The sequence below is a fragment of the Calypte anna genome, chromosome 19 (assembly GCF_003957555.1).
Source record: "Calypte anna isolate BGI_N300 chromosome 19, bCalAnn1_v1.p, whole genome shotgun sequence".
In the NCBI taxonomy this organism is placed as follows: Eukaryota; Metazoa; Chordata; class Aves; order Apodiformes; family Trochilidae; genus Calypte; species Calypte anna.
In genome coordinates, this window is record NC_044264.1 from 8,746,120 (window position 1) to 8,817,021 (window position 70,902).

Sequence of the window (70,902 nt, forward strand, 5' to 3'; positions counted from 1 at the left end):
GAGTGTGATTTAACATTTTCAGCTGATCAAAAAATCACTTGTAACTGTTCCCATTTTGGCCTCCCCATGTCTCAGACACCTTCCAGGCTGGACACAGATGCTTGGGCTTCTGGTTTGGGGCAGGATTGACAGAGGAAATCAAAGGGGTTGAGAGGATGGTGGCTTATTACAACAAACCACTTATGTTCTCAGGAGAGAAATTAATATTCTGCTCAAAGAACATCTGACAGTGGTTAAATCTAGGGAACAGTTTCACTGCTGTTTCTTTGGAAAAGGATATATATGGTTTGGACAAACCCTCTGCAGGCAGCAAGGGACTCTGAAGGATGCTCTGCCTCCTGATTGCAGGAGGGAGGAATACTGTGCTGCCAGGGTGTGAAACAGGTTGAGCAGAGGTTTATCCAGAGAGCCATGCTGGGGGATCATTCCCAAAGCTGCCCTATCCCAGGACATGAGGAATAAGTCACCTGGGGAGATCCTGGTGTCCCAGCGTGGCTCTCCTGGAAGTCTGGGACAGGACAGGAGTTGGAGCAGTGGGAGGAGACATCTCCTGTTAGGGGCTTCCTGCTGTGCACAGAATTATGGCTTTTTCTGTTTGGGTAAACAACCATAATTGTATTGAAGAAACATATGGCTCTTATCCATCCTGAGATCCTGATAAATGGAATTTTATGACTTTGTTAGTGTTCAGGAAGGTCTGCATGCTCTATCTCTCCTGTTAGATGAAGCAAAGAAAATCTGTCTCTGAGGGAGGGACTGACACAATTCCATGTGGCTGAAACACCTGTGGGTTTATATCCATCCATCCATAAAAGATCATCATGATTTCTGGGGTCTGTGTACATGAACTAAGTAAGAGGCTGAGTAATTTTCTTGCTGCATCAAACCAAGTGCTATGAAAATTTGAGGGATTTTTGATAGACCAAAGAGCTCCAACTTTAAAGCTCTTGTAGCTAAAGCCATGGTTTCCTAAATGTTTTGGGGTTTTATGCCTTGACTCTCAGGGAGCTGTCAGGTTACATTTCCAGCATCTCATTGATGTGTGCAGCTTCAGCCCCTGATACTGGAGTTACAGAGGCAAAGGGAGGTAAGTGCCTGGGTTTAAACATATTTATGTCAGACACAGATATCTCAACTTCTGAACCTTGTGGGCAGCTGAAACTGGAAGGACAAAACCTTGGGAAAGTGGGTGCTTATGAGTTAGCTGATTGCTTTACATTTCTTTCATTTGAAAGCTATTGGAAGCTTTCTGCAAGCAGTAGGGGAAGGCTCAAAGACTGGAAAATCAGTTGGGTCAAGATTTTCATCACTTTGTAAAACCTGACTGAGCTCACATGTACATCAGCAGTACTACAAAGTTACTCTGGGCTACCCAGTACTTTAAGCCTACATCAGCAGGGCTGTGTTGCATGAAATGTGAAATAAGGATGGTTTTTTTTTTCATCTGTAAGCTGTTGATGTGGTTTTTATACAGCCTGAGTGCCAGGTACCTTTTAAAAACAGGAGAGGAGCATCAGGAAACTGGTGGGAGTGTGGGCAGCTCCTGCAGAACCAAGCCCATGGCTGGGATGAGCAGGCTCAGCTCTTCCCTGTGCCTGCTGCTGGGGCTCTGAATCAGTGATCCCAGAGCCCTGTGCAGTTGGAAGATGCTGGGATTCTGGAGTAACTCAAGATCTGAGCACCCAGGCAAAATGCAGGGTAATTTGGGCTTTAAAATCTGAGCTTTTCTGGAGGCTGGAAGGGAGGAGGTTTGAGGTTGCTTCGTGTGATTTGGTCTCCATCCTCATTTCCCCTTCCTTCTGCCTGCTTCTCCTCCCAGTGCTCCATCCTCCAGTGGGAACTGTGAGGACCCACATGAGCACAAGGTCACTCCCATTCCTACTTCCCAGCTTTGGTGCAGGACACTGTGCTGGGTGCCATGCTGAGGCTCAGAGTGAGATGATTTCTTCTGGATCCTTTTAAAGTCCATTAATCTCTGCAGAGCTGGGATTTCCACTGCTCAAGGTCCAGTGCTGAGCTCCCTCAATTCAAAACATCTTGCAGAATGAGGCTGAAGAGTTGGGAAGAGGTGTGAGGGGAGCTTTATGAGTATGACACATATTTAACCCATAGGAAAAACCCCACAGATTTTAAGTGTATTTCCCACTTTCTGACTATTTGAAATAACCACATTTGTTAAAACTTCTTTTAATGAATAGAGCTCTTTATGCACCAAGGCAATCCTTTCTCCCTCTAAATACAGTGCTTTAAAAATACTATTTCTTTTGTAGGTCTGGCTGCTTCCATCATCTGTTCATTCTTGCTGCAGCACCCTCAGGAACTGAAAACAGACAATTTAGATTACACTTTCTCTTAAAGATCTTCTGATCCCTACCACATATTCTTCAGGACCAATAAGACAGATAAGTAAAGGACTTTGTTACTTAATGCCAACTCTGATAAAATCATTCTTCAAGCACAAGCAGAGGGGCAGCACAGTCTTGGTGTGTGAGTGATGGAAAGGAGCCTCCTGGTTACAAATTCTGCTCCCCTTGAAGTCAGGGGGGTTCTGCCATTTGACTTCAACAACAACAGGGACTTCACCAGATGTTTAAAAGAAATATTTCACTAGGATTTTGTCAGAATGCTGGGAAAAGTATCATTTTTAAATTTACCCTCCTCTTCACATGTGGATGTTTGTTTCCCTTATGTGTGCTTCAAAGTAATTTGATATAAAAACCTGGCTTGAATTGAATTTTATTTCAGGTTGAGTTTAAATTGATTCATTTTTTTCTTTCTAATGCATTCAGAGATCCCACAGTGCAATGTCTGGGCTGAAAACATGGCAGGGGGGTGTTCAAGTATTTTGTATTGCTGGGACTGAAACTCAATTAAAGAAAAACAAATAAAACCATTTGCATTTGTTTATATAATTTAAAAAAAAAATATATATATAATGCCCAAGGAAGGGATTATATCCCTGTAATGAACACAAACCTTCACCTATTTTGCAAGCACACCAGAAATGGGGAGGCATCCATGGCACTTCTACCATATCAATGTCACTTTAAAAACAAAAAAACCACCTCTATTTGTCATAGGAAATATTGAAACCTTTTATAGGGAATTGGGAAAATACTTTTTGGCTAGCATGAAAGGTGAAATCCTGCAGCACAAAGTACAGCCATGGGCACAGAGACTGAACAGACAGGCTGCTGTAAAACAACCATTTAATAAGGCATTAAAATGCCATCGAGTTGGACACAGAAAAAAAAAAAAGCTATGAAAACAAATGCCTTTCAAATAATTAGGATCTTATGCTTGAGAGCAGTGTTGATCTCTGGGCAGGGATTTTCCTGCTGAAATCAGATCAGCTAAGGAAGGAATTAGCAGTGGATAAATGGGCTCCTGCTTGAGAGCTTTCTCTTTCTGCCATACATAACTATCCATACAAATGGTCACTTCAGCCTTTCTATCCCCTCCTTTCTCTTCCCTAAAGTATTTTGGAACAGATTTAGTGTTGCAGAATCATTTTTTAATTGAATCACAGCTTTTCAGCAGTGAAATGGGGAGTTACTGCCTGCTACCCAGCCTGGGTGAGGGATCCTGAGCCAGGCTAGCAGATGCAGCCAGAAATAGTAGCAAACCTCCTTTCCTGTCTTGAAAACGTGGTGTGATTTTGCTTCCACTGGATGTTACCTGTTTATTTTAGGATTTAACAATAGTTTGTAGTGGTAGCTGGTGTGTAAAAGAAGAGATGAGCAGCAGGTTCTCAAGTTTAACTTAGAATTTCATCAGTTTTATTACAAAAGGAGTGTTATCATGAGGATTGGTTTTCTTATATAGTAAAATTACTGGGTTTGTATCCATTTTCCTGAGTAGTAACATCAATAACCTTGGAGAAATTAATGTATATCCCTTCTGTATTTCATCTTGTTTCCTGTTTTGTCATTAGCCAACAGTTAACCCCCAAGGCACATCTTTTTCAACTTCTAATCCAACATGTGTCTGCCTTTCAGAGCTTTAATTTCAGGTACTCTTCAATTCTGTGTTTTTAACTCATGGAACTGAGCCCCATGATACTCCTGGGTGTGACTTTCATAACCATCACAATTAGAGGATCTTTCTCTTGATGTGATTTCATCTGTTAATCAGCTTTAAATGACTTTCTCCTAGCCTGGTTTTTCAAGGTGTGAGAATTAGGGACTGCAACTGTGGTTTATGAATAAAATTCTAAATAACTACTCTGGTTATAAAGCTTTGGGCTGGTTTTAGGTCCTTATGAATTGCTGTTCAATCCTTGTTGCCATTTGGCTAGCAGTTCATCCTAATTAGTAGCCCTTCTATCTAGCAGTAGCAGAATGTGATTTTTTATTATTATTATTTTTTTTTTAAATCAGTTGTAAATGATTAGTCCAAAAGAGTAGCATAAAACTTCCAGCTAGTCCCCTGCAGGAGTCAGCTGGAGGAAATTAAAGGATCAACAACACAGGGGAAGCACTGAGGTAGGATTGTTCCAGGCTGCAGCCACAGGCTTTCACATGCACTCAGGAAATTGGCTTCATCAAAAGCTGAGGATGCAGGCATGAGGATGAGGAGGATAATGCAGGTGATGATTCTAAATCATGGCTCAATATCCCAGCATTTTCCAAAGGAGAGGTTTTCCTCCCCACCTCAAAAAAAAAAAAAGCAGGTTTTCCTACTGAAAAAAAAATCAAATCTTCTTGTTATGAATTAATAAGAGTTCAGCACTAATCTAAGCTGTAAATCTAACTTAGCAAATAACAAAGATGCTGTTTCTCCAAAATAATATCAGTTGGATGGGGTTTTTTTGCACAAGAAAGACTCACAGTAAGACTTCTCATTCCAGTTGCTACTCTGTGCCCTCTGTGTGGATTTTGTGTATTTAGATGTGTGTCAGAGCTGGAAAACCAATGACTTGGAAGTGCTTAGGAGTTTTCTTGAATGTCTTCAGTAAATTCCTCCTGTAGAAACATGGATCTTCTGGGCCTGAGATGAAGCTGAAACCTTTCTAGTGGAGCAGGAAAGAATCAGAGGAGGGGAAATGTATAAATCTCCACCTGGAGCCAAGTATGCTGAGAAGGTGTAAAGAGATGGAGGAGTCAGCAGTGCCAGAGAAGGGCTGAGAGGGAGAAGATTCCAAGGGCAAAAGAGGAAGGAAGGAAGAAATGGGAATGTCCCAGCAATGAAGCAAGTCTAATGGTCAAAACTTTCATCAGAAGTAAAACACTGGAAGGCTCTAATCCAAATAAGGAAATTAGGACAAAAATTAACAATATTCAGCTATTCAGATATCAAAAGAAAGAGCAGAGTTATTGGTGTTAGAGGTTATTGCCAGGAGGGAAAAACTCAGCATGTCTTGGGTAATTAAGCTTCATTGGAGAGCATGGATCCCTTCTCCAGGTAAGAAAGACTTTCAGAACATGGCATCTTTTGCTATTGTAATGAAACACCATGGGCTATTCTGCATATGAAGTCTTAAACACTTGAGTCCCTTTATCATGGGATTTTACTGGCCAGGCATGTGTGTTCTTATGGCAAAAAGCACTGGCTGCTATAAAAAAAGAAACCCAAACATTTCTTTTTATGACTTGACTTGCTGTATTTTTATATGTATTGAGCCAAATTCATCCCTTGTGTAGCTCAGTTGAAGCCAATAAGGACAGATTTGGCCCAGGTCTGTAGGAGAAAGGTGGTGACAATTAAAATATATTGTTTAATAATGAGAGCTATGGTAGTGAGGTGTCTTTGTGTCTATGAAATCAGACACCACGACACCACCTTGCCAGTGGAGAGGGGGACTAGCAAAACATAGAAGGCCAGTGTCTGATGGAAAGGCAAACTTTTATTGTTCAGATTAAATATCAGAAGGAAAATTGAACAAGCCTAATTTAGGTAACATCTCCAGGAGTGTTAGGGTGGAATATTTTACCATAGAGCATGCCATTTCAAATATATTTCTTGAGTATTATTATATGTGGCTATCAAGGACAGCATGGTTGTTATTAGCAGTAAGGCAAAGAACACCTTTTATTTCATTTATATTTTAGTTCTTTTCAATAACATTGCAAAAAGGAATGGAGCCTATGGAAAGAAGCTGTTACTCCCACTTTACATTGGTAAATCTACATTGGAAATTCCCAAAAACATTGCTGATGCCCTGCAGATCAGGTTGGGCAGTCAGAGATCCAAAGCTCAGTGCTCAGACAGCCAAATTATCTGTATCCCAGCAGCACAGAGACGTTTTGTTGGGCTTGCTGGCATGGGGACATCCTCAGCAGCTCTTCTCTGAGTGGCTGCTGCTAAGTTATAGGGAGTTTTATAAGCTGAAGCCTTGCTGTACTGTCTGCTGACTTTTATCCTTCTCCTGAAGGTATTTGGGTAATGGCTTTTTGTAGCCAGTAACCATATCCCTAATTCCAAGCTCTCCATCCCTGCTGCCAGCAAGCCTGGCTCAGCTTTGCTCTGCTTCTTAATTGTCCCAAATATTTGGTCAAACCCTTTACTGGGTGCTGGATCCCCTCCTTGCCAAGAGGGGAGGTGGGAGGGGGAGAGGAATAACAAGAACAATTTCCCTGGAGGGCTTAGGAAAAAATCTTTTACCCCGGGGCCCCCTGCTCCTTCCCCTCTGCTCTGACCCTGTGCAGCTGCTGCTGGGCTACCTGTCAGGATGCTTTAGGAACTGGGGGTGGGAAAGGTCAGAGTAATAAGGGGACAGATATTTTGTTGAGCCAAGAAGTAAAACAGCTCTTGAGGGCACTGCCCAGGAGCAGCAGGACCTAGCTAATGGACCCCAGCAGAAAAGGTGGCTCTTAAATGAGGCTAAAGAGGTAAAAATGTTACAGATGCAACCAGTTGCTCTGTTTTTCTTGTGCTACAGGGATTCCAAGGAGTCTCTGACCTCCAAAAAATCAGGGGCACAATGCCCACAGAACAACAAAAAAATGGCTTTTGCTCTACTTACTGCTTTTTCTGAACCTCTTTTATAGAAGTCTGGCCTTTGGCATTGAACTCAGATAATATTTTCTTAGAAGAAAGCATGATTCACTGAGATGCTGTGCTTCAGTATCTGTGGAAAGGAAAACTGGGAAGGTCACAAAAGAAATTAAGCTGTGGAAAACCAATACAAGGGACCATTGCCACATGAAGAATCTCCATCTGCAGGAAGAAGCAACAGAAAGGAACAAAATCTTTCCAAGGAAAGCTCTAAGCATAGTGGTGGAGCCAAGTAAGGTGTTTGTTTGATTTAATGTCTCTGTTGCTCCTGAGTTTGTGTCACTCTGAGGATGGTCAGTGGACACCTGCAAGCCTTGGAGTGCCTGGGCAATGTTCCTACAAAGAGTTAAATCCTTTTCCTTTACATCTTCCTGATGAAGAAATGTGGAAGAATTGCAGGTCCCTCAAACGTTTACCTACCAGGGCTGTGCTCAGAGTGTAAATCTAGTCCTGGGCCCTGATACTGGGCAGAAATCCCAGTGGAAGTTTTTCTTGCCTCCAACCTGTCTACTTGCCTTCATAATGATAAATGGTGGGAGGGAGAGGGTGAGGGAAGGGGGAAATGATCTAAGCTTTGAACTGGTTGTGTCTTCAGAAGGATGGGAAGGAAGAATGTGGAGTCATTTGAACCAGAATTTTTCTATGGATAAAATCTTTGCAATATTTCTCCTCTTGGTCACCTTTGGTGTTCCTGTAAGTAAATCTCAGACCAAATCCTTACCCAAAGATGTCTAATAGGTAAGATATTCCATCTACTTTTATTTTTTTTTACTTTAAACTGAATTATTTACCTATTGGTACTCCCATTTTTGTCCTGCACATAGTTGCTCAGTAGCCATCACCTTTGCTTTCAGCCTAGGTATCCATTGCATGCTGTTTCATATTACTTCTGATGCACAAAGTGAGTTCATCACCTTTCCAGGATGCCTCATGATTGATTCCTCATGTCCAGGGCAATCTGCTCAAAAGTTGCAGGCTAAAATGAGTGTTTGCATTTAGCAGGAGTAACCCAGGGTTTAAATCTCATTCTTCTTATATTTTAAGCTATCCATTTGTGTATTAGATTCACAGCTGATGTGAAGTATTTAACACAATGAATTAGATTCAGCATTTTATATTTTTTTTTTCTCAGCAGCTGCCCAGGAATAAACCCTGCTTTGCCAAGGGGGGCTGTGTCATCCAGCAGACTCAGCTGCACTGTGCCTCCTGCCTCAGCTGTACACTGCCCAGCCCAGCCTCCTTGAAAAGATCAGAGGGCTGATCTTGCTCTACTGAATTCTATAAAAGTTTGCCTATTGAATTCAACAGAAATAGGGCCTGAGCCTTATGGTTTTGGCACGAAAAGCTGATAATATTCTTTTTCATCTCTGCTGAGCTGCTGCACACATTGCTGTCTGCCTTACATACTGCTAAGGAGCAGTAGTAGTTTTGCACATATTGTTCTCTGCACATGTTCTCTCCTAAGTAATTGCTAAAGGATGCAGCCATTCCTGCTGGCAGGGACTAAAGCTTTGGCCACAAGTTTGGCCCAGTTTCCTGCTATCAGAGTCAACCTTCCAATTCAAAGCTCCATTTGTCAAATGTTGTCTCTGGGAATGGTCAAAATCACTGCTGGCTGAGCAGGTGCTGACATTCCACACAAGTCTTTTCTTTTAAAAAAAAACAAACCAAAAACCAAACCACCACCTCTTCTTCCTCAAGACCTCTTACCTGTCAGTATTTTTCTATGGAACAGGAGCTTTTAGACCTATTGTGGCTCTAAAGTGAGTTTCATTCCAGTAGGCTTTGCTTTTCTTTTGTTAAACCAGTTTCTAATGAACAGAAATCAAAATTGCCCTGATTTTATTTGAACCAGCATTATCAATTAATATACTTGTCTATTTCCTTCTCTCAGGATGTGATTCCAAGGTGGGCTCAGGCTCAAGAGAGCAATAGTCAGCCCAGAGATGCCTTGCTGCACACCTGGACACTGTGGCACTGGAAAAGTCACTCTCCAAAGCAGTCAGACAGGAACATTTGCTGATGGTGACCAGAATAATCATATTTCTTCCCAAAGGCAGGTATGCAGCTTGCTTTGTCACCTCCCAGCACCACAGCACCAAGCTCCAAGGGTATTAAACTCCCCTAGGGAGTTTCTTAATGGGGTTGGGCTTTCTGGACCAAGTTTAATTGTGATCTTTGGTTTAAATACAACTCAGGCTGGTGTAGATGGCCCTGCACTGGTGCAAGGAGGGGCTGTGAAATCACAAAGCTGCCATCTAAACACCAGTGCCCACAGTGACTGTTTTACAGGCAGAGCCCCAGGGGCAGTTTCTCTCATGGCAGTGTTTTCACATGAAAATCCAGTTCATGTTGGACAAGGCTTTTTGCTTTTGTTGTACCATTCCCAATATTTTCTTCTCTTTAATTTTAATATTGATCCTCTACTTTGTGGAAAGGAAATGAGTTCAAAACCTTATTCTCTCTGTCAGCAAGTCACTGACTCATGATTTCTCTATCACAGCAATAAAACCTCTCAAATCACATTGAATTTAGGCTGCCTCTTGTCACACTGAAGTGCATGGCACCTCTTCAGAGCAGGTCCTTAAATTAAAATACAGTAAATTTATTTTTTTTTGCCATTCAAACACTGCTGCAGAAACGTGAGTGGCCAAGGAGTGAGGATTTTTTTTTCCTCCTGCTGGATTTTTTCTCTATAACCATCCTCTGGGGAGTTCTCATCTTCAAAAGAAACATTCTTTCTATACAAGCTGCAAAAAGAATTATTTAATGACATCATAAATTAATACAGAGAGGCACAATTTTTCCAAAATGTGGAGAGGGAAGGGAAAAAAAAAAAAAAAAAGAAAGTAGTGTTTGCCAAAAACACCCCAGCTCTTCCAGACTAAGGCCTCTCTTGAGCCTGTGAGCAGCCAATGATACCAAATTGAATGGTGGGGCTTTTGGCATGACTGAAGTTCAGCTTGTTTAAATTTTGGCAAATATTCATATTACTCACATACTCAGCTAGCTGATGCAAATATTTGTTCTATTTAGAGTCAAGTCCAAACTCAGTGCTGGCAGAGGGGCTCTTGGACTCAGTGGAACTAAGCTTGCCTATGCCAATGTTACATTTGGACATCTACCTTAAAGAAAAACAGAATTAAAAAAAAAAAAATCCCCTAGCTTTTTAGTCCTGATTAGACTACATCAATGGAAACAGAACTCATGTGAAGCCAGCTTTTCCTTGCTGGCTAATTTTTGCCTTAATCTGATTTAAAATGGACTTAGTTTTTCTGTGCTTGGATTGTCATTCCCTACTGTGATGCACCAAGCTATGGTACCAGAAAAAAAGCCTCTGCACACATGAAGTTCTCCACATTCTTGAGAAGCAAAAGCTTTTTAAAGTGCAGTAAATCAAACCCAGACACACTAAGCACACTTGATCTGTTTTAATGCTGTGCAGGTTGTTGGGATTTTTATATATTTTTTTTAATGATATCTAGAGTTTAGTGTTTCTGATTTGGAAAAACAAGCAGCCCAAATCCTCAAGGATGCTTTGCTCTTGCTGTGCTCTCTGTTTCTGCATGCCAGGCAGGTGTCAGCAGGAAGGATGCTCCTCAGCTGGGTGTCTGATGGGGACTCACACTCAGCTACTCCCAAACCCCCTCAGGTGGGAAGTGCAGAGGAGATGAAGAGGAACCTGGGTGCCTCCTCTGGCCAGAGCTCACCTTCCCCTGGCTGTCCTCTTGGGATACATCAACAGGTTAGAAACTTTTAATTAAAGTTAAATTTAGCTTTTAAAGTTAATTAATTAATTAAAGTTAATTAAAGTTAAATTAAAATTAAATTTAGCAATTAAAAAAAACCCCACAAAACCAAACCAAACAAAAAAACCCACCACCCCAAACTAACACAGAACACCCTGTTTCTGCTCCCCATAAATGAATACAACCAGAACTTGCTCTGGGAATGGATCTGTGCTCAGGTCAAGTGTGATTTGTCAGCTGGGCATTAATTGAATGCTCTTATCAGTGTCACTTAGAAGGGGGATCCCACTAACTCCAGCCATTTAGCAACAGGAAATTTAGGCTGAGTGGGCAAGCTGGATTCCTCTGAGTGGAAAAAGATCATCACTAGAGAATGATTCATCCCCTTTTAATCTAAATGGCTGATCTCTCTCTATTGACTATAAAAGGAGCCCAGATGACCAGATTATTAGCACATTCTTATGCTAACTCAGCCTTTTACAACTTAATCCTCTACCCATAGATATCAGGGACTATTTTTTATAACTAAAACCCCAGGGTTTCACAGGACACTGTGTCTGCTGTGTGCTCACGAGTTAAAACTTGGATTAATGACATATTCAAGGCTCCTTTGCATGCCCTGCATTAACTGAAAGCTGCTGGAATAGTTCTTGCCTGAAATCAATAAATATTGCATTGATGAGCAGAAGATATATGAGCAGTGGGTTAAAACAGAAGTAATGATTATTTCTTATAGCTTACATTGTTATTCTGTAGAAATATGTTAATCATATTTGTAAAACAGGCAAAAGGTCCTGCCCAGCTTGTTGTTTGGATGCTGGGCTGCTGACCCCATTGATTTGTAGGTGTTAGTGGCAGCATTTATCTCCTTTAGTGTTGATTCAGTGTCACTGTGAGAGATGAACTGAGCATTATCAAACAATGGTTGCTGACACCCTCAGCCCTCTCTCCCCCAACTCCAACCTTTAAATCTTCTTTTAATTTTCTGTACCTATTGTACAGGAACAGCATTTTGATGCTCTTGTTCTCAAGCCAGTGGCTGCTTTTCCCTTAGCCTGGTAGTGGGCAGGTAAAGTTTGATGGTGTAGCTTTGAGAAGGTAAATAAAATGCCATGTGTGCATCTTGGAAAGTATGAGATTGGTACAGTCAGACAGTAGGAGACAGAAGAGAGACAAGGAATCCAGCAGTTCACCACAGACCATTTTTATACTAATTATTGAAATGCACCTAGAGACAGTTTATAGTAGTAAAATGACTTTATGTTCTGATATGTAAAATAAAATGTCCATGCTTAGTAACAAACATTTATAACTTCCATACCACCTGTATCTAATGTGGTTTCTAATAGAGATTTATCTGTAGCATAAATGTTTTTAATCTAACCAGTTCTTAGTTTTTACATCAAAGGTGTGTAATAAAAAAAAAATCTTAAATAGATGTCTTTACAAAAAAAAAAAAACCTTGCAACATTCATTTTTATTAAGTATTTCATTTGTAAAAAGCAAAGCTGAATTGGACATGTGGCCTGCATTTGTGATATATATATATATATTTTATATATATATAATATATATGTATATAAATAGTTATTTGGCATGCAAAGGTTGTAGTGATTTCCAAAAATCTGATTACAAAATCCACACCAGTCACACACACACAGAGTCTGCTGAGTGGCTGCATGAGGTTGAAACATGACCTCCACTTCAGTGGCCTCAGGCTTGGGGTGTCCCCAAGGCAGCCTCTCTGCACCAGAATGGATTCATCAAACTGCACAAACACCTCCTGACTTCAAGGCTTGTATTTCACCTTTTTGCCTTTGCCCACTTGGGAAGCAGGGGACAGGGAAGAAAAAAAAAAAAAAAGGGAAACCCCTAAACCCACTATGCATCACCAGAGCTTCAATCTCACACTCTTTAGTGGAACCAAACTCCCCACATCACCATCCCAGGGCACAGCATCACCTGGAGGCTCAGTGGGATGGACACACAGAGGACACAGCCCTGCTCAGGAGCTTTTTTGGGTGAAGGCAGTGAGAGTTTTGATCCAGAAGGAGTGCACCTTGCTTTCCCACGTGAGGCCATCTGTGGGGACACTGGGAGGCAAAGCCAGGGCTGAAGGAGTCACTCTGGGATCCTTCCACAGTAAACAATAGTAGCAAAGTATAAACTGGTTACAGATTTTTTTTTTTTTTTTTTACCTGTTCTACAAATATTTGTACACTGTAAAGCCTGACAGGTAATGGGAGCTCACCCCACCCCACAATTAAGAAAATGTTCCTCTAAACCTCCTTTATGCTGAAAACAATTCCTTCCCACTCAGCTGCAGAGGAAAAAAAAAAACGTAGGCCAAGAGGCATGTTTCAGCTGAATAGGAAAGAAATCAAGGACCAGCAAATACAGAAATTGTTTCTGGAAAGTATTAGTGACTTTTAAGCTTAAACTTCATAAATATATTGCAATAAGCGAATGTGATTCAATCAACAGCTGGGAGTCTGAAGACACTGGGTCTGTTCCTAACACTGCAATTAATTTGTTCTTTGGCCTGGGGCACAACGTTTCACTTCTTAATTTCCCACAGCCACGAAGGATGGGGCAAGAAGGGGGGGGGGGGGGGGAAGAAGGAGACGTTTGTGCATCAGTGCCTTCTCCTCTCTGCTCTGGGGCACGAGGCCTGAGCTGTGCTGGGGAGGGACCAGAGCAGCTCCCTGAACCCCCCACCCAAACTCCCCGCCGACCCCTGCGCTCCCACGGCTCCAGCACTTCCAGAGGAAGGAGGGATTTCTACCAAAATTGCTAAAGAGCAGTCCTTGAACTACACAACCTTTTATCCTTGGAGTTTCGGGGCGCTGTGACTTCACAAACTGAGGACCTTAAAAGTGAAGCTCCTATTTTTTTTCCCCATATAGCCAAAAATATGCTTATGGATGTTTAATATTAAGCAAAAGGAAACGACTGGCTGCTTCACTTGTGAGTCGTGAAGACTGGATCAAGTAGTGAAGACACGAGGAGAATGTATTTGGGAAGTCAGGAAGAGGCTGATGAACCCAGCCCACTGAGACAGGAGGTGGAATTCTCTTGTGTGCCTGAAGATACAAGCTCTTCACCCACACAAATCCCTCTGGAAATGCACGTTTGTCTCCTGGAAGTGCAAGTTACCCACAGGTATCGACACTGATTGAACACTATCCTGGAGCAGGAACGTTGGCTGTGGCATCACCTGTCCCTCAGAGTCATCCATCAGTCCAGTTCTCCACAGTCCCCATCCCTGAATGATACGGCAGCGACGTCTCCCTGGCCAAGGAGAAGCTTTGGGAGTAGAGGAACTCATTGGCTGCGTTGAGGTGTGGAGAGGGGGGTTTCCTCTCACACATGGACGGGTGCACCCTTTCCCTGGGGAAAGAGGAAGGAGGAACACGCTCCCGAACCTGAGACTGGGCCAGCTGGTTGTAGACACTGAAGTGGCTGTTACCTGGTGGCTGGGAGCCTTGGCCTGCGATGGCTGGGAGCCGTGGCATCATGGTGGTGGCAGTAAAATGAGCAGGGAAGGGCTGGTAAGGGACAGTTTCCATGGTCTGAACGCTGTAGCTGGTGTAAGGTGCGACGGAAGTCCACATATTGCAGCTCAAGGGGGGAGGTGGAGGTGGCAAGTCATCGACTGCTGAGACCCCAGCGAGTTCAGCCCCAGAGCCAGAGTACATGCAGGCTTCCCTCGGGGTCACCTCGCTGCAGTAGGATGGGCTCAGCATCTGCTGGTCATAGGGTGGCGGGGAACGGAAATAGTGATCATCCCCTACAGAAGAGGAGGCTTCCAGGTAGGAGCGTTTGCAGGGCAGGTCCAGGTGCCGAGCACTTTCTGTGGACAAATAACAAAAATAAAAAGAGAAAGAAAACCTAAAAATGCACATCAAGAGTCGCAGAGTGTTTGAGAGCCTGGCACTGGTTTTGTGGAGTCGCTGAGCATGTTGCTAAAAACCTTTTTTTTTTAATTCCCAGGTGAATCCAGTCAAACCATTTGACTTTTTAAAGACAATGTACAACGTCAAAAAGACATCGTGTTGCAGATGTCAGGCTAAGCCCCTCAGCCTCAAAGCATTCTGGTGACATTTATCAGGTTGAGTGAGGGACTTGGGCTACCAGTCCCAGATCAGAGATTACTTCACGTGCATCCAGATAACAGAGGGCCCTGGCACTCCCACAGTGTTACCCCTGACAAACTCAAGAAGTCTCTTAAAGGGTCTTATCGCAGCCTGCCTTCCTGTCATTACAAAAATGACTCTACATTTCCCAGATATTCCCAGTGTCAAAAGCTGCAGAAATATTTGCAGATAAAGGAGCCCTTTCCCAGTCATCAGGCCTGCCCCTGGGCTCTGTGCTGAGAAGCTGGAGCCCCTCTCCTCACAGATCACCACAAGCATGGCCCTGTTTACCAGCAGCTTCTCTGTGAGCTGTTAGGAATTGTCCCGGGATGAATTAGGGAATTTTTCTGCAATGAAACATCTGCTAAAATGACACATTTGCCTTCCAGTCCTCATTACTGGTGCCGTTAGATTCCTCATTTGCCCAGGATCAGAGGATCCTCACAGCTTAAAGAAATTAGTGGCCAATGAAACATGCAAATAGAAGGATTAGGGTTTGGGGTTTTGTTTTTTTTTTCCTGGGCAAAATTTTTCCGTTGGACTTCAAGCATGCCATGATCTCATCTGGTGCTGGGCTAAAGGGAAGAGAATGTAGTTACAGCTCACTTAAACTTGAGAACTGGTGAATAAGAAGAAAAGGGGTGATTCCACACAGCTCAGCCATTTACAGAGCTGCTAAAGGCTTTGTCCTGGAAAAGTGTCTGATTTCGTTCATGCTAAGTGGCCTCAGCATCAGAACATCTCAGGACAGACGTGGCCTCCTCAAAACAAATTGTTAATTCAGCTGATTCAAACAGTGGATAGGTTTCCAGAGTAGTTTCATGCCATTTGAATTATGCATTCTGATTATATTTTTTTTTCAGCTCTGACTCAGAATGTGAATTTACCTTCTATGGGTCAAAACAACTAATAACTGCCCCAAAACCCAGCTCGTGGGCCCTGACCCTCCCAAACACTTCAATCACATCACTATCTTTGAAGATCAAGGCATAAGAGAGCAAACTGGAATTACTGGTAAGTCTTTCAGTGCTCGTGCTCTCTGGTTTATTTGCTGTAATGTTTTTCTAGCTGTAAACTCGAGTTACCTCTTCTTTTTAGGCAATGATAGAAGAGCCCTGAATCCCTCTGTGCTGTGAAGGTGTTGAGTGGCAGATCTTGAGTATCTGAAGCTGCAAATTGCATGTGAGCACCATTCTCATACTGATAATGTTGAAGGGTCTGGTGATTCCCATGAAGTGGGTTGACATCTGGCTTTGTTGAAAGCTGGCCATGACTGGACACCAACCTCTGCCTCATGATGCTTTTGGAAATGACTGGATATTCTTTGCTAAAAGAGGTGAGAAAAATTATCACTAGTTAGACAGTATGAACAGAAAGATGGAATGTTTGTCTTCCCAAGAGCTTCTCCATCCACTGCCTTCAACTTTCCTGACTTTGTTGAACTCATCCCACCCTGCTGGGGGTGGGCAAACATTCCCCCACCACACAGAGCATGGCACTGAACTGCAGGAGAAGCTTTCCAGGGGTATAAATGGCATGAAAAGCCCTAATGCCCTCCCACAGAATAAACTGTGATGTCCCTTGGGTTTAAGCACCCTTTAGCTTCTTTAGCTGAAGCAAAGTTTGAGTGCTGAGCCCCTTGCAGCTGAGCCCAGCTCTACCTTTGCAGTCGTGCCACACGCAGGTCGCTGTCATCGCTCCCCCTGAACCCCTTGGCAAAGGGGTTGTTCTCAATTTTCAGCTGGGTTATCTGGAAAAGAATCAAACCATGGATAAACTGTTTAAAACCAGGTCAGGCCAGTGGGTGCTGCAGCAGAGCTGAGGCTGTTGGGTCTCCAGGTGCCCCATCCTATGTGACACCCCCCAAAATGCAGAGCCCACGAGAGCTTCAGCAACATAAAGACACGGTGACAGACCCAGCTGTGAAGTTTGGTGCTAGATCTTGCAGAAACAGCTTTTAAAGCTGCCAACAAAATTGCTGCTCACTAGCAAGGACAGCCCAATGTCAGGTTTGTGCATCTTAATTTAATTTTGTTATTTAGTGACCCTGATTTTCCTCTGGTGTGCAGGATCAGGGCTTCAGATGGACCCCAGAGCTGTGCTGGCTCCTTGCAGGAGATGAGAAAAAGAATTAGAGCTCATCTGGAGCACTTTCTCTAAACCTGGCAGGTCCACCCTGTGCTTCTAGCTTCAAGCCTGCCCCCAGCAGGCTGTGTGGCAAGGACAGTGCAAGTGTGAAGTTTATGGAGCACTTTGGGAACCTTCAGCATGAAAGGCACTATTGATACACAAGACATTTTAAATAGGTATTAAATAAGCTCTTTCTGGTTAACCATGTTTGGGCAATTGGTCATTTTATACCAACAGCTACAACTTTTCAAACAGGATTCACTTAAGTGTCCAAATAGTGACTTTTTTTTCCCCCCCTGTCTTACTATAACACACACACACAGCCATGTTTCTGCTCCCAGTTTTTTACTGGCTCACTAATTGCAAAATCTTTCAAGGACTCTATGCTCCAAGCATCAAAGGGCATACAGGCATCCTGCTTGGGAGGAAAAGGTCTGGTCAGATTATTGGGGAGGAAGAATTTCACATATGTTCCTGTAGCTTTTTCCTATGAATGTGTAGAATAGGAGCTGATCCAGTAACACATGGCAGATGTGGAGATCTGTAAGGTCCCTTTCAACCCAAACCCTCCTGTGATTCTGTGTCCCATTTAGGGTGACAGGAAGATTCTGGCAGTGCTACCTTTACTTATGAATCCTGATGTACTTGAAAAAAACTCCAATTAATCCTCATACAACCCTACAACCAGATTCCACTGCCAGGAAAACTGCAGGAGAGCAGGAGCTTGTGAAGAGGCAGGCAAGTGAGCAAGGGGATTCCAAATGAGCCCTCTACCTTCCTGGTGACACTGCACCAGCTATCAGGGGGAGGTGACAGTTAAATGTCACAGTGCCATCTGTCCTGGGGTTGGTAAAATCCTCAGAGGGAGCAGTACCAACACCTTGGTAAAAAACAAGAAGAGCAACTGAGCAACTGCAATATCTGGGTGGCTGAAACACACACAGAATGCAGAACCAAGCCCTCAGTGTATATATATATATATACACACATATATATAATATTTCTATTTGTATGTATTATATTTTATACATTTATATATATAAATATATATATTCCCCAAAAAACAAACTCAGCCCCCCAGCCCCCTTTCCTGCCTTCACATGCTAACCACAGAGCAGGCTCTTAGCTGAGTTTTTATGGTTACATTCCTGCTCTGTCTCACTAACTACACATACTGTAATTACTTTTCACTGCAGATTTATGAGCAAGCTTTCCCAGGCATTATTAGATTTCCTTACTGGTTTGAATGACATCTTAGCATGCTGCTTCCTTAGTGGCTGCACCCAAGAGATTGTTACCCAGTGATGCTCATCTTAGCTGCATCCTGCTCCATGCCAGCTTGGATATTGTCTTTTAAAGAAAGTTTAAAAGACAAAAAGCAGCAGAAAAAGCTCCCCCTGTCCCTCCCAGCAAACCAACCCTGCTCCTCCAAGCCCAACTGATGGGACAGATCACTTGGCAGCTGAGAGCTGGGAGCTGCAAAGGTGGGAAATTAGAGGATTTTTAGGCAGAAAAGCAGCTTACCTTGTGGTTCTGGTAGGAAGTCACAGAGATGAAGGATGTCTCAGGAAAAACGTGGGTGCAGAAAGCTGTGTTTTTTGACCCAAAAGCATTGTTCTCATCTGCCTTCACGATGTGCAGCCTGGGTTGGTATTTATGCATGGAGTTAAGGATGATCTGAAAAAAACAATTGGTGCTAAAAGTGAAAAATCCAATTTAAATGAGAAAAAAAAAAGGAAAAAAAAAAAAAGACAAGCCATCACTGCTCAGCAAGGACACAAAAGCCCTCTCAGCTCAGCTTTGCTTTGAAATTAGAGAGGAAAATTGCATTATATAAATGCACTTGAACCAGGACAGAAAAGGTATCTGCTGCTCTGGCAAGCAGAACTGAACTAAAAGCTTTCCTGGTAAACCCTCATTTTCTTATTGCTATTGGATAGAGTCAGTGTGGGTGGAAAAAAAAAAAAAAAAAAGCCATAAATTTTTTTCCCAGCTCATACTGGAGCTGTACAATATATTTATATATATAATTCACCAGCAGACTGGTCCATAAAGATTCCTAATAAATACTTTACTGAGCTGAAAAATACACAGCTTAGCAGGAAAAAAAAAAAAAAAAAGGCAAAGAAACCACAGGGGAAAAAGTTAAAAAAAAAAGATTTAAAAGCAAACTGTTTTTCTTTTATCTGCTGGTAAAAGAAAACTACAGAAAAGGAGATTTATTTTGTTTTTCCCCTCCTGTTTGTGGAGTGAATCCATGCGGGTGGCTGGATCCGAGCATCCCTGGCAGCCACCCCAGGGCTCCTGCCCCTTTTCCAAGTGAGTGGCAGGAGGTGGCCAAGTGGGTTTTTTGTAGGGGGTGCTGAAGGAGGTTCTGGGATCCTGTGGGGATTGCTCAGCCCCAACTCCTCTGAGGGAGCCTTCAGGGCCAGAGGAGCTGCCCGAGCTCCTCCCAGCCTCTTCTCCCCCAGCATTGTTCTTCCACAAAGCAGGGATGTGCCCGGATGCTAGAGAGGAAAATGGATTTAAGGAATGGAATTTCTTTTAAGAAACTGAATATTTTTTTTTAAGAAAAGCCTTTATTCCTTTTGCTGGCCAAAGAAGAAACACTACTTTCTTCTTGTTTTCTTGGCATAACCTTTTTCCATCTCTTCTCCCCTCTCCCAAGTTGGCTGATGGAGTTGGTCCTGCTGGTCCTGGAGAACAAGGAGACCTCACACCCCTGCCCTGCCCAGGGTGCCCAAAGCAGCAGGGAGGACACATCCATCCCTGAGGGAGCCAGGGACAAAGGGCCAAGCAGAGAAAACCACAACAAGAGGTAGATAAATGCCTGGTTGAGTGGATGGACAGCATCAGTTTACACTAATTGTGGGTTTAGCCAACACTGAAGGAGAATTCTCAAGAAACAGAAGGCATTTGCTCTGTGATCAGTGTTCCTTCTCAAAAACCCTTTCTATTTCATGCCCATCCAAGCTGAGGAGAGCTCACTGGAGATGCTCCAGCTGGGAGAGGAGGCAGCACAGGCAGCTTGTGCTCTTTAAAGCCCTTCCTTTGGCTGCACAGACCCCTGCCCACAGTAGCTGGCTGCATTATATACCACTTAAATGCAATTTTTATTGTTGACGTTTTCCAGACAACCTTCCCTGCTCCCCAAGAGAGAGAATGAGGAATTTTTGGCATTTTATCAGCTTTGCAGCAAGTCTCTTAAGCACTTTGTGGCTGTTGATGTGCGGGGTGTAGATTTGAGGGGGGTGGGCTCAGGTTTGAGTTTGGAGCCTTTTTTCTCTGCTTTCATGTATCAGCCACTCGTAAAACAAAGCTAAGCTGAACGACACCAGAGGGCCCAGACTTTCATAAGAAGGGACATTTTTAATTTTCAATAATTAAGAATTGAGCCCAGGTGATAAATAATGCTCATCTGGAGCAAAAAACCCTCAAACTCTCCTTGCTGCCTGTCCCTGCCTGCCCAGGTCTAGCAAGGATGGGTGACAAGTCAACAGCAGGATGAAGAAAACAACCTTCAACTGAGATTTCCAAAGGGAAAATTAGGAGCCCAAGTTTCTCTAGATGAACAGCCTTCACTCCCTCTCCAAAGGAGTATCCACTGGGTTATGTGGATTCCCTGAAAAATATGATTTTTTTTAATAAGCTTTTTAAATCCAAGGTGTCCAAACAAGCTCCAAAACGAGCAAGACATCATTATTTATTTGGAGTCTGATAGACACGTGCAGGAAAGGCCTTTTGGCAGATGCTCAAGGTTATATCTGGGGCTGCAAACCTGCCTGGAGGTTCCTAGTGAACTGCTGGGTATCTGTGGGTTGTTCCTGGGGAGGAGAAAAATAAAATCAAACCCTAAATTTAGCCACTGTGTTTCCAAGGTTGGGCATTTCTGGCCTTTGCACCAAAGTGAGCTTTTGCCCATGTATCTCAGTATAAAAATCTCATTGGAAAATACCCTATTTCTTTAAGTTTGGGCACCATGAATGCAAATACCCTTGAGATGGGCAAGACCAAAGCCAGAGAGCCAGCCCTGAGCACTAAATAGGATTAAATGTGAGAACCACAGAGCCCTGAGCTTAATTTCCTCAAGTCAGTGTCCATGGGCATGGATGGGGAGCAGCTTCCAGCCCCATAAAACCCCACCAGGCTCATCTGACAAAGAAAAAGCCCTTCAGCTCTTGGATAAAGTGGCTCTTAGGGATGGAAATGGGGTCTCCAATAAAACCAGACCCTAAATTTAGCCACTGTGTTTCCAAGGTTGGGCATTTCTGGCCTTTGCACCAAAGTGAGCTTTTGCCCATGTATCTCAGTATAAAAATCCCATTGGAAAATACCCTATTTCTTTAAGTTTGGGCACCATGAATGGAAATGCTCTTGAGATGGGCAAGACCAAAGCCAGAGAGCCAGCCCTGAGCACTAAATAGGATTAAATGTGAGAACCACAGAGCCCTGAGCTTAATTTCCTCAAGTCAGTGTCCATGGGCATGGATGGGAAGCAGCTTCCAGCCCCATAAAACCCCACCAGGCTCATCTGACAAAGAAAAAGCCCTTCAGCTCCTGGATAAAGTGGCCCTTGGGGATGGAAATGGGGTCTCCAAGTGCTGTTCTGGGTTGTCTCCCTGTGCCTGCTGCCTGCAGAACTTCTCAGCTCATTTTAAGGGCCACCAACCACTTGTCCCATCCACCCAACCTTGCTCACAAGAACTTGCATCTTGGTCTGCATCCCCATCTTCCTTCCTGATGCTTGGGGTGAGCCTGGTGGGTAGAAAAAACCCAGAAATCATCCCCAAAAAAGCCTCCCAACCTTGAGCTGCAAGCTCCACAAAGTCAAGTGCCAACAATTCAGGCTAAATTGTTTTCAAGGCTGTTGTAGAAAACTGATCACCAGCTAAAAAGATGCAAAACAAATGTAAATTCCACTCTGCTGACAAACACCAGAGGAAACTTCAGGAATTGTGTCCCAAATGAGAAGCATTTTCATTGACAGCCAGAGTGGGGCTGGTGCTGGTTGATGGAGGAGCTCTCAGCCTCCAAAATGATGCTAAAAACAAGAATTTTCTCTTTTCCTGCCCTTCTCTCTTTTATTGTGAGCTCACAGGGGGATGAAGTCAGTGACAGACACTGCCACATGCTGCTAAAAAAAAGAAATGGTGCTTGGCTTGTCTTGCCACTGGAATGTTACTGGGGATTTTAACATGAGAAAGGATGAAGATAGAAACAAAACAAGCAGCTCTGAGGCAGGCTGGCTAAGTCTGCCTATGGAAGAAACAGCCCAGCTTACAAGAAATGTAGGAGTCAAAGAAATACCTTTTTTTTTCTGTATTTAAAAAAAAAAAAGGTAAATCAAACAGATTCACCCCCCAGAATCCTCAAATGAGATGGACAACCCCTAGTTTAGGCAGGGAATATTGGCTTGGCAGCCCAACACATTCCCCTTTGGAAGTGCCATCTCCCACCACCTGGAAAAAAAAATAAATCCCCATTTTCCAGAAACAACACAGCTGCTGAGAAATGGACAATAAATAAAAATACAAATTGGGGTGAATTAAGAGCATCCATGTGCAATGAACCACCCAGACTGCTGGGGGGGGACCCTCCTCACCCCCAGCAGCTCCTGTGGCCTTGGAGAGGGATTTTCCAGCCCTCCAGGAGCTCACTTGGATGCTCTCAGGATGCTCCCCCAGCCCCCCCAGCTCCCTTTCTGCTGGCCAGAGAGGAGCCAAGGCAGATGCTGGGGCTGATGTCACTTCAACCCCTCCACGTGCAGACCAGATTGCCAAAAACTCCAATGTGAGCTTACACAAACATCCTTTTTTTTTTTTTTCTTTCCACCCTCCTTTGTGCTGCTCACCCAGTTGGCAGCTGGAATTTAAGCTGTGATATAGCTCAAGTGCTGCTTTTTTTTTTTTTTGCTGTTCCAAATGTCCCAAAAAAAACCCCAAAACCCTTTTGCTCCTTCCATTTAATTTCACTTGGGAAAGGAGACTCCTTTAGCATCTAATCTTACACACTGCTGAGTTACCTCAGCTTCAGAGCTTGGAGATATAATATAAATAATAATAATAATAATAATAATAATAAGTGAACAAATAATAATATAGAATAAGTGTGCTGGGGCAATGGCACAGCCTGGCTTCTCCCAGTGCAAACTTGCCTTGAAATGTCCAGTAAAATGTATTTTTTCCTTTCCTATGAAATTCAGGGAGTTGATTTAAGAGCATTCCCTGTTTCACCAAGGTATCAAATGTCCTGTGATGCAGGGGTTGGCATGGCAACTGCCCTTTTTAGGTTGAATAGTAAATGGCTAAAAAAAAAAAAGGCCACATAATTTTATGGCTGCTCCCCAGGGGATCACAGAACTAATATAAAATCTCTCATTTTAATATAGTTTTCTGCTTCTTTCTGCCTTTTATTCTTTCCAAGTGAAAGAAAAAGAAAAAAAAAAAAAGCCTTTGAGTTGAGGCTGGCATCTGTCCCACACTGGGACTCTAATCTGGGGTGTGAGGGACCACAACAAAACCCTGACCATTCCATGGAAAAGATTAATGGGGCTCTTCCAGAAGTGCAGCTGCTCCTGCAGTTTCTCTCCATGAATAAATATCTGGGATAAACCATCCCAAACCTGACTTTCTTACCTGAGCAAGTAAATGGCTCAGAGATGCCTCGTGGCATCAGCACAGGAGTGGCCCCAGCCCCAGCTCAGGATGAAGGGGACATCTCCAGGGATGGATGGTGGCAGCCACCACCCTGGCACAGGTTGGAAAAGCCCCTTAAGGTCACTGAGATCAACCAAAAGGATCCTAAAAATCCTAGCTCTGAAATCACCTATTTTCATTCTTTATTTGTGGCCACCTTCAGAAAAGGAAAAGAGAAAAAGAGGAGAAAAGGAGAAGAAGAGGAGAAGAGGAGGAGGAGGAGAAGAGGAGGAGAAGAGGAGAAAAAGACGAAGGGAAAGGAAAAGGGAAAGGGAAAACGAAAAGGAAAAAGGAAAAAAGGAAAAAGGAAAAAAGGAAAAAAGGAAAAAAGGAAAAAGGAAAAAAAGGAAAAAAGGAAAAAAGGGAAAAGGAAAAGAGAAAAGGAAAAGAGAAAAGGAAAAGAGAAAAGGAAAAGAGAAAAGGAAAAGGAAAAAAGACAAAACAGATAAAGAAAAGAAAAAAGAAAAAGGAAAAGGAAAAAGAAAAAAGAAAAGAGAAAAAGAAGAAAGGAAAAGGGAGGGAAAAGGGAGAGAGAAGGAAAGGAAAAGGAAAGGAAAAGGAAAGGAAAAGGAAAGGAAAAGGAAAGGAAAAGGAAAGGAAAAGGAAAGGAAAAGGAAAGGAAAAGGAGAGGAAAAGGAGAGGAAAAGGAGAGGAAAAGGAGAGGAAAAGGAGAGGAAAGGAGAGGAAAAGGAGAGGAAAAGGAGAGGAAAAGGAGAGGAAAAGGAGAGGAAAAGGAGAGGAAAAGGAAAGGAAATGTAAAAGAAAGAAAGAGAAAAAGAGAAAGAAAAAGAAAAAAGAAAAGAAAAGGAAAAGGAAAGGAAAAGGAAAAGGAAAAGGAAAAGGAAAAGGAAAAGGAAAAGGAAAAGGAAAAGGAAAAGGAAAAGGAAAAGGAAAAGGAAAAGGGTGGAAAATCCTGAGAAAAGATTCAACCTGAGCTCAGACAAATTGTTCCTTATGAGGGGGCCAAAATTGGTATTTTTTTAATTATTTTTTTTCTCCATCCTTTTTCATCTACTGTCAGCTGAAATTCATGGAAGTGTTTCCTGAATGCTCAGAACAGCACTGGTGTAGACATGACCTTCCCTTCTCCTTCCCTTCCCTTCTCCTTCCCTTCCCCTTCCCTTCCCTTCCTTTCCCCTTCCCCTCCCCTTCCCTTCCACTTCCCTTTCCCTTCTCCTTCCCTTCCTTTCCCTTCCCTTTCCCTTCCCCTTCCTTTCCCCTTCCTCTTCCCTCCCCCTTTCCTTTCCTTTCCTTTCCTTTCCTTTCCTTTCCTTTCCTTTCCTTTCCTTTCCTTTCCTTTCCTTTCCTTTCCTTTCCTTTCCTTTCCTTTCCTTTCCTTTCCTTTTCCTTCCCTTCCCTTTGCCCTTCCCTTCCCCTTTCTTTCCCCTTCCCTTCCCCTTCCCTTCATCTTCCTTTCCCCTTCCCTTCCCCTTCCCATTCCGTTCCCTTCTCCTTCCCTTCCCCTTCCCTTCCCCTTCCCTTCCCCTTCCCATTCCGTTCCCTTCTCCTTCCCTTCCCCTTCCTTTCCCCTTCCCCTTTCCTTCCCTTCCACTTCCCTTTCCCTTCTCCTTCCCTTCCTTTCCCTTCCCTTTCCCTTCCCCTTCCCTCCCACTTCTCTTCCCCTCCCCTTCCTCTTTCCTTTCCTTTCCTTTCCCTTCCCTTCCTTTCCCCTTCCCTTCCCTTCTCTTTCCCTTCCCTTCCCCTTTCTTTCCCCTTCCCTTCATCTTCCTTTCCCCTTCCCTTCCCTTTCCCTTTTCCCTTCCCTTCCCCAGCAATGCAACCACAAAAAGATGGGACCCAAGAGATGTAAATCTGCTTTTCAAAGAGCTCCACTGAGTATTTTCTGACCCAACTATTTCAATTCCACCCTGGGATCTATTCATCCCAGGAAAAGCAGCTCCCTTTTTTTTTTTTTTTTTTGTTGCAGACAATGTAAAACTTCATGTTGGGCTTTATAATTTATTTGGCCACCACTATTTCTCAAGTTGGCTGTAAAACATTTCCCAAAATCAATGGTTAAAAAAAAAAATAATAAAAATAATAAAAAGGGAGTGAGGGGGGGTAGGAAATAACCTTCCTAATGGATATTCTTTTAGCAGGAGACTTAGTGATGTGGGGAGGCTGCTGCCAAGGAGGCACAGAAACCTCATCCTGGCACCCAGCAAGGAAACTGCTTGGCCACAAGTCAGGAAGCAAACAAATGAAAAAAAACCCAAAACCTTCTAAATAAAAACTGTGGAGTTCTGCAGGCTCACTAGGACATGAACCTCTTTAAAATGCCTGAGTGTGCCTGACAAGCAAGGCCAGAAAAATGCTAAAATTGAATTAATTCAACCCCCAGATCAGGGGAAATATGAAGTCTGTCAGTGATTATCATATAAAACCAAGTCATAAATGCAGAGAGAAAGAGCAAAGTCATCAGCATGGAAGAGGAAAGCCAGTAAATGGAAGATTTGGGTCATGAAAAGCAGGGATATCACTTGAAATGCTATCACAAGTGACAGAGTGACAGACCCTCTCTGTCAGAGTGGTTCCAAAGGAGGTTTATCAATATGGTGATAGGAACTTTATATTTATAAATATAAATATATAAATAAAAATAAAAATAATACAAATATACTATTATATTTATAATATAAAATAATATATATGCTTTATCTTTAAATCTCAGGATATTACATCTCAGAAATTAAAATAACCCCCACATGAAGAGCAGGTGAAGACCAATTAAATAATTGGTGAAGACCAATTAAAATCTCCATCAGCAGCCAAGGAGGGAGGAAGGTAGAGGGTATGTAAGGTAACCAACTGTGCTGGGGAGTGGATTCATTTCAATCTTTACTGTTACTTGTCCCAATCTCTGCTTCTAATCTTTATTGATTGTCTTTTTTTTTCCTTCTTTTCCTGCAGGGCTCTCTCTACGTATTGTGTTTAAAAAAAAAAAGGAAAAAAGAAAATAATTTCCAATTGATCTCATCTAAAGCCTGCCAGAAATCCTGATGTGCTGCTCTCCCTCTTTCCAAGCTGGCCTGGCTGCAGAAACCCCTGAGCAAGGCTGATTCCTCTGGCAGAGGTTTCATTCCAGTGGAATCATGAACAACACCAACAAAGCAGAACCCCTGACGTGCTGTGCTTGCTCCACACCTACAAGAACTGGCTGTGCATGGCTCTGTGTGTTCACAGCCTGCCTCAAACCAGGGCCCTGAGAGCAGGACAGCCTTTTTTTTCCAAATATGTTGCAACTGGGGAGATGAGCTTCCCAGATGCTCTGCCATCCTCAGCTTGGATACTGAAAAAAAAACCCCCAAAAAAGTCCTGAGGAGAAAAGTCCCAAGCAAAGCTGAGCTCCTGTGCCCTCCTTGAGGCTGTGCCTAAAGCTGGCACTCCTCAGGGCCTCCCTATTATATAATGAGTGTAGAATTAAATTTAAAAATTAAATTAAATTAAAATCTGCCCTAATTAACAGCCCTTTGCTGCAGCTCTCATGATGCAGGACTCTGCTTAATGCTGGGCACCCCTTGAAGCACATTTACATGTATCATTATGTTCTTTTATATCCATTATCACTTCCTTTGGGTACATTGCTGCATTTTTATCTCCATTGCCTGTACCCCAGCAGCAGGAGGAGCTGTGCCAGGAGGCTGTAGCATGTCTGCCACGGCACCCCCTGTCCCCCTGCAATCCCCTGGCACCAGGACTGGGACCCTTCCTCAGCTACTCAAGCTCAGGACAAGCTTTGCAGGGGCTCCAGGAGCCAGGGTTGAGCATTCTCAGGGGTTATTTTGGCTCTGAGCTACCCTCATACTCCAGACACCACAAACTGAAAAGATGATTTTTTTCCTTCAAAGAAGCAAAAACACCACCTTGAAGCAGGAGAGGAAGAAAAGCCCAACAGCAGAACAACAAAAAAAGCCTGATTGATTAATCAAAACAAATATCACAATATTACTGTGATCTGAGCCAAACCCCCTCAGCAAACCCCCCCTGTGCCCCTTGGGTAGTTTCACACCCATCCTGAGCATCCCCCCCATGCTGGGGCCAGGAGCTCATCAGCCATAAGGACCATCTCAGGGGCACCTTCCAGCCCCCTGTTTACATACTTCAACCCTCTGAAGAAAGTGGAATTCCATTTATCACTGCAGAGATATTCATCAGGACTCAATATTTCCCCCCTCCCCGTGCCTGAACCAACCTCCAGAAAGAAATCCAAGTCTTGTGCTATCCTTTCCAAGAGAGAGGCTGTTTCTGTGTATCACCTCTGGCTGTTAGAACTTGCAGTGATGCAGCCTGGCTCAGGATGCAGCACTCAGTCCTGGGTTTTTTTCCCTGGAAAACACAGCTAGGTGCTTCCCAGACAGAATACCCTGGAAATGGGTGAGATGTGCTGGCCTTGTGGGCACCTGAGAGAGGATCCCATTATCTGCAGCTGCCTCTTATTCACCTGCTCTAGAGAATCACCTGTCCCTCACCAGCCTGAGGCTCAATATCTCAGCCTGATCCTCTTGCACATCAAGATCTGAGAAGGAATAAATTAAGGTTTGAGACTCAGCATCCCTGGCTCACTGCACTTGCTTTATGATCAGGGCAGAAACATCACAGTGGCTGCTGATTTCTTGAGCCATTCTCAACCTGAGTATTTCTCAGTTGTTAAGCCTGGGGTGAAAGAAACCTTTCACAAGCTGAAAAATCCCCCCCCCAGAGGAAAATATCCTGATAGGGTGGGCACCTGCCACAAAACCTGCTCAACAGGAGGGTTTGCAGGCACCCAGCAGAGTTCTGTGTTTTCATTTCTGATTCCAAAGCTGCACATTTTTAGCTGTCTGAATTGAAAAATCCCTCCCATACCTCTGGCTGCAACCACTCAGTTCCTGCAGCAGAAAACTGGCCAGTGGAAGGAGCAGGAGGGAGGTTTGGGGACAGAAGAGGAGCAGCTGGGGGCTGGGTTTTAGGGGCTGGGTTTTAGGGGCTGGTGTCAGCCCTGCCATGCAGCATCCCCTTCTGCCAGCCCTGCAAATAATCCTCAGGCTAATTCCAGGGATTGCAGCAAGGGCTTTAGCTCCACAGCTTGTTAATTAAGCTGATTAATTTACTTATTTTAAGCCTCAAATATACCTACACTTTATGAACTCCATGAGGCTGCATGTCCCTGATTTTAACCAGCACATGAATTTGGGGCATGAATCCATTTATTTGTTGAATTAATGTGGAATTTCTGCCTGTCTGGTTTTCAGGGGAGATCCCAGAAGCCACACTCAGAGGAGCTGCCCCCCACCTCATGATGGGATCCCTCCCCTCACAGGGGCTGCTCCTATGATGGACCCCAGCATGTTCCACCTGCACCTCTGACCATCAGCCCAGGAACCCAGCACATCCTTCCTGCAACACCACACACCCCCCAGCCTGGGGACCAACACCCCACATGAACTGGTAGGAAAACTGGAAGATCTTCTTTGTTGGGTTTTTTTTCCTCCCAAATGAACAGGAGGAAAACAATTATTAATCCAAGAAAGAACTATTCAGCACCAGGATATTTCTCTGCATGCCTTCTCCCCACTTCCAGGTGTTTTTTTTTTTCTCCAGTTTGTTTTTTCTTCCCAGACAGAGCTCAGGGGCTGAAGGGGATTAAAAAAATGCTGTGAGCAAGGATGGGCTCTGCAGAATTTTGGGAAGTCAGGAGGAGCTAGAGCCAGGGGTGGTGGGATGCAGGTAGGGAGCCAACACCTGGGGGCACCCACAGTGCCAGGGAGGAGGAGCTGGCGTGGCTGCCTGAACCAAACCAGAAAAAACATCACCAGCAGAAATGCAGAAATCATCCCCCCCCACACGTGGTGCTGTGGTTTGGAGAAAATCAAAGACAAAAGGAGACAGCAGGCAGGCTGTGCTGGAGCAGGGGAAGGCAAACAAACCCTGTGGCTTTCCTGACTTGTTTTTCTTTGGGAGCTTTCAAAGAGGCTTTGCCATGGCTGGGAACAAATTCCTAGAAATGTGAGGCTGGTGTTATTCAGAAGGTTTTCCCTGCACAGGAAGGGCTGGGGGACCATGTTGGGCTGGGCACTGCCTGTCCCAGGACCATCAGCTCCCCCTGCCCTGGCAGAACAGTTCTCATCATGAAGAACTGTGAAATCCATCCTTGCCTGGTAAAGCCCAGCTCCCTGCATGCCCAGCAAAAAGCAGAGTTCCACCTCTTTTAAAGTATTTTAGATTAATTTAGAGGCCTAACAAGGAACTGAGTGAGAAGAGGCTAAATCCCACCTAGCCATGACCCTTAAAACAGGTTATTTCAGGTATTTTCCCAGCAATGTGAGACCATGCTGGTTTGGGGGCAAAGCTCAAGGGGGCTGAACAGGAGCATGACCACTACACCATGCTGCAGGTATCACCCCAAAACACAGACTTCTCTCTGGGTCAACAAGGAAATCTTGTGGGAGGACAAAGAAGCTGGAGAGGTGGGGTGGGAAACCTATTGTTAAAATTCAGTGTTAAAACTGCAGTGAAAAAAAAAGGACAAAGTGGGGAAAAGCCAACGCTGAAAACTGCAAAACCAACACTGCACATCCTGTTTGGTTTATGGCCACCTCCAACATCCTGCGTGTTTTATGGTTTACATTTTACAACATAAACAGTTAAGCTACCCAGTTAACCAAGAGAAAAACATGGGAGCACAACAAAACAAAACAAAACAAAAAAAACCCAACCCAAGATGCCACGTGCAAAGCGAGCAGTCTGCAGGGCTGCTGACACCTCAGTGTTTGGGGCCTTTTACTGGGTGACCCTTGATGCTGTTGTTTTCCTCACATTTCCGTGGTGCTTTCCCCCCCCCTTAAAGAAGAGTGAAGGGGAGAGATGGGCTGTGATTAATAACCTGGGCATTAACTGACCCTGATGAGCCTTTGAAGTTCACACATGTTCCCCTGGGGTCAGTAGGTTGGGGAAGGGGATGGGTTCCTGGTGCTGCTGATGGCTCTGAACAGGGCTGGGTTATCACTGTGTCATGCTGCCAGAGCACAGCTCTGCTGGCTTTGTAAAGTCCAAAAGTTGCAGAAAAATATGAACACAACAAAAAAAAAAATGTTTTTTTCCACAGTGTTTGAAGCTGATGGGGTCACCCTGCCTCTGGAGTCAAGTCCCCAAAACTCTGTCTGATTCAGCTGTGTCAGAATCCCACTTTCTGGGATTTAGGTGGCATCAGGACAATTGACTGCCTGGGAGAACCTGCTCCTTGGAGGTTTGATGCATGATCATTCTGAGCAAGACAGATCCCCCCCTGGCTCCTTCTGCAACCTTCCTCAGGACCTTTTCACAGCTTGGGAGACTGGCAGGTTTGTGTTTGATGATATTTGTGGCAAAAAACACACTTGATGACACAAAGTAGATTCTCTTACCTGGGGTACTAGGAGGAGCTGGTTGCACTAAACCTAAAAGGATTTTAAACTCTATCTTCCAGCCAGGTTTATTTTTATGTGACTTTCAGCTCAGGCAGTACAAACCAGACAGGTCCATATTTTTATATGCATTATCCAAGTGCTCATTTGCCTGGCAGGCTGGAAGGATCTTTGTTCCCAGTTATTATTACAGGCACTGCAGCAGATAACTCTGTCCTTCCCCTTTCTGCATTTGCAATACACATGAATTAAGATTTTCCAAATAAAATACTTCATCTTTTATAGGGCTGCCAAAGCCAGCTTGGAAAATATTGAGTTTATGCAACCTGTTTCTACAAGTTGTGTATATACACACAGCAACAGCCGGGCTGGAAATCCCACCCAGCAACCCCTCTCCCTCACCATTAAACACTCCCCACCCCACTGCACTGACAGCACAAAATAAATATTGCTCCTTGTTACTAAATTAACCACAACAACCCATCCAGCCTCCCAAAACAGACACAAATTCAGCATCTTCTGCCCACCCCAGACCCTTGCAGAACATCTCTCTTACGTGGCCAAAGGGATCCAGGTGGTTGTTGGTGAGCTTTAGCTTCTGGAAGGACACCAGCTGCCTCATCCAGTGAGCTCCTGTGGCTGGGGAGTCAGGGTGAACATACAACCTCCCTGGCATGGCTGGCTCTGCCTTCCCAGCCACCATCCTGCAAAAACAGTGGTCACAGATGGCATCACAGTGGTCACCAACCCAGCTGGAAGAGAGATTTTAATCCTTGAACTCAACCCAGAAACCCTCCTGCCAGCCTCTGCTGCTCACGGGGGTTTCCAGGGCTCTTGGGTGACCCTGTCCCTGCTCCCCCCCCTGTGGCATTTCCTTGGGGCAGTGTCTCCACATGGCACTTGGCCAAGGAGGAAATCACCTCTGGGTTTTTGGAGAGGATGAAGCTTTTCAAAGGCCATGGATGGTCTCCCACACTTCCTCAGGAGAAAGTACCTGGGAGTAGGGGTGCATACTGACATTGCTGCCCCTTCCCAGCCATGCAGGGCTCCCACAGCTCTGCTGGGAAAGGGCTGCTCCCCCTCTGGAGCACACAGCACCCCCTTCATTCCATCCTCCATCTCCCCTCAGCCCCACATCACCCCAGAATCTCTCCTAGCCCCAAGGCCCAGCCATGAGACCCCACCTAATGGCAGCTCCCCCATTACTGGGCATTGTTCTCCTCTTAGAAACCACCAAGAAAAGCAGTTTTACCAAAACCAACAGAAACTTTCCAGCAGCAATAAAATTAAAAAGGGGAAAGAGCTCTAGGGCTGGCAAGAGCTAAATTAAACAGAGTTAACAACTGCCATCATCTGGGGCTTAATGGGTCAAACATGAAGTGGTGGCCGTGCCACAGAGGCCCTCACTCCAGGACAAAAGGGAGGAGAAAAGGGATTTTTTAAAAAACTAGAGCAGCCCTAATGTGCAAGTAAATTGTTACAGATTTATAGGATGTCACCAGGCTCCTTCCCATCCTCTGAAGTTTTCCATTGCTCATCTTTTCACCAGGCAGCAGCTGGTGGAAGGGGTTGGGAGAAGCTGCTGGGCACCTTTGGGGTAAAAATCAGCAGAAAAAAACCATCCTCTCTGTCTCTCAGGGTAAGTGACTTTACTATTGGAAAGGAAAATTAAGAGAAGGAAACTCTGGAGGAAGAATAAATTAAAAGAAAAAGACTCCAAAGCAAATCTGGCAAAGGGGTGTGGGAGGGGGTATCTCTGCTCCCTGCAGCTGCTGGCTTTGCTTTGGAGCTGAGCTCTTAAAAGCAAAATATTACTATAGAAGCAGGGAACTGAAACCTTTTCCTGACACAGATACCTAATATTTTTAAAGGCAAACCAGACCATTAGATCATCCAGTCCCACCTCTGGTGCAATGCAAGCTGTGGCTTCCCCCTCCTACACCTGCACGTGGCCAGACAACCTATGCTGGGTCTCAAGCATCTCCTCTGGGATCCCATCTTGAGTGCTTTGGAAACAACCAATCCACACCCCCCACCAGCTGCTTGTTCCAGCAGTTAATCTCCCAGCCTGTTAAGAATATTTTATTTTATATTTGTCTGGTTTTAACTTCCAGCCATTGGCTCTTGGATCTGTTGCTGCTCCACGAAAGCAAGCTCTGGGCTGCTGGCACCCCTCCCGTGGGAAGGTATTTATTTCTCTTGGTTTCTGAGTTTGCACAGCAAACAGTCAATCCAATGGCAATTTTCTTGTGGAAAAGGAAGCAGAGAAATGGTCTCTTACCATTTATTGTCACAGAATTTATACCGGTGGTCATCAGCTGGGACAATGTCAATCAACAAGATGTACTTGGTCTTGGGGTTCATCCCAGTCACTTTAACTTTGTAACTAGGAAACATCCTCCTTGGGGAAAGCAAAGGGTGGACAGGTTAGTGAGTGAACTGCTGAAAACTTGGAGAAGTGCCTCAAAAGACAGATCCACCATGTGATGAACTCAGGACAAACCAGCTATGGAACATCATTCCTGCTTCTGCATCCCCTGGGGGAAACTCACCCCAGAGCTTGGGCTGCAGAGTGCAACATGGGGTACCAGGGTGTCTAAAGGGGGGTTAGAGCTCAGGGCCAGGAAAAATTGGGTGAAGAGAGAAATATAGGGAGCATCAACACATCTCTCCTTATGGGAGGCTCAAACACAGAGCCCTGGTGACCCCAAGAGAATCAGATGCAGCTTTCTTGTTGCCATGAACTAGAGTTCTGAAGAAACAAAATGCTCAGAGCTTCCTCATCCACACCTTCCTCAAGTCCATGGCCCCAGGTCCCAACCCATCACCTCCTCACACAGCAGCTCAACCTCTGTCCCATCTCACCAGGCTGAAACCTGGGGGTTGGCAAGGCCTGGGGTTAAAACCTGTGGTGCTGCAAACAGCTACTGCTCCCCCTTCCCAAATTCCCCAAACTCACAGCACTGCCACCAAAATACTGTGGGCTGACCAGGGACTTTAGCAACCAACACCAAACAGGAACATCACAGTGTTATTAAAGAACATTTCTATATTCCATATCTGAAGAACCTTTGCAATATTAATGATTTTTTTAATAAAATTAGTATATACCATCACAGCCTGGCCTTGTGCTCTCATGGGTATGGACACTGCCCTGGTCTTCCCAAGCCCATGAGACTGCCCCAGGAGCCAGGATTTGCAGGCTCAGACACTTTACTTCCTCTGAGCAACTATTTTCTTGGCTCCATCTTCCCAACCTCCTCCTCATCCAGTAAAAACTCCAAGTCAATTGAGCAAACTTCCCCCCAGCCTTCAAGCAACCAGCCAGGACAGAAAATTCTCCTTCCCACCAGTGTGATGGGACAGAGGATGAGAACTGCTACAACCTGGTGTCATTCTCACTACCCTCATGGTTAAAGCCCTAAGTTCTGATGCTCTTTCTCCATCAGACATCAAAACCACTTTGTCACCCCCTCCCCTTTCTATGCCCAGGGTCCCATGTATAAGCTGGAGGCTGCAGCACCATTTTGTCACAGCTTGGGGAGAAGGCAACAAAATGGGTCCTGTTCAACATCCTTTCAATCGACCCTTTTAACCACCCTGCATAAATTCCAGATGTTTACCATGTAATTAGCCTGGACTAAAAAAGGGTTGGTTTACCCATGTCCCTATTTGATTTTCATTCATAAACTCTCTGCTCCTCTTAACCTTGTCCTCCTACAGGTAAGCACCTGGGTAAATACAGAAGGACATTTCAATTTAGGAATACACAGCCCAATTCACACATGGGGGGGAAATAAAAAAAAAAAAACCACCTCTGTGAGGAATCCAATCTGAATGCCAAGATTATTTTTTTTTAATTAAGCCTTAAAATGACATCTAAAAAAAAAAAAAAAAAAAAGAGAGAGAGAAGAAACTAATTAAAAACCAGAAATTAAATGGATGTGATTTGACAGTCCCTACATTCTACCAGGCCACTGTCCTGCACTGGGGGGGGGGGTTATAACATCTAGCTTCTGAATTTCTTTTTTTCTCCTCAATCATTTCATTTACTGTAGTACATCCAAGCTGCTAAAGTAGCCAGACTGATATATTGTAAATGTTAAGTGCTTTTTTAATGGCATTTAAAATTAAGCTTCAGCATATGGAGTTCATATAGCATGGACATGCCTGAGTTTATAATGTTCTTTAGTATAGCCCTCTAAAATAAATACAAAGAGCCAAAGTACTACTATAATATATACAGCTGAAATTCTTTAAGGATAACAAATGGGGACTTGCATCTGATTGAAGGTGTTGCTTAACTTCCAAACCCCACAGTATCTTGCAGTGGTAGCATTGTGCTCAGCAGACCCCACTTTGCCAACTTTTCCAGAAAAACAGAGGGATAGACTTTAGGAATTTGGATGTGCAGGGACATTTCATCATTATTATTAGCTGCTGCATTTTGGCCTTAATTTAAAAAAAAAAAAAAAAAATTAAAAAAATGCCACTAACATGCTGTCCAGGGACTTGTCAGTTTAATTTTTCTTAATGAAAACATATTTCTCAAACCCTTGGCAGAGACTCATTTAGTAAATATCTCTTTGCAGTAGGATACAAACATGGGTTGTGCATTTCTGGTGGGAAGGCATGACAAATTGAAGAGCCAGGGCCAAGTTAATACAGTCAGAGAGTTTTCTTTTAAAAAAAAAAAATTAATTAAATAAAAAGGCAAGAGAGAACACACCTAATACCATCTCCTCACCCTTTAGAACTAGCCTTGAGAGAGGGGGAGCAGAAAACTGGCAGCTGCACCACCTATGCCTACAGTGGCTCTACACAGCTCCTCACCAGCCCTGGGATGGAGCCAAAAACCTGCCTGCTTCCCCCAAATTCCTGAAGGCAAAGGAGCTACTCACAGTTTTACACTCAGTAGTAACTTTACATAACCAAGCTCTCTCTCTGCCAGATCTCCCGGGCGGATGGGCGGCTCCGGGGAGGATGCTCAGCTTGGCCATGACAATAGTTTGTGTCATCACCCATTGCTCAGGGACCAGAGGTGGCAGAAGAAGAACCCAATTCTGCAATTCAGACCTTGCCAAGGTCTTGCCAAGCTCTGGAGAAGCTCAGCACAGGGTTGGTGGGAGGTCTGAAGCAAGAGCTGGGCAGAGCCACATTGCTTCCACCCTCCTGCCTGCCACTGTGTGCAGCTCCAAGTGTGGGGAGAGCTTCCCTGCCTGGAAAAGGGTTGGAAAAAAATGTCAATTTGGAGCTTCCTGGAGCAGAGAATCACAGAATCCTTTTGGATGGAAAAGACCTTTAAGCTCATCAAGTCCAACCATCAACCCAGCTCCCCACTAACCCGTGTCCCTCAGCACCACAGCTACACATGAGGGGCATCTGCCCCTCAGTGTCACCTCCTGCATGGAGCTCTGCTGCACACACACCCAGCTCAGGGCCACATGAGCAGCACAGAGTAAACCAACTACTAGGTGTAGTTTAAGGCACCAGTACTCAGGAGATTCAAAGCAACAGCTCCTGGCATAAACAAATATTCCAAACCTTCTGTCCCCTCCCTTCAGTCCCACCCAGGGACCATCCAGACTCCTCAGCACCACCCTTATGGTCTCCTCAAAGCTCTCTGCTGGGTTTAGTGGCTATGACCAGGACATTTTGTCCTCCCTCCTTGTCCTGGCAGGGCCATGGAGCTGCTGTGCCCCAGGAGCACTTCCCACCACCCTTGGGAGGGGAAAACTTACATTATTTTACATTTAGATGAGCGAGTTGCCCTCAAAGAAAGCACTCCTGGGAGAAAAGCTGTGGGGACTCAGTCCTGAGCCAGGAGAACATCAGATGCAGCACTCAAACCCCAGGCTCTGGTACCCAGGGGAGGGCAGAAGGTTCAGCCCAGCTCTGGGGACCACGGGTGGTGGTGGGAGCAGGACTGGAGTCACCAGGGCTTGGCACCTCCCTGCCCCAGCCCCAGCTAAAGGCTTCCTTGCAGCTGAAATGTAGCAAAACCAGTAAAAGCCAAGAAAATAAACAAGCAGCACAATTCCGTAGCCCTCCCAAGCTTCAAAGATGATGTGTGAGTGAATTATTTGTTCTGATAATGAAGCAGTCGTTGCTGAGCTAAGTTTATGCTAGGCACATTTTATCTCTACATGATATTCACAAATTGTTTTAAAATGAACTGTTAGAATAAGCATCTCTTGTTTATTTATTTATTCTATTACTATCCAATCCCCTTCACCAGGGAGCAGTTACTGACATGGAGCCAAAGCTCCTATTATGTTCAAACAAAGTTTAATTGATGTGTAATTGGTGGGTTGGAGTTGGAAGGCAGTGATAAGAGGGAAGCTTTGCTTGCTTTTGGGGCAGCAGTTCCCAGCCTCTCAGGCTCCCTGGGCTTGGCCAGTTTGTGGCCATCTTTCCTTTTAATCCCACACGAGCAAGCCTGGTCCTGGAGAGATGGCTCCCAGGTCCTGTAAAGTCTTATTTCTGAGGGAGGGACAGCAATCCAGAGCAGCCAGAAAAGCCAAGAGTTGATCCAAGAGCTCAAAGCCCTCCCCAAGGCACCAGCTGCCCCACCACACCATGGCCTCTGTGTCCCAGGATGATGCTCTGGGACTGCTGGGGGATGAGGTGGCCTCTGCATCCCCCTCAGTCTAAGGGGGAACAAGGATTTGATTTCATTTTCCTTGGCCAGATGCAAACATCATTTCTGATGCTTATGCTTTTTCTTTTCTCACAGGGTAGGCAAGGAAGCCATGGGGAACTCAACTGGAATTTCCATGGAGAAAACTGCATGAAAACAAGACCCCCAAGTTTCAATCATTCAGAGATTTCCAAAGCCAAAGAGTGATTTTACAACCCTTGGTTTTAGGGTGATCAAATAAAGCAACATTTGCATTTTCAGAAGCTCCTGCACCGTGGAAAGGTGATGCTTACAGCAGATCAGGTTCTAAAAGGATCAGAAGAACAAGGAATCACTCAGTGTCTTGGCTAAGAAGCCATCTCGTGGCTGGAAGAAGCTGCTGGGAATACCAGGATGCCTCCAGGGATGATTTGCCCGAGACAGATGATGTGCCTGCATCCCTGATGGTGCCTGAGGTGGCCCCAAATTCTTCTTGACAATTGGCCATGGCTGCTGAAGGACACTTCTCCTCATCTTCAGTGCTGGGAGGGGAAGCAATGGTGTGCAGAGGCTTCAAGAACCACGTTTCCATTCTGATGACCTTTTTTCTTTTTTTTTTTCCTCATTTCCCTTCTCCTGACAACCATTTCTCCCACTGACTCAACGCATCTTTAAAAAGAATATTCTCCGGGGCAGCTTAAAACAAATTTGGGGATGTCAGCTGTTTCTTTTAGCCTTTTAAACGGCATTTCCTTTTTGATAGATTCTTGCTTTCAGAAAATACTTTCAAGAGATCAAAGAGTTTTCCAACAGGGTCCCATTTTCCCAGTGTATTCTAACCCTCAGTCCCTTATTTCTCTTATCACCCACGCCACTCCGCTATGACGCTCTGTATACAAAGTAAGAGCAGTTAACTTTGAAGTGCTGGATTAGCCCATGCCAGATCCTTGCCTCAGAATAACAAACAATACAGGTTCAACAGGAGTTCTCATCACTAGTTCATTTTTCAGCCCCAAATTCACTGTCACTAACACAAGCAACATTGAACTCTCAGTCTATGGACAGATAGGAGAGATTTATCTGGTGGCAGGACCATGACCTAGTGATGAGAAGGTCAGACAGTTAAGGGATTTTGATATTTTGGAATGGTGAGGTTGTCTTTTTTTTCTCCTGGCTAGTGCATCTCGTTTTTAAATAAAACATTGTTTCTCACATACTTGAGAACTTGGTCAGCTGGATGGCTGCTTTCATGGTCTAGAAGCATTTCCTCTCTTTGCCCCATGATAATGTGAAACACAGGCAGGCTTCTTGCTGTGGGATGCTTCCACATTGCTTTCCTTTCACCAGAACTACAGTTGAGCAGAAAAGGTCCCAACTTGCCACTGGCATCCTCCAGCACCACAAAGGGACCTCTGAGAGAAGCAGGACAAGACCATGGCCAAGTGCTTGGTGCAGCAGCATCTCGGGTAGGTTTCCTCCCTCAGTGATGCAGCCCCTCCAGCTCCAGGACTTTTGGAGGAGCCATGGACAGGCTTGGCATCAGGGCCAGGCTGTGTTTCCCAGCTCTTGGTGTGGAGCAGAAGATCCCCAGCCCTGTGCCCAGGAGCCTTCAAGCCAGACAAAACCCAACCCCAACGCTGGTGGAGGATCTTCCCCAGCTCCTTTGGCTTTGACCAAACCCATCCCTGAGACCCTGACCAGTGCAGCTGTGGCTCCAGCCTAACTACGAGCAGGGAAAGCTTTGGGAACACCCTTAATCATGAGCAGCCCAGGGTTTGAACAAATAAAAAAAAACAAAGCTTGCTCTTTGAAGACAGACACGTACTAAAAACTCCCAGCCCCATCCCTGCCCCGCTCGGCGCGCACGAGCTCCGGCTCCCCTGCCAAAGCTGTCGACATCTTTGGTAGCCCAGCCAAGAGCCATTGGAGTTTGCTCCTGCTCCTTTCTCTAACAGCATGAATTTGCCCTAGCAGAGTAATTCCAGGACCCCAAATTTAGGACTAAGCAGATCAAGCATTCCTTAAATGTCTCTTTTATTTCCAAGCTTTAAATCGATGGGTCGCATTCCATCGCTGATCTCAGATATTAAGGTTTGCTTTGGGATCAAAAAAAAAAAAAAAAACCCAAAAAACCTTTAACAGAGATTCTTGTAACTGCCTCAAAAGATTCTGGACAAATATTTCCCTTTAATTGTAATGAGAACTGGGCATCCATATGCCCTACAGAGCCATGGAAAATTTAACTTTTAAAGGATTATTCACAGAGGAAAGCTACACCAGCTCAGCCAAGGCATTTATACTTCTTCAGACCTTGATGTCCTAAAAAACTAGTTTTATTTTGGTTTACTAAAGTTGATTAGGACCAGATTTTTTTAAACTGAAATGAGCCACTTTTAAAATGAAACTTGAACATATAAAGGGGATTTGAGTCTTTACCACTCGTGCAAACTGCTTTACTGATTTTTTTTTCCCCCCCTCTGCAGTATTTTCCTTACACATGCTTCTTAAAACCTGCTACCATAAAAACTGAGGCTGTCTTTGTACCTGTGCACATCCAGCCAAAGCTCCATTTCAGTATCCCAAGCCCCCTTTTCACATCACTGGGATGCTTGTGCTACCACAGAAGAATTACATAGTATTTTCTCTCCACAAAACTGTGAGCAGACATCCTGTGACCTGCTATATTTATTTTTTTTTTTTACTGATTAACCATAAACTGCATCAAATTGTTTGTCCCTGGCAATACCTGGAGAGAAGCTGCAACGCTGCCAAGACTGGCACCTTGGGGGAGAAAACTGGGGAAGTACTAGAGCTGAATGAAAACTAACAGAATGAAGGAAAGAAATCCTGAAAGATGGTGTGAGCAGATTAACTTTCTGCAGGAATAACATTTGGAAGAGGAGATTCCACCAAGAGAGACAAAGAGATGTTTGCAAGGCTAAAAAAAAATCAATCAGTACATTATGGTTGTTCAGATAATTAGTAGGACAGGGAGTGAGGGGGTGAAACTGGACATTACAAGGTTATATTATAGGGTTATAATGAAGTTTTTCATGTGCTTTCTGTTTCACCAGCCCCTCCGAGAACTTCCTCACCCTGCACTGGCTGAAATCCCACGGGAAAGGTGGGATGGAGCCGGGACCGGGGATGGCGGGTGCTGCATCCCCATCCTCTCTGTCTGCAGGGATTTGATGGATTGGATTTACCAGGACCTCAAAGCCTGGAAAACGCTGGGGATTGCTTAATAAATCGAATTACTTTTTTTTGGAAAAAATTATAACCTGGGTTTAGAAATACAGGAGCTACCCGGGACGGGGTGAGGAGCTGCCTGGAGGAGTCCGCTGAGCTCCCAGCCATCCACACACTGGGGTTTCAGCTGTAAAGGGCGGCAGCTCCTGATCCCCTCTGCCTTCCCCCCCCAAAAAAAAACCTCTCTGCAAAATGCCAGCACCTACAGAAGCCCCCGGGGCAGAATTCCCTCCTCCTTTCCCCGGTTCTGGCATCCCCCGGGTACCCCCAGCTCCAGGACGGGGCAGTTGTTGCCCTGTGTTTCATTCAAACTTTAAAACCCACCAAGAGAAAAACCTCCGGAGCAGAAATTCCTAATTAGAACAAACCTCGAATAGGAAGAACAAGGAAAAAAAAAAAAAAGGTGATTTATGGAGCCCAGCACCCCATCCTTTGGGCAGGATTTTACGTCTGAAGGAGGCGAGTGGTTTTATGTAAAGTTCAGGGAACTTTGCTAACATAAACTTTTTATCTTTTGATGAGCCTTTTAATATAAAATAATCTTTTTTTTTTCCTTTTTCTCTCCCCTCCCACAACGAAGCAGCCGTACATTAAAAAGATAGCGAGTGCATTTTAAAGATGTTTCCACTTTATAAATCAAGCTTTCTTGGCAACAACATGATTTCTATTTCAATGCTGAGCTTGCTGTGTTCTCCTAATGTCTCCTACAGATCAGTCCTAAGAGGGAGTAATAATCCCCCAAAGTAATTCTCAGCCCTAAATTCTCAATAATTTATAGTTGGCTTCTTCTCTGGAGCTCTACAAAGAATAAACCCAAGGACTCCCCCTCTCTACTCCCTCCAAGTTATCAATATTTGCCTTGTTTATCCAAAAAGGCTATTTTACACCATTGCCATGGAATTAACGCTTCCGCTGAGCTTTACATTTCCTCTCCATCCACTGAACTTGTCGTTAAAGTCGCTGTTTGGTTTTTTGGGGTTGGGTTGGGTTTTTTTTTCGTTGCTTGAAATTTCCAAATCGGGCTTCAATTTCTTTTCGGTTGTGCCCCTGGAGGTCAGACAGCCCGACTTTTAAGTGATTGCAGCTAACTGCATTCAGGGGCATCTCGGTGCCTGCTGGGAGGGGGATTAGAGTCCTAATTAGTGCCTGCAATTAGCCGGTTTCCCTCTTCTCCTTTCCCCCCCTCCCTTCCTAACGCTAAACGCAAGTGCATCCACATCTCCATTAACCATCCTATTTTTAATTGGCTCAAAAGGAGGTTTATTGTTGCTACTTTTTTATTTAAATAGCTGGGGTAAAATCAAACCTGCACCAATATTCATTTCATCCTCTGTCTGACGATGGATGGGATGTTCCTTAGGGCTGCCCTGGGCTCAGCTCGGTTCCGAAGGATCAGAACAAAGCTATGGCAGGATTTCAATTGCTCCGCTTTTCTGCCTTTCCCGTGCTAATTATTTAGTGGATTTTTTGCTTTCGGTGCTGCCGGAGAACCCGGGACAAAGCCGGGTCCTGGTACCGGCGGGTGGAACCGGCCGTGGGCTCCGGGGCTTGACAGGTTTGGACTCATTGCTGACTGTAATTAAAATATTACCCTTAATTTTAACGCCACTTGCAGCTAGGAACAGAGAAAAGAGCTTGAAGGGATTGTTCTGCTTGATCGGCATTCCCAACGTTTCTTTTTTATTATTATTATTAATTTTTAAAGTATTTCTAAAACAATTAAAATGCTGTCAGCTCGCTGGGGCTGCACCGATTCGTCAGAACTGGAGAAGTTGGCTTGAGAACAACAACAAAAATACCCAAACACAAAAAACCCCAAGCAAAAACCAAACCAACCAAACAAAAAATAACTAAAAAAAAATAAATAAAACAAAGTTTTGTATATCTTGGGGTCTATCCCCTCAGTCCCACCCTCCTAAAGGTGCCTACGTGTGCACTGCCCAGCCAAGGAATGCGGGGCTGAGCCCCATCCATATGGGTTTGTTTAAACAAGGCACCTTCGGACTTCCAAAGAGATAACGAGCACATTTGGGATGCTTAGGGTCTCGAATTTGGTTAAAGAAATTACACATCCCGCACAGACACACTCAGATAACTATAAATTCAGGGTGAAATATCTGAGGTCTTGATCCCCTGGTCTTAGGTAGCAGAGCCATCCAAACGAATCCAGCTCTTCACATCAGCAGAGGCTGCAGAACGAGCCCCGCGATTTTAGGCACCAAAATGTAGGGAGATAAAGACAGAGTTACCTGCACAAGCACTTCATAAATACCCGAATAAAAAGAAAAACAAATTGCCTCTTCTCCAGTGGGAATAAGGGGAATATCGTGGTTATTCCAGTCCTACACTGCCAGGGGAACAGAGAGGCGAATGCGCAGCACTCCCCAGATCCCAAACCGGGAGCTGAGGTCTGGGTCTGGCAATGTGAGGAGAAAATATTCCCTTCCTCAAGTCCTCCGGATGCCCCACACAAAGAATCAGGGACCACGGGGAAAAAAACAGAACAAAACAAACCCCAAACAAACACAGACAAACAAGGAAACTGCATGGATATCGATTCTGGTTTGTTTGGGGGGATTTTTCCCTGCTTTTTCCCCATTATTTGCATGTCCTCCAGAGCTCTCTAGCACGATGTAAAATCAGGCATCGGAGAGCAAGGCAGAACCACACAGGTGGGGTGGAATTAAACGGATTTTAACACCTAGCTCTGGCAATTTTGCTTTTCCATCAGTAGCGATGCGAGCCCGCTGCCTGCGGAGCCGGGGAGGAATAATTCGGTGCCCATAAATGGACCTGGCAAGGATTTTTTTAGGAACCATCTGCCGGGCTGGGGATGCTCTGAGGTTTAATTAACATGAGGTTAATTAACCTGAATCATCCCATCTTCCACCTGAGCAGCCCGGGTGGGAAGGGAGCCCCAGAGAAGGGATGGGTTTCCCGCGGAAGAAAACCGGGTGGATGTGCTGAAAGGGGGTTAGATTTGGTAAAAATAAATCATAGTTTGTTTCCAAAGGAAGGCAAAATATATTTACACAGCTAAAATGATAACAGTGGTGCCTATCTCTCAGTTTTGGGATGAAAAGCAAGAGTTTAAACCTATGTACTGCTAAAACCTTGGTGCAAAGCGTGAGCACAGATCTCGCTACCCTGTGCAGAGCAGGGGAGTGGGGTTTGTTTTGGGGAAAAAAATCTAAAATCAGAGCCACAATCATGCCAACATCTTTTATATATATATATAAATAATAATATGAAGCATTACCAAAGAGAACTGGGACTAAATGTAGCAAACTCTTTCCTGCAGCCACAATCTCATCACCACACACAAACAAACCCACGCACGGTTTATGCAGAAAAAAAAAATAATAAAACACCTTAATCTTATTAAAACCTGCGATCTCAATAGTAATTTTTTAAATGCCTCAGATTACAATAGCTCTGCAAAACCCAGCCTCGGCAGGCAGGGACATTTCATGCAGCTGAGAAGCAACACGTGGGGAATTTTCACTAACCTGCCTGCTTTGGTTATTATCATTTCGGTGCCAGCTTCATGGAATTTCTTCCATAGCTCCTTCTCATGGAGATAGACTTTGATATTTTCTATTGTCTGGAAAAAAAAATAAATAATGAGAATAGCAAGAAATGAGTAAGAAAAACCTAGGAGAGAGATTGGGAAGGGCAGTGGGGAGGAGATCGGTGGCCGCAGCCCCAGGCCCAGCACCTCAGCCCAGGCGCCGGGTGAAGCCACATCAACTCCGGTCCTGCCTGCGCGGGAGGAGGATGGAGACCCAAAAATTCCACTGCCCTTTGCCAAAAATAAGAGAAACAAACTGAGGCCGGTTTTAATTGCAGACTTTCACATCCAGGCAGGACACGGTAGCCAAAAGGATTTTTCTTTTTTTTCTTTTTTTTCTCTTTTTCTTTTAATTTTTTCCCAGGGGTTTCCATACCCCGATGGGACAGACTGGCACCGCTGTCGCCCTGAGGCTCCCAAAAAACAAGATCAGGAAGAGCCGTAGGGACACCCGCGGGGACACCCGGATCCACTGAGCAAAGCGCGCCCAGGGGCCGCGATTTTTTCCGCGGACCGGTTCGCGGTTCCTTTACGCGCAATGAAGCGCCGGCCGGGTGCGGGAGGGCGAAGGGAGAGGAGCCTCAATGTGCTGAGAGGCAGTGGAGGGACCCCACGTTTTATTTAGCGGGGGGAAAAAAATAAAAATAATAATTTAAAAAAAAAAAAACAAACAAAAACCGAACGAAACCCACTGCAGGGCCCGGTCCTGCACGATCCAAAGGGCCGCGGTGGCCGCAGATCTGCTCCTTTTCCCGACCTGTCACACCCGACGGCAGGCGCGGAGCGGGCTGATTTGAAAAAATAAATTAATTACAAATAATAATTTTTTTAAAAATGCGGCATCTCCTATTTCCTTTCCTCGTCGTGGCCGAGGGGATTCGTGGTGGCGAGGGGCCTGGCTCCGGTACCGGAGAGGGAAAGCCCAGGGTGCAGCCGTGGTGCAGGCCGCGGGGCCGGGCTGTCCGTACCTGCTCGGGGTCGGGGAGCTGCGGGCTGCTGAGCGGCGAGCTGCTCCCCCCGGCTACACCCAAGACGGGGGAACCGGCGGAGGAGTCCGCATGGCCGGGCGCGGGGGCTGTTGGAAACCCTTCCTCGGTTTCAGACAGGCTTTTCTCCTGGAGCATTTCCTTCGGGAAGGAGAGAGGCTCACCGTTAGCTCGCACAACCGGGGACCACGTCCAGTCCCTGCTTCCCTCCCTCCCTCCTCAAGCCCCAGACAAGGCCACCTGCGGGGTCAAGCCCTCCCGGCTCAGCCCGCTCTCCTTCCTCAGCCAGCGGCACTCGGAGAAACTGGGACATGACACCCCCGGCCCTCGGGGAAAGCCACCGTGCCCGGGAGAGCCGGGCCGGACCCGCCTGCCCCCTCTGGGAGACACCCACGCGTGGCTGCGCTCCCGCCTGAGGCCCGAGCGGCTCATCTCAGATGTGTCCGCAGCCCCCCAGCCCCTATCACTTCTCAACTCCTCCAATTCCCTGCTTTTTGCCACCCGGCGGGGAAGGCAGCAGCCGGTACCTCTACCCCTTCCCGTCGGGGCTGAGGGGGCTCCGCACCGGTGCTCGGGGCCGCGGCGGAGCCGGGCGGTGTAAACAGGCGGAGTGCTGGGCTCCGAGATGAAAGGGCCCCTCTTAAACTTGGACGGAGACTGGGAAAAGCCAATAAAGATAAGACCTGACAGCTCCGCCGGGGCTGCCGCGCATCAATCGCGACTTTTACAGCGCGGAGGGACGCGGCCGCCCGCCCCCCTCGACAGACGGACGGACCAGCAGAACGGGCACAGAAGGGTCCCGGCTCCGGGGACAGAAACCGAGTGCTCCACACGGGGAAATGCTGTCAGCCCCCGAACCCGTAGCCCCCGACGGAGGACTCCGGTCCCCCGGTTGGCCACCAAGGCTGAGCGTGGAGGGGGAGAGCGGGGGCTGAGCCCCCCAGCCCAGCCGCAGCGGAGCTTCAGGGAGAGCTTCCAGCCACACGCACTGCCCTGCACCGCAGCATCCCCCGAGAAGGGAGAGCCCGGCAGCCCCCGGCCCCAGCCGTCCGGTCCCCTCGCCCCGCTCCGGGGGACGAGGCAGGCTCTGCCCGGTCGACGCGCGGATATTCCCGGCGGCAACTGCTGACCCGAGGGAGCACAGGTGGGAAGCGGCGACGCAGGAGGGCCCGGGTCCTGACCGCGGGCGGACCCCCCGCTACTCCCAGGGATGAAGCGGGGAAGGGGGCGGTGGCTCCGGCAAAGGCTCTGCAGAGACCCCCCCGCTCCCTCCCTCCCTTCGGTCCCTCCGCACCCCGGGAACTCACACGGCCGGCTGGGGGGGCAGGAGGGGCAGCGGGGGGCTCCGGGCTTCGCCTGGAGGCGGCTGCGGCATGAAGAGCATCCGCGGGGCGCTCAGGCCCGGCGCGGCTCCGCGGCCCCCGATGGCAGAGTCGTGCGGGACATCCCCCGCTGCGTGGATTCACTTTCCCTTGATCTTGACGGAAAATGTTCCATAAAGATCCAGTTTGGGGCCCTTTCGTCTCCCTCCCTCTTTGTCTCCCCCCTCCCTTTTCCCTTCCCCTCCTGTTGCTGACGTTGCCGCTGTCAATCACGTCCCCACAACCCGGGTCTGGCCCGCTCCGCCCGGCCCGGATCGCTCGTCCCGACCCTTACTCCTCAACCACCCGACGGTCCGCACCGGGGGGCACTGGCCGGGGGCACCGGCTGCCCGGACCCCGCACACTGGGCCCCGCTGCGGCCTTCCCCGGCCTGCCCAGCCTTGCCTCTGCTCTGCAGCGGGCCTGGAGGCGAGCGGAGCCGCTCTCTGCTCTGGGGGGAGCCCGGATAGAGGGGACACCCCTAGAACCACCGCCTCCTCCCCAGCGCCGATGGTCCCAAGTGCCCGCCAGGGAGCGAGGCCGGGCTGGGGGCTGCAGCGGGAGCAGGAGGGTCCCGATGGGCACAGGCCGAGCTGGAAGGGAGCTCGGTGGGACCTGGGACCCACCAGAGAGAGGCGATGGGGAAGGGCCGGGCTCAGGCGGGGGTCAGAATTGGGGAGGGGGGCACAGCCTCCGGCAGCTTCCCCAGCCCCGGTGCACCGGCAGCCAAAGTGCCCGTGTCCCGCCGGCCTGGGGTCGGTCCTAGGGAGCCCGGGGTCAAACTCAGAGAGGCCGCCCCGAGGTGAGTGCTGCGGGGGCATAGAAGCTCCTGGCCCCGCACCCTCCAGCCAGAGTCACCTCCTATTCGGGGCTCCTATTGCCAAGCCAAACCCGCAAATCCGTGAGAGAACCCTCTCGGGAGAGACCATGAGTGCTGTCGCGACTGAGCGGGCTATTTCAGCTTTGTCGAGATTACCAAGGCACACACACACCCCACCGCGCTGCTGCCGGCCGTGCTGAACGGGCCCTCGCATTCACACTCAGCCGAAACGCACTCAGGCTCGCTCTCTATCGCGTTTATCGCCTGTCACGACAGCCCCACTGCTGCACAGCCTTCTATCGCTACAGCCCGGCCTGACTCTGCCCTGCATCGCACCTTTTCCGTGGGGAGGGGTGCGGTTGGGATCTGCTTACCCGAACCGGCCGGTCCCGGGCGGGCGCCGAGGTCCCGCTCGCCTCCCGCAGCCCAAGGCTCACAGGGACACCGCCATGAGCCGGCGGGGATTCACGGGGCAGGATTTTTATCGGGGGGGGGGGGGGGGGTCTTGAAAGTGAATTTAAACCCAAACTCACTCCCACCGTCACGTGGTGCCGAAATTGGGAACAGGAGCAGAATAAAACGTAAACTGGGGTCAACCTCTTAATGAACTTTTCCCCACTCCTGCGGAACAAAAAAAGAAAAAAAAGGAAAGAAAAAATAAAACAAAAAACCACACACACATAGGCAAAAAAAAAAAAAGCCCCTCCGGACCTGGGGATGTGAGCAAGGGAGAGACGAGCAATTCCCGCAGGAGAACGGGACCGGCAGCAGGTGAGACCGGGCCGGCTGTGGGCCCCCACGTGTGCCTGCGGGTTCTGGGCTTTGGGGAAACTGCACCCGTCCTGTCCGGTGCGGAGGGAGCAGGGGCCAAGGGGAGCCCGGGGGTGAGGACCCGGCCCGGTGGGGCTGCGGGGAGCCCCGGCCCAGCTCTCCCCTGGAACGCCGCTTCCCCCCCTGACCTACGCGATGGTTTCCGTGGGCTGGAGCTGCCTCTGACCCACGGGATGGACCCGTGCCCCAGAGCCCACCGGTGCGGGAAGGCCGCAGTGATTGCGCGCAGCCGGGCAACGCACCCGCCCCCCGCCTCTGTCCCGCCACCGGTTCCCACCTGCGGGCCGGGGTCTCCACGCAGTCTCCGGACCCGCGGCCGAGCTCCACAAGAAGGGGAATTTGGCTTTCGGCTTTGTTTAGGTGAGTTTCCTCCTCTACCTCTTCCTTCCGCAGCCGCGTTCGGTGGCAATCGCGGACACTGCCTCCGCTTCCCTACCTTAAATGAATTTATTACCCCCCCGAAATTAAAAAAAAAAAAAAAAAGAAAAAGAAAAAGAAAAAAAAGCGGAGGGGGGGAATCCCAGGTAGGGAGGATTGAGGGATTAATTACAGCAAAATCAAGGCCTCCTCTCGGCCCTTCCCGTCGGTGCTGATGGGGATGCTGGAGCAGGGAGCCGTCATGGGGCCGTTCCTTGCAGCCCCGGTTCTCCTCGCTTGCTTTCACCTGCCCATCAGCGGGCTTGGGTCGGGGCGTCCCCCGGGGCTCCCCCAGACGCCTCGGGGTGGGTGCCAGGGTTCGGGGAAGCGGTTTCATCACCCCCCCCGGCTGGGGGACGGGACAGGCAGCCAGGGGTGAAGTGTCCCCGTCGGACTGAGTTCCCCCGGCTGTGTCAGCCTCCCGAGCTTCTCGGAGGCTCCGGCAATTGACGGCGAGGCTCGAAACCAGCCCGACTGTCATCACCCGGCAGATAAACGGCCGGATCCCCGACGGCAGGGTGGCTCCTATTCACGGCTCATCACCGCCGAGTCCCAGGAGCAGGCAGGGGGAGGGCAAGCCCCGATTTCAGGGACCAGCGCTCCAAACCACTCATCACTGTCACCGAGCTCGCTCATGCCTTGGCCCTAAACACCGGCGATTAATAAAAGTTTACAGTCGCTTTTCTCCAATAATTACACTCAGCGGGCTGGGGAAAAAAAATATAAAAAAAAAAACCAAAACGAGCAGGCTCGGACCTGCGGGGATGCTCCACCGCGTTCCCTTTGCCTCGCTCCTTTTCCTTCCCAACAAATCTCGCTTCTCTTCCCACCAAGGAACCTGCCAGCCACGGCGGAGGCGAGCGGAGAAACGAGCCCCGAGCCCGCACCCGGTAACCTGCGGCCGAACCCCGCAAGTCAGGACCGACCCCGGGTTGCCTGGGTTGGCACAGATTTCTTGGCTTGAGCGGCAACTCACCGGCTTACAAGACCGAGAAGGGGTTGGATGGATGAGGAGTGTGCAAAAGTTGCTGAATTTGGCCGGTTTTAAGGCTGGAAGAACGGAGAGGTAACACGGAATTATACTCGGGAGGGATCACCCCGCATCGGGACCCGGGCTTCTAAACAGAGCCAGCGCCAAATTTCTAATAAGTGTGTAATATGCTTATTTATACCATACAAGGACTTACAAACCTCGTTGTGCACAGCAGCTGGGTCATATTTCTTTACCCTTCCATTCCGCGGGCTCTTTTTTTTTTTTTTCTTTGCCAAGGGACTGGTACCAAACACTCCTGGGCTGAAAGGAAAACACAAAATTAAATCGCAAAGAAACGATGACAGGAAGAAGCGGGTAAGATACGGGCTGACACGAGGCCCTTTCATCTTCAGCATCTGCCTAAAATAAATGCATTAAGGGGGGATTGAAAACACGCAGGATTTTAAATGCGAGTCGTTCCCCGCGTCTAAATCGTTCAAGGGGATTTTCCCGCATGGATTTGCCTGACCTGGGAACGTTTCTGGGCTCTAAGGTTTTGGTTTAGAGCGTTAAGTAAATATTTTAAGGAATGGTTTAAAACGTTGTAAACGAAACGTGTTGCTGAGCCTTGCACCAGGGTCTGCTACAAGCGGGTAAATCAAACGAACAACCACAGCTCGGGTTGGTTTTTAAATATTTGGGGGGATATTTGACAATTTTCTCCCAGCCGAATCAAGTGGATTTGGCTCTGGGAATTTCAAGCAAAGCCACGAAGGGTGCGAGCAGGCAGCGGTCCCTCTGGCAGCAGCAATAATTAAAAAACGAACGAATATTCAATGTACCCAGGCAGGGTTTTTAAAGCTCAATTATTTTACAAATAAACGGAAACAATTGTGGAATTGGTTTAATTTTTAAAACTAATTTCTGCCCGAATGCTCCGGGTTTTTATTTTTTTAATATGCCAGTTCTTGATTTATTTTTTTTTTTAGTAGCATCAATATTAAATTAAAAAAGGAACATTTCAGGTCCATTGCACATTTTCTATGGGACTTTACTGTGAGCTCGGCAACAGTTTGTGTAAGAACCAATAGTCCAGAGCTTACTAAATGTCAGACTAAGAATCTCCCGTGGTCTTTCCTAGCCAAAGGTCTGATTTAAATTCAATATCGACCTCCCCCCCCCCAAAAAAAAAATGCTCCATCTCCTTTGCAAATCCTTTTTTTGTTTTTTTTTAAGAAAAAGAGCCCTAAAGCTGCAGTGTGCTGGAAGCTGGGAGCAGAAGGTTGGGGCAACAGAATAATGGTTTAAAAAATAATAATACAAACAGAACAATGCCCAGGAAAAATAAAATAAAATAAAACTCTGTAGGTACCACTCAGCTCTGTGTCCTGCACCAAAATGGTGCTGGGTCAGCACCTCTGGGGGCGCAAACTGATGGTCAGAGGTGTCACCAGCATCACTGGGAAAGCTCGGAGGGGACCTGGGGGATCTTCCTGGGAGAGAAGGGGCTCAGGGAGAGGCATGGAAAGGGGAGAGCAGCCCCAGGGCAGCTCAGGGTCCTGTGAGGACCTTGGTGGAGTGGGAGGAGGATGTGTAGAACCTCCTGGAGCACCCGAGCTACATAAATCCACCCCGTGACTTCCCCAGGAGTCACTGCTCAGCAGGCAGGAGGAAGAGAGCAGAGGTTTGTCCCAGGAGCTGCATCAGAGGGAGGAACTGGCTTCAGGTGCTGCAAAACCAGAACAAACCCACCTGGCTCTGCACTGTCCTCCCATCAGCATGCAGGGGCTGGGGGTGAGGCCTGCCCAAAATAATTACTTAATTTGTGCTGGGGATGATGCTGAAGAGGAGGTTTCCACTAGGGGAAATCGGTGTTCTTCTAGGAGAAAGAGGAAAATGGTGGCTTGGGTGAGAAGATCCCCCTGGGAGGGCTGGAGGGAGGCATGGCCTGAGCCCAGGAGCTGGGTGCAGACCCCATCCAAGCCCCCAGGGTGCTCTGCCATGGCAGATCAGGATTAAATGTTACACCCCAAGCATGGAGAGACCCCAGAGACCAACAGCTCAAGCAAGGCAGCACAGCAATGCACAAAGATGTGCTGGGCCCAGATTTGGGACAGAAGCTGTCCCAAGCTCAGCCATCAGGAAAGCCACCACCTCCCAAACCCTTTGGGCAGTCACTTTCCACCATGGTGCTGCCCAGAGGGAACCTTCCTTCCTCTCCTGGCCCCCCCCAGCAGCTCAGCACTGCACCCAGGGGTGGGGGGACAGCCCCTTTTTTAGGCTCATGGAAAGCACTGAGGAAATGGGGATTTAAACATTGGGCAGATGCCTACTCTAGGCAGGAATCCCGGTCCTGGTGGGGTGAGTCCCATCCCAGATCCTTGCTAAAGCCCCCAGGGCAGACATAAAGGGCCACGAGGCTTTTAGGGTGCAGGAAAGGGTTTTAAAAGGGTGGAAAGGAACAGCGAGCAGAGCAAACAGCCAAGCTCCCAGCTTAAGGACTGAGAGAGGCACAAACCCATGGCTGGGTGGGGTGGGATGGAGGAAGGAGAGGTGAGAGGCAAAAGGGTTTTGCTTTGCCATGGCCTTGGGTTTCTGCCCCCCAGATGAGGGGGGAGCACCTGGGGGAGCCCTGGGAGGCTGCAGGGAAGCTGGGAAGCTGCTGGTGGGAAGGAAGGGGGAAGAAAATGTCCTTCTGAGGAAGCAGGTCAGAAAACCCATCAGAATTCACCACCACATCCCTCTGCCATCAGGACATGCTGGGGATGCCTCTGAACATCCCCCATGAAGAGCCAGACCCCTGGGTCAGGTTTGGTGCTCACCAGGAAGCCTCTGGGAAGGAGCAGCTCCCTGCTCAGCCACATCCCTCCCAGGCTGGGATGAAACATTCCTGGGGTAGGGCCAGGCCTGGGACAAACCCTCTTCTCCATTTTGGGTATTTTCCTCCTTGTCCAGCGAGTGGGGTTTCCCTGATAGAGTGTTCAACCTTTCGGGGTGGTTTTGCCCCTGTAGAAAAGAGAGGGAAGAGCTACAAAAAGGCATCGCCCTCCCCATCCATCCTGGGAGGATTCCAACAGGGAAAGAAAACAACAGGTAACTGGGATGGGGCTCAGAAGCTGGGAATTCCCTCCCTGGGGGACAGAACTTGCTGGATGACCCCCAAATGCTGCAGGTAGAAGGAGGGAAACTTGAGAAAGGGGAAGGATGGAGCCGTGGAGTGGAGGTGGCTCCCTCTCCTGCAGCTGCCCCTGGCAAGAGGAAAAGGATGGCTGAGAGTCATTAAATAAAGACAGGAAAACCTTGCTTAAGGAGCTGGCTGGGAAAGGGGCCATTCCAGGCAAGCACCAGTGACATGGGGCCAGAATGGACAATTGCTCAATATTCTGTTTGGTTCTTTTTTTTCCTTTTTTTTTTTCCTGAAATGGGAAAACAGAAAGCAAAAGCTCTCCCAGATTAGCCCCTTTTCCTTCTGCCCCAGCAGCTCAGGGCACTGACCTGGAGATGCAGCAAGGTTGGGGCAGCTCCATCTGGAAGGAGAGCACAGCTGTGGGGAATTTTGTGGGCTCATGGATCTCCCCACGGAGTGGGAAGAGGGAGAGAGATGGAAAAGGGGCTCCTGGCTCCTCTTGGTCAGGCTGCACCTATCCTAAACCAAGAGGCTGAAACCTGGGGAGAAGTAGGGGGGATAGAAGGAGATGGAGAAGGTTTGTACCCCTAAGCTTCAGTAGAACCAAGAGGGACAGGGCTGGCACCCCTGCCACCCCCCTACAGCTCAGCTGGGACCCCAACCACTGCCCCCCAGTATCCCTCTGATCCTGACCCAGAGAAACCAGGAGCCAGCAGTCCCATTCCTCCTCTCTCCTGTGTTCCTCACCAGTCTGGAATGAGCCTTCAAGCCCTAGAAAGTGGAAAAACCAGAATAAAACCGACAACAACAACAATAAAAGGATAACAACGATCAGTCAGTGCTCTACCCACAAGCATTGCTCTCTGTGCATCACCCAGGCTGCCAGCAAAGGAGGATGCTGTGGTTTTTGCCTTGGTGCTGGTGTCACTGGCTCAACTCAGCAAAGCCCCAGAGCTCAAGATAAACCCCCCCCAACCCCACTGAAATCAGCCAGGAACACCTGATACTCATTCCCACAAGGTTAGGGGAAAGGTTGGGAAACGAAGGAAGTGGTGGGCTGGCATGCTGGCAGGAAATCAAAGCAAATGACATTAATTAAAGCATATGTTAGGAATAGGAAATGAAGCTAAAGCAACATTTAATCTACGGCGTCTTCTCTGGGCACTTTAGGAAGGGTTTAAGTTTACTGTAGAGCAAGAGAAATGAGGCGGCTGGTGCAGAGCTGAGATGGGAGGGGAGTTAAAAAGAATTAGAGGGGAGGTTTAAAAGCTTTAGACTATACACTCAGGGTCATGTTCCTTCCCTGTATTTATTTTGAATTGGGAGGGAATGGGAGAGCTGGCTGGTACTGCAGGGAGCTGCTAATGCAGCCCCCCAGCAGCAGCAGGGAGGGGGCACAGCACCCAAATCACCACATCCTGCACTGCCCCCCGGGTGGCTGTGCTGGGGGCAGAGGGACCTTGGCACCCAATGGCCCAGCTTGGGAAAAATATTAATTTTTTCCCAGTTTTCCTTGTCTGCTCACTCAGCTCCAGACCTTACCGAAGCTCAGTGCATCACCCTGGGGACAGTGCTGTGCCCTGCTCAGCAGGGAAACTGAGGCACGGCGGGACTGACAATCCTGGGTATGCAGAAGGAGTGGGGTTGGCTCTGCACCCCAAGCCCATGGGGAAGCACGAACAGCCCCCCCAAGCCCCCCTGTGTGTGTGGGGTTGTCATGGCCACAGCTCCTGCCTCCCAACCCCACCTTTGGGGCTGGCAGTGATGGGCTGATTTCTGGCCTGTCCCTGCTCCCTGTGGCCACCTCACTGCTCTCTGTGGCCACCAAACCAGCTCCCTGACAACATCGGTGCCTGCCCTCGAAGGCAAGGGTGTCACGCGTGGCAGGGGTGACATCCGAGGTGACTGCGGGCCGAGCTCCGAGGGAAAGAGGAGACGGCAGCAACCTGCCCAGGGGCTGCTCCTCCTGCGAGCTGCTCCGCTCCTCACCCCGCTGCTGGATTATTATTTTTTTTTTTCCCCCCGGAGCAATAAATTGCGGGCCAGGGCTGGCTGTCCTCTCACGCCGTCGCCCGCAGCCTCCCCACCCTGGGATGAGTTACGAGGAGCGAGTTCCAGAGCCAGGGCTCAGCTCCAGAACCCAGCGAGGTCCCTGCTCCACAGCTCCTTTTCCTCCCATTCCCACCCAAACCCACGCTGCCACCCCCTGAGGATCCTCCTGTCGCCTCCCCCCAGGTTTGTTGTTGTTTTTCTTTCCTAGGGATGTCCCGTCCCTCCCCCGGGGGATGTTCAGCTAAGGAGAGAGGGCAGCTGGAGCTTGCTGACAGCTTCAGCAACACCTTGGAGCAGTTGCGGGGATTCCCCAGATCCGTTGCTTCCCATTTCAATTCGCACATCATGATTCCTAAAGCTCAGCCCCCACCTTTCCCCGCACAGCTCCCAACCCTCCCGCATCTGCTCGCTGCTGGCTCGGCAGGGATGGAGGAGGAAGAGGAGAAGGCAGCGGCCACCCCAGCTCTGGCGCTGCCTCTTTGCAAGGGCAAGGCCGTTCACCTGCCAAAAAAAACCCCCAAACCACCAGAAAACAAACAAACAAACAAACAAACAAAAAAACAAAACAAAAAACAACAAAGAAAAAAAGGGGGAAAAAAGGAAAAAAAAGAAGAAAAGAAAAAAAGGAAAAAATGAAAAAGAAAGAAAGGAAAAAAGGAAAAAAGGGAAAAAAGAAAAAGAAAAAAGAAAAACGAAGAAAAATAGAAGAAAAATAAAAGAAAAAAGAAAAGAAAGAAAAGAAAGAAAGGAAGAAAAAGGAGAAAAAAGAAAAAAGAAAAAAGAAAAAGAAGGAAAAAGGAAAAGAAAAAAAAGAAAGAAAAAAGGAAAAAGGGAAAAAGAAAAAGAAAAAAGAAAAAAGAAAAAAGAAAAAGAAAAAAAAGAAAAAGAAAAAAGAAAAAGAAAAGAAAAAAGACAAAATGGAAAGAAGAAGAAAAAAAAGAAAATAAAAAAAGAAAAAGAAAAAACCCAAAACAAAAAACCCCACCACCAAACAACAAAACAAAAAACCCACACACAAACAAAAAAACCCAAAAATCAAAACAAAAAAATAACCAACCAAAATAAAAACAAACAAAAAACCCCCCCAAAAAATAAACCCACCCCCCCAAAAAAACCAAACCCAAACCAAAAGGGGGGGCCAAGCAGCAGCACTTCAGCACTTTGAGGCTCTGAAGCACCTCTTAGGGATGCAGAGCTCCCTTCCCATCATCTCCAGCTGGATAATAGCTGCAGATCCATGGAAAAGGAGAGAGTTGGGAAGTGAGGTGGGACACCTGGGTGTCCCCTGCCATCACCTCCTGTCCCCACCAGGCTGCAGGAGGCAGCTGGGCTGAGGTCCCCCCACCCATGGGGTAGAGCATCTCCTGCTGGGGTTTGTTCCCCTTGTGCTTGCTGGGGCAGAGCCTTGGCCCCCGGGTGCTAAAAGCAGAGTGTTTTTCCAATTAAAAGAGCCAAATGGATTTTCCTGCCAGGATTTAGTCCAGCCTAACAGGCCCTGTCTACATTTTAACCTCGAAGAAGCCTCCAGAGAGGCTGCAAAATAAATCAATGCGAGGCCACGTGCTGGAGAACAGAACCAATAAATAACTTCAGAGCAGCTTTGCTGTTTACCCTCTGAAATACCCATTCTTGGCTGGGCTTTTCAAAACAGTGTCTCAAAATAAAACAGAAAGGAAAAACAACCTCCCACCTCCTCCCTCCTCCCCATCCCCAACCCCTTCAATTAGCAAAGCAGGAGGCAGAGCTGGTTTCAGGTTGCAGGTGCAGGGCCAATTCTCCCCTGAGCCTTGGGCTGGGATTTGGGATAGCTGTTGATTGTGCAATGGTCTAAAAAAAAATTTAAATAAAAGCATTAACTACAAATAACAATAATAATAATAATAATAATAATAATAATAATAAAAACCTCCATGGCTGGAAGTGCTGGAGCAAAAACCAGACCCGTGCATCCTGAGCCCTTCCCTACAGCTCCAGGTGCTGCACCAGGGAGCTCCTCCAGCCCCTCCTGCCCATGGGGGGCTGAGCCCCACAAGCAGCTGGAATTTGTCACCTGGTGTCCCCCAAATGTGCCCAATGCTGAGGGATAACTTCAATCCTTGAGCTGCTGCTTCACCCCCTGGGCTGGGCCCAGCCAGGGACTCACCAGTTCTTCCTCCTTTATGACAATAATAAATGTGTCCTTAGCTTTAGCATAAAAGAAGATTTACAGGAGCTATTAAAAGGTAACTTAAAGGTATTTTATTTTATTTTATTTTATTTTATTTTATTTTATTTTATTTTATTTTATTTTATTTTCCTGCAGCCTGGTGCAGAGGGGTCTCATGTGGGAGGCAGGTGGGTCTGCAGGACCCCGCTGGGGTGAGGATGCCCTGGACCAGGCACAGATGTGCAGGGACACAGAGCAGGGACCACCTCCAGGGAAAACACATCTCCTGGAAGAGGGATGAATTTAAGCCATTTTCTTCCTTTCCATCTATTCCACAGCTCTATCAGGCACCTGCTTCATGACTGGGAAAGCCCACACACCAACATTAGCTTCAAGTCCTGGTGGCCCAGGGAAACCCTGCTGGAAAAGCAGCCAGGACAAGCAGTGCTCCAGGGATTTGGGGCCCCAGAAGATTTTGGGATTGACCCCAGAGGGTTTGGGTTTTTTTTAACATGGGGATTCAAGAGAAAAATCTCTGCTGTCCCATTCCTGCTCAGAGCTCCTCCTCTCAGAGAGGGAAAAGAGTCTGAAACCTCCTTGGGCTCTGCCTCTGAAGCCCTGGGAACACCCCAGGAACTCCAGATCTCCTTCTCTGATGTCTGATAAGCAGGGAGAAAGGAGATCAGGATTTCAGTAATGTTAGAAAAACCAGTGCAAGCAGCTCAGAGCCAGGACTGGCACCAGCAGAGCAGCTCCAGTTCCACCAAGGCACTGCAAGACCCTGAGCTCTCAGGCCTGATGCCAAGCTCTCTCACAACCATCCCCCCAAAATCATGCCAGAGAAGGTGAAATCCCCTGAAATCACAGCCCCTCACCCACCTGCATGGCTTTGGTGAGGGCAGCAGCACATCCAAGCCTTCCAGCTGCAGCTCCTGTGCCTGGAGGAGCCCAGAGCCAAGCAGGATGTGCCCAGGACACAAAGGAGGAGCAGCCCCAGGTCCACGCTGCTGGGAGGCTCCACATATCCACAAGCACCAAGGATGGATCTGGGGAGGGGTCACATACAGGAGAAGGTGTCTGCTCCTGCAGTCCAGGAGCTCTGTGGCCACAGGGAATGGGATGGTGGTAGCAACATCAGATTATTTTTTTCAAATCAGACACTCCAGGAGAGAAGCACGTGGAAAAAAGGATGCACAAACCTGCAGCTCAGCCAGGATGCACCCCAAACACATCTCAGAGCTGCACATGAGGTCATGGGGGCTCCATCACCACCACCACCTCATTCCTGTCCCTGTCCTGGACACTGAGGCCACAGGGCACAACCTCACAGTGCCACACACACTCATCATGTACCCCAAAACCAGGCTGTGGGTATCAACTGGATGTATTTAACAACTCTGGGGCCTTCTGTTCTTCCTTACATCTCTGGGCCATTTCCCCACCCCTTCAATGCTTTCCATTATTTATTACATTTCATTTAACCCCAGCCACGTCCTCCAAATAAAATTTATTTTGCAGCTGTCATTCAGGTTTACTCCAGCCTTAACCTCGTAATCCTATTGATTCCCTCATTATTCTGGGAGCACAGGATTGATTTCATACCTTCTGTGTTATGGAGAAGCCTTTGCTCATTAATCTCACCCACATTTACAAACAGTCAGTCCCAGTAATTCATTTTTTTCTCATTCCTTACACAGTCAGGCCCACAGATGCTCAGGGTTTCTCTGCTTTGCCTCCTTATTTTGGGGTAGGGACTGAGAAGCATCCAACCCCTCTGCTAAAGGGCATCATCTAAAGGGCCTGAGGGTACCCACAGAGAGGCAGGAGACCAGAAAACCCCTTTTGGGAGATGCTCCAGGACTTCATCCCACTTGGCAAAGTCCTTGCAACCACCTGGGCTGGGAAACCCAACCCCAAAGAGAAGAAACCTGGGTTGGAAATGACTTTGGGGATCTCCAGCCCAACCCCTTCTGCTCAAGACCAATTTCAGGGTCAGCTCCTGATGCTGCTGAGGATGCAGCAGAGGTAGGAGGGGGTTGTTTATCCCCTGGGATTAAATCCCAGGATTTTAATTGAGCCCCATCAGAGAGCAGAGCACTGTACAGTGTGAGGAGGAAGATGTGACCCCTGTCACAGGGGCTTAGAATAAAAAATAGGCAGACACTCCAGTTCAGACACATCATAAATCCCCCTGAAGGGCCAAGCTCAAATATTTCAGCTGTTCCCCACTCCCCCCCATCAGCCAGAATTGTCTTGGTTGGATCAATACAGAGGGGGCTTTGTGGAAGGAGCCTGGTTGGGGGGAAGATTAATGTGGGGAATTATAGATGCAGCTAGGAAAAATTGTAATATTTAACTTCCAGGAGGAAGAAGGAAGGTTTGGGAGATCCAAGCCTCCTGCCAGGATGGGAACACAGCCCCTGGGAGGTAGGGGAGGACCTGCTCCTCCTGAAGGCCTGGGCACACACATCATTGCTCAGAGCATCAGCTTCAAATTAAGCCCTCTAATCTTCTTAATATTTTAATATTATTTATTAGTAGCAATTATGACTTCTTAATTATTAATAATTATTTAATAAAAAAACATTAACATTTCACTGAAGGCCCCGGGGGCTGAGCACACCCCAGCACCCTCATCCCTGGCTATCATATGGAATAAATTTACCCAAATCAAATTTTGATTAAATGCCATAAATATGATTGATTTGGTTACACAGCCTCCATATGACACTCTGTTTCATTTATTTTTGCACTCTGAGCAGGGATGTTGCATTGATCCCAAACATTCCCTTTGACTGCCACCGTAAATTCCCCTTTTAGGGCCAACCTGCAGCAGCCTTAGGAAGAGTTTGACACTTGCCCAGCACTTGTTGGGCTTAACCCTTCAACACTGTGCCCAAATTGGGCTGTGCTCACAGGAGGAGGGACCTGAAAGCCCCCAGAACACCCCTCATCCTCTGCACTGTGCCAGCATTTGGGTTTCCTTACCCCATCATCCCTATCTTTATTTTAAAAAGTGGGAAAAAAAAAAAAAAGACCAGATTTTTTTAATATATAGATCACTAATAAATTGGAAAAAAACCCATTTTCAATATATTTTTGATTTACTGCCATGGTCAATATCTCAATTGTTAAATAGATATTTTTATAAGCAACATCAATGCCTTGGTTTAGCCCTTGGTTTCTCCATAAATCCTGTGTTATCCACCCAAAGATCACTGGTAACACAGTTAAATCATTAAAAATATTGCTGAAAAGTGTCAGGGAAACAACAAAAGCAAACAGAATAAACTGCTTCCAAGCCCATCCTGGAGGCACTGGAGTTTCTGAGAGTTCCTTGGGAAGCCAAGCTGATTTTTACCAAACAGATCCCACAACTCCAAGATCCACCAAGCCCTGTAGAAGCCTCCAGGAGGATTCCTAATTCCCATTCCATACCTTCCTGGCACAATTTGAGGCCATTTCCTCTTCTTCCATCACTTATTATTACTGATATCTGTATAATTATTATTACTTGTTACCATCTCACTGAGTGTTTCAGGTTATTTGTCACCTGCCCTGGGAAAACACCTTAAAAAAACCTCCAAAAAAACCCCTTTTCCTGAAACTTTATCCAACTGAAGTAGAAACTACAGAGCCACAGCCACCCCAGCTCCCTTTTATATTAACTCAGGACCTGGTTCAGTGATGCCTCAGATACAGAAGCTGCAGGAAAGACTTTGCTAAAGATTTTTTTTTCTTTCCTACAAATCCAAGAACCCAGACCAAGGAACTGAGGCACCAGAGGGACTAACCCACACATGGATGGGTGCCAGCACCCAGCACATCCTGACAGCCCTAGAAATAAATAAAAAAAACCCTAATATGAAGCCATGGGAGTGTAAGGAGCTGCCTCCCTCCAGCTTCCTTCAACAGGAGAGCAACAGACAGAAGCAAAACCTTTTCCCATGGCAATCTGGATTTCTTGCTTTAAAAAAAAAAAATTATTTAAAGTTTTCATAGCCTCTTTTCATCTAATATTTAACGTTTGAGGGTTTCTGCACGCCCAGGTTAGGTAAACACTGGAGGAGATTGTTTAGAGGAATTATACACAGAGCAGTGCTGGCTTCATTTATCAAAATAGGTTTTGTTGAAATAAATCCCTTTTATAGTGAACCTCCCTTCAACCTGTTAAAGGGGGGAGCTGGTGGGAACAAACTTCTTGGTGCTTCCCCTCAGAGCAGCCCCAGGATACATCTCCCAGGGTAAAATATTCCCTCCTTCTCCCAGAGAACAGGACCTTGATGGCAGCAGCTCTGCCAGGAGGGGCTTGGTCAGTGGTCCCAAAGGGGTTTTTTGGGGACATGGATGTGACTCCAAGCATCCCCCTCCATCCCATCTTTCCCAGTGATCATAGAATCATAGAATTGGCTGGGTTGGAAGGGACCTCAGAGCTCATCAACTCCAACCCTTGATCCACTCCCCCCGTGGTTCCCAGCCCATGGCACTCAGTGCCACATCCAGGCTCTTTGGAAAGATCTCCAGACACGGAGAATCCACTACTTCCCTGGGCAGCCCATTCCAATGCCTGATCACCCTCTCCAGAAAGAAATTCTTTCTCATCTCCAACCTAAACCTCCCCTGGCACAACTTGAGACCCTGCCCTCTTGTCTTGCTGAGAGTTGCCTGGGAAAAGAGCCCAACCCCCCCCTGGCTCCAACCTCCTTTCAGGGAGTTGGAGAGAGTGATGAGGTCTCCCGAGCCTCCTCTTCTCCAGCCTCAACACCCCCAGCTCCCTCAGCCCTTCCTCACAGGAATTCTGCTGGATCCCTTCACAGCCTCCTTGCTCTTCTCTGGACCTGCTCCAGCACCTCAATCTCCTTCCTGAGCTGAGGGGCCCAGAACTGGACACAGGACTCAAGCTGTGGCCTCACCAGAGCTGAGCACAGGGGCAGAATCCCTTCCCTGGACCTGCTGGCCACGCTGTTCCTGAGCCAGCCCAGGATGCCATTGGCCTTCTTGGCCACCTGGGCACACTGCTGGCTCATGTTCAGCTTCCTGGCAATCCAGACTCCCAGGTCCCTTTCTGCCACTCTGTGCCCAGCCTGGAGCTCCCCATGGGGTTGTTGTGGCCAAAGTGCAGGACCTGGCACTTGGAATGTTGAACCTCATCCCCTTGGGATCAGCCCAACTCTCCAGTCTCTCCAGGTCCCTCTGCAGAGCCCTCCTGCCTTCCAGTTGATCCACACTCCCCCCAGCTTGGTGTCATCTGTGAATTTGCTGATGATGGACTCAATCCCCTCATCTAAATCATCAATAAAGATATTGAACAGCACTGGGCCCAACACTGATCCCTGGGGGACACCACAGCCGCCATTTTGATGCAGCCCCGTTCAGCACCACTCTCTGGGCCTGTTCCAGCCAGTTCCTAACCCAGCACAGGGTGCTCCTGTCCAAGCTGGGGGCTGACAGCTTTGTCAGGAGGATGCTGTGGGAGACGGTGTCAAAGGCCTTGCTGAAGTCCAGGCAGAGCACATCCACAGCCTTCCCCTCATCCACCAGGCAGTCCCCTGATGATAAAAGGAGATCAGGTTGGTCAGACAGGACTTGCCCTTCCTAACCTGTGCTGGCTGGGTCTGATCCCTTGCCCATCCTGCAGGTGCTGTGTGATTGCACTGAGGATGATCTGCTCCATAACCCTGCCAGGCACTGATGTTGAGCTCCCTGTTAGCATCAGCCTGACCAGGTCACTCTGATTTGGGGAAAATAATAAGAATAAAAAGAAGACTGTAGCCATTTCCCCCATCACCACCTCTGTTGAAAAAGTGTAAAGGAGGGGGGAAAAAAAAAAAAAATCTCTGCTCTCTCCTCCCCTCTGCTGGCTCCAGCCCGCTGCAGCACTTGGCTCCCACCCAGGTTTGCTCCTGGGATTCAGTAAAATACAGGGGGACAAACTCATCAGCATTAATTCCCCAATTAACAGGGGGGGGGAAGAGTAAATTAAATTAAATTAAATTAAATTCCTTAGGAAGGAGCAGCTGTGTTGGTTTGAAGCTGCAAGAGTTACCTTGGGAAGGGAGTGATGCTCCATCCATCCAGGAGGCAGCAGCCAGGTACAGGGGTTTGGGAAGTTCCCAGAGGCTGGAATTTATATTTATAGGTCAGAGCTATGGGGGAAAAAAAAAAATAAAAAAACAAGCAGGAAAAAATGGGATGGGATAAAGGAAAGTGCACTTTGGGATCTATGCAAAATCCACCAAGGCAGAATTAATATTGTCTTGTTAACAGAGGGAGCAATTTGAAATTCTATGGGAAAGGTGGATAAAACCTGGAAAGCATAAGAGCCAGCTCTGATTTCAAAGTCCATGGGAGCATTCCAAGGCAAAGCTTTAAAATTAGAACCAGCATGCAAAGTTACTTTTCCATTGAAATGTCATGTTTTCCTTGAAAAGAGCTTTTTCCATCTCAGGAAGGTGTTTGGTCACTGAGCAGTAAGTGCATTTCTCCCCACAGCTTTGCTGAAGCAAGAACTCTTGGAAAAACTGGAGAATTGCATCTGGGCACTCAGCAAACAACTAAAAGCCAAAAAAGAGAAGAGTCTGGGCAGCACATTTCCACCCAGGGAGGTTTGGTGCTCATCCTCTGAGCCTTCCTCTCCCTTTTCACTTGGCAGAGGAAAATCAAGTGCATCCATCCTTAGGCAGCCCAGGTCTCCAGCTCTGATCCTCAGCTCCTTTGGGGGCACTGGAAATTATTCCAGTTATTCCCTGGTGGGGTTTGGGGAGCTTCTTCCAAGCTGTTATTCCCAGGTGGGGTTTGGAAAGCTTCTTGTAGCAGTGCTGCATGTCTGGAATTTCTCTCTGGAGGAAAAGCAACTGTGGTTGACTCCAAGACTCTTCCCAGTAAATCCATGGAAATCACCACCAGTTGAATTCAGGTCTTGCCACCAGTGGAAAACATGGAGCTGAGATCTTCAAGGTCCTGCCCAAAGCAGCATTTTGGTGGGGTGGAATCAGACCCCAACCCTTGCTCAGATCCCAGGAAAACCTCAGCTTTGGGCAACAGGAGGGTCCCACCAGCAGCAACTGAGCTGTGCCATGGAAACCACCCTGATGGTGGCCAACCAGGCTTTGTCCTCTCATTTCTCTGGAGTTGTGGGATCCCCAGTGTGTCCCCCTGGAGCTGGGTAGGTGACAGCAGGTGGCACGAACTCCTCCTGGCTCAGAGCTACGGGGAGAGAGGAACCTTAGACAGGTGGGAATGTAAAGAGGGGGCTGCAAAATCCTAAGAGCTCACCAGTCCCTGCTGCTCCCATCCCTCTTCGCTGCCAATCTCCAACCCCAAACTGTGTGTGGGGGGGGGTTCCTGGAGGCCAGACCCCCCTTTTTCCCCCCCAGTGCTCAGGATGTGGCTCCCATGGGGCTGGCAGGTGGTGCTGGGACACAGCCATCCCCTTCCCTCTTCCTTTTCCCTCTTCCCATCCCCTCCCCCCGGGTCACCCTTCTTTGAAGCTGTGCCGGGGCTGGCTGGCGGCAGGCAGTGCTGGGATAGGATGGCTTTTAAACTCGGATGGCTTTTAAACTCGGAGTGAGATGAAAAGCAGCCGGAAACCCATCCACCGGGTGACTGGAGGGCTGAGTTTAGCCCGGGCTGCTCTGCCAAAGCCCAGCTCCCCAGGGAGCAGCTTTCTCAAGCTCTGCTGCTCCTTTGCTGCTCACATCCCTTCCCTGCCCAGAGCTGAAGCTGTAACAGACTTGCAGCAGAGATATAAAAACAAACAAACAAACAAAATCCACATTTTCTTGTCATTAAAGCTCTCTGGTGCTCCCAGTCCCTGCTCCAGGCTCTGGGGCAGCAGTTGAGGTGCTTCCCCCCCAGTTCTGGGATCAGGGAAACTCCTGCATTGCTTCTCAGAGGGATTTAGGAGGAGAAAGGAGAGGCACAGAGCCTTGTGGCTGCCAGGGAGCTGGCAGTGCTCAGCAGAGCCTGGTCTGATGGAGAACAACCATTCCCTTCCAAACTCTGGTTCCTGTCTTCCCTGGGCACTTCCCTGGGCTGCTGAGCTCTTAACTGAGCACACCATAAACCCAGGCCAAGGCTGCCCTGGCCTCATGGCTACTGGCCACCAGCCAGCCAGGAGCCAGAGCCAAGGGGGAGCAGAGATGCCTGGGGTGAGGCAGAGCACAGCCCCAGCCTTAAAAAAGGAAAGACATGAGGAGCACCCCTGGGTGACATCAGCTGAACCACTCCCCAGCAGAGCAACCAAAGCCTTAAATTAGGTTGCCAAGAGTCAAGGAGCTTGGAATGGGGTTTTTTTTTCCCTCTTAAGTTTCTACTCTCCCTCTCATCAAACTTCCAGGGAAGAATTCTGAGCAGAGCTGAGCTGAGCCTCCACAGCACCGTTGGCTGCAAGGAGTTTCTTCTCCCAGAGTCCATCCAGCAAGAGGGTGCTCCAAGCACCAGCAATGCAGGAGGCCAGGAGCAGCTGGGCTCTAATGGGATCAATCAATTCATGGGATTGTTTATAGGAACACCACCAGGTTAAACCTGGTAAGCTGTTCTGTGGCAAAGCCACTGCTCAGCTCTGCACCTTCCTGAGGTTTTACTTGAAGAAGCTGGGCACAGATTTACCTGTGAAAACACAGCACACAGAGCAGAATCTTTGCCATCTCTCATAACCCTCAGAAAAAATAAAATAAAATAAAAATCCCTCTCCAGGTGAGTGAGGATGCAGTGCCAGGTTCTGCATCCTAGGGAAAGCAAAGCCCTGCATGCTCTGCATCCACACAGAGCTGGGACAGCAAAGCAGGAGCAGCTCCAGGGCTTTTCTGCAGCCCCCAGCTGCAAGCCCAGCATCCCCAGCTTTCTCACTCAAGAATTTACACCACCAAAGGGCAACTGGAGAAGCACAGTGGGTCAGAGCCCCCCCAGTAACTCCCTGGATCACAGCTTGCAGGAACTGGAGTCATCTCAGAGATGTGCTGGACTCTCCCTGATGGAGGAAACTCTTGGTGGTGGTGTTGTTGTGTGTTCCCTTTCTCTCTCTTTTTATTTGTTTTTTCCTTCATTGAAAATTCTCCCAGCCCTCCTCAGGCTGCTGCCAGCAAAGGAAAAGGTTACCCCAGTAATCAGCCCCGTGGTGCCGAAGTGTCTGCACCAAATTCAGCTCCAGCAGACATAAATAGGGGGCTCTAATCTCAGACTCTGTTCCCTGATAATCTGCTCGGCAATTTGCAGATAGGGGAGGCTGAGCACCCACAGGCTCCAGAGATGCAAGGGGGGTTAGAGGGGAGGCAGGACCCAGGTCCCCTCCGAGGGCTTGGGCTGTTTGTGCATCTTTCTTGTAAACCACCCACAGCAGACGTGGCCACCAACGTGCCAGGGCCTGATCCTGCCCCTTTGCCTCTCCCAGAACTGGGAGTTTTGGCTTTGGATTTGTAGCAGTCACTTGGGAAATCATAAACAGCTTTTCCTGCTCTGGAGGCAGCTCAGACATCAGGGAGGGTTTGTAGTAGCCTTGAGAAGGGAGCAGTGATGGGGGGGGGGAGTGTCCCAGCATCCCAACAAACCATTCCAGGTCACAGAGCAAGTGTGTGAGCTGCAAAAGCCACTTTTTTGGCCAAAATGAATCATCCTGGAGTATCCCAGGGTTAGGGTCTCTCCAATCACCCCTGCCTGGGGGACCTGGCCCATCTTCCAGCACTCTCCATCATCACTGCTCATGGTGGGGGTTTTGCTCAGCCCCTCTCTTGTGGGCAGAACCAGCTCTGGCCTGTGCTGGAGCAAATTCAGGCACAACACTCACCAGTCACCCCAGTAAGAGACACCTCTTCCCTTGCTCCATGAATGGGCCAAAAGGAGGGATCATAGAATCATGGAAAATGAGGGGTTGGAATGGACCTCAAAAGATCTTGTCCAACCCCCCCTTGCCATAGCAGGTGACACAGGAACATATCCAGGTGGGCTTTGAATGTCTCCAGGGATGCATCACTGCTGGAAAACAACTGGGAGAAAAAAAACAACTCCATGTGGGATAAAAATCCCTGCAAATGCTCCCTCTCGTGGAGGCTGGCTCTCCCGCTGTCCGGGAGAGGTCTTGTCCCCCAAAAAACCCATCCCACAAGGATAAGGGGCTCTGCAGTGTCTCCACCAGCCCGTTTTTCCCCAGCCTGGGGAATTGCTTCCCAAAATTCTTCATCCCCCAGCTGCACGGGATTTTGCAGTGCCAACACCTTGCTGCTGGGAACCCAGCCAAGCCCTCTCCGAGGTCATTTTGCAAAGACAATTAGGTAGTCCCTGGACAGTGCTGTCTCATTTTAATTAGATCTTCTTTCCAAAGAATTACTGAGCTGAAGGCTGAAGGCAAAGAGCATCCCCAGCAATCCATGGGAGGAGAAGGGCAGATGCACCTGTGTTTATGTCACCCCAGGGAGCAATGCCAGCTCGAGGAGGGGAAGCAGCAGCCTCTTCCATGTGATTCCATCCATTAATTCCTCAGGAAATACAAAACCCAGTGTGCAGGAGGCAGACCATCCCCACGTCTGGCTGCTGCTTCATGCTTAGGTGCCTCAGAGCAAGTGTTGGCTGCTTTCTGAGGTGGTTTTACAGGTGTAAAATGCACTTTTTTTTTTTTTTTTTTTTTTTTTGCAGAATTCATAAAACTATGGAATGCCACCAGGCCCTTCTTAACCCGTGGGGAGGCTGCTCCCACGGAGACGTGGTTGCACACAGGACACACACGTGGGAAAAGTGACCATACACCCACAGGACAGCCCTCAGCAAGGTGCTGCAGGTGGCAGGGCCCAGGTGGGACAGAAGGGACAGACAGAGTGGCAGAATGACGGGGTTACTGCCACAGACCTCACAACCCCTGTGGCCTGGGGGAAGCCACCCCCCCTTATCACTGGCTGTGCCACCCATGTGGGCTGCTGCACAGCCTCTCGTTCCCCCCCCAGCTGAACCCCCTGAGGAGCCCTCATACCAGTTGGTTGACCCCCGAGGAGCCCCGATACCCTCCGCCCCCCCATTAACCTTTCCCAGTACGAGCAGCCCCTCAAATGAACACTCCGAGGACCCCCGGTACCGTCCGCCCCCCCGAGCCACCCCCACGGTGGGGCGACTGTGCCACCTGGCGACCGAGCGTGGGACAGCGGCAGGGCCGGGACATTTCGGAGCCGAGGAGCATCCCAGAGAAGGAAAACCCAGAGGTTTTGGTTTGTTGCTTCCCTGCCCACCACCCAGGAGCCAAGCGGTGCCGCTCCCTTCGGTGGGGTGGCGGATGGAGGCCGCTTATCCCCCCTCCTCCCCCCGAGGAGGGCACATTTGGGTGCTCCCCTGTCCCATCCCGTCGGATGTCCCCAGCAAAGAGCCGTCGGGGCGCGGCCGCGTCTCCTCCCTTCCCGGAGCGGCTCCGGGACAGGCCTGGGAACTCCCTCCCCATCACCCGCCGCTGTAAACAACAGGAATAAACCCAGAGCCTCCCCTTTCCCCTTTCCCACCCTATCCTGGAGCAAGGAGCGGAGTAAACGGTGCCTGCGGCTAGGAACCAGCTCTGCATCTAAATAAACAGCTGCTTTTTCCCTGATAATGTTTGGAAACGCGTCCCCCCCACCCCCAGACACCCTCAGACATCAAAGCGAATCTGGGAACCTTGGGGCAGGGAACAGCCCTGGTGACTGCTTCGTCCTTCCTATTCTCCCCGTTCTCCCCCCCCCCCCCCCGACCCCAGCTTGTGTTGGGCCCAAGGACTGTGCTGGGTTAATGGGCCAGAACCGTCTGAACTGGGGTACAGAGAGGGGTGAGACCTTTGAGACTTCGGTGCCCAGAGGAAAAACCAGGGCAGAGGCTCCCCTGGAGCAGAAAAGCTCTGGAGTAGGTCGGGTGGGGTGTCACCCAAACTGGGTGGGCACCAGGGCTCCCAGGACGCCCCACTGGGGCTCAGATCCCCTCAACATCCCCAAAAACGGGGTGGGAGAAGAGGAGCCCCAGCAACACCCTGGCTACAACCCACTCACTGACCTTGCCAGAACCAGCAGCGGGAGCAGCGCAGAGCAATTGCGCGCTCCGCGCAACCCTAATAAACCATGCCCGGTACCGCAGCTGCGCATCCCGCCCCAAGCGTGCAGGTGCGACGGGGTGCGCAGGGACTCTGCGCGGGCGCGCAGCGCTGAGGGATGCCCGGCGGGGTGGGGAGGGGGGAAAACAAGGCTCCGCGGAGTGTGTGTGTGTGTGCTTCGTTCCCCCTCCGCTGCCCTTTGTCTATTGATCCGCGATCGGGAGCGGCAGACAGAGCGGCGGCCCCGCGGATAATTGGGGCTCCGAGGCCGTGACCGCCCCCTCCCCCCCTTCCCTCCCCTTCCCTGCGGGGGGCAGCGCCGGCGGGGCCCTAATTGGGAGCCTCAGCCAGGGGCTCAGCCCACTCCGCTTTGTCCCGGGTGCGCAGGCAGCGCGGCGCCAGCACAAAGAGCTCCCCGTCCCCCTGCCTGTCCCCCTGCCCGTCCCCCCTGACTGTCCCTCTGCCCGTCCCCCCTCCCTGTCCCCCTGCTGCTCGCCGGGCCGGGGTTCTTCTTCCCCGACGGCTGCGTCTCTCGCTTGTCCAGCTGGGGCTGGCAAATGGTCCTTGAAATGTTCAGATCATAGAATCATAGAATTGGCTGGGTTGGAAGGGACCTCAGAGATCATCAAGTCTTGATCCACTTGATCCCCAAATGAAGGGATTTGAACCCACATGTTGCACGGACAGGCCCTGGGATTCCGGGGGTATGAGGGAGGGGTTGGTACAGGGGTGTGAGCAGCTTCACAGCATCCTTCTGGGGGTGCCGTTCCATCTGCGTGTCCCCTGGGGTGTGCAGAGGGTCAGCTCCTGTAAACCTGTGACAAAAAGCAGTATTTACCCAGCCACCCCACCCCCAGCAGCTGGGCACCACCTCACCTTCCCCTTCTGCCACACATCAGTGACATGATGTGCTCTGAGGAGAGCTTGATGGCACCGGGGTGACACACAGGTACAGGGCCAGTGCCAGCTTGTCCTGCACAGTCTGGGCCTGTGAGGGGACAGGAAAAGCAGCAGCATTCCCCTTTTTCCACCCTGTATTCCAGGGGCCAAATACCCACCCGTGGAGCCCGTCTAGCACGGTAGCTTGGTGACCAAGGGGTTCTTTCTTCTCTTTGGAAAGAACCCCCCAGAAAACCCCACCAGTAACCCCAGTAAGCCCCACTGTGTCTGGGGAATCCCACCACCTTGGTGGCTGCTACCTGCTGGTGAAACACCAGCACCCATCACCAGAGCTCTCAGGGCTTTCATCTCATGACTCGACAGTGGTGCAGCTGGGCCAGGTGCTGTGGGTGCTCTCTGGGTGCACTGGGGGGGGGTGGGCGTGGGGGTGGGTGCTGGGTGTGCCCCCGCGGGGCCTCCTTGTGCCTTTTCATAGCTGAGGAACATAATCCCAGCATGGTGCGTGACTAATCAGTCGCTGCTTGTTGAGCTGTTTGAAAAGAGTTTCTCAGAGCTTGGGTTTGGCCACGGCAGGCCTGGAATAGCTCAGGTCCTGCCCAAACACCCTTTTGCCTTCACCCCCCCCTAGGTGTGTGTGTTGGGGGGGGCAGGCCCTGCTCCCTGCCTTAAAGCACTGCCCCTCAAGGTCACCCATGCAAACCCACACAGCACAGGGACCATTTTTCTCC

General features: G+C 48.1%; 1 protein-coding gene across 1 annotated transcript; it reads right to left on the reverse strand.

Annotated features, from left to right (window-relative positions):
- Window positions 1-13,975: 13,975 nt before the first annotated feature.
- On the reverse strand, window positions 13,976-45,651 carry TBX4 (T-box transcription factor 4). Its single transcript, XM_030462467.1, has 8 exons — window positions 45,496-45,651; window positions 44,466-44,560; window positions 33,370-33,489; window positions 31,645-31,792; window positions 18,536-18,688; window positions 16,543-16,631; window positions 15,967-16,208; window positions 13,976-14,598 (listed from the first exon to the last, which is right to left on the reverse strand). Exons 1-8 carry the CDS (start codon window positions 45,649-45,651, stop codon window positions 13,976-13,978), a joined length of 1,626 nt encoding a protein of 541 aa, XP_030318327.1.
- Between the last annotated feature and the right edge of the window lie 25,251 nt (window positions 45,652-70,902).

Excerpts from the sequence above, each read along its gene's own strand:
- TBX4 (XM_030462467.1), bottom strand. The coding sequence starts at position 45,651 with ATGCTCCAGGAGAAAAGCCTGTCTGAAACCGAGGAAGGGTTTCCAACA. Across the intron at positions 44,561-45,495 it reads AGCTCCCCGACCCCGAGCAG|ACAATAGAAAATATCAAAGT; the intron begins GTACGGACAGCC and ends TTTTTTTTCCAG. Across the intron at positions 33,490-44,465 it reads ATAATAACCAAAGCAGGCAG|GAGGATGTTTCCTAGTTACA; the intron begins GTTAGTGAAAAT and ends GCTTTCCCCAAG.